Below are 72089 nucleotides of genomic sequence, written 5' to 3'. Positions count from 1 at the left end.
GTCAGAAACAAAATTTCATCTCAATACTTTGTGATATATCCTTTGTTGGCAATGACAGAGGTCAAACGTTTTCTGTAAGTCTTTACAAGGTTGCCACACACTGTTGTTGGTATGTTGGCCCATTCCTCCATGCAGATCTCCTCTAGAGCAGTGATGTTTTTGGCTTTTCGCTTGGCAACACGGACTTTCAACTCCCTCCAAAGGTTTTCTATAGGGTTGAGATCTGGAGACTGGCTAGGCCACTCCAGGACCTTGAAATGCTTCTTACGAAGCCACTCCTTCGTTGCCCTGGCGGTGTGCTTTGGATCATTGTCATGTTGAAAGACCCAGCCACGTTTCATCTTCAATGCCCTTGCTGATGGAAGGAGGTTTGCACTCTAAATCTCACGATACATGGCCCCATTCATTCTTTCATGTACCCGGATCAGTCGTCCAGGCCCCTTTGCAGAGAAACAGCCCCAAAGCATGATGTTTCCACCACCATGCTTTACAGTAGGTATGGTGTTTGATGGATGCAACTCAGTATTCTTTTTCCTCCAAACACGACAAGTTGTGTTTCTACCAAACAGTTCCAGTTTGGTTTCATCAGACCATAGGACATTCTCCCAAAACTCCTTTGGATCATCCAAATGCTCTCTAGCAAACTTCAGACGGGCCCGGACATGTACAGGCTTAAGCAGTGGGACACGTCTGGCACTGCAGGATCTGAGTCCATGGTGGCGTAGTGTGTTACTTATGGTAGGCCTTGTTACATTGGTCCCAGCTCTCTGCAGTTCATTCACTAGGTCCCCCCGCGTGGTTCTGGGATTTTTGCTCACCGTTCTTGTGATCATTCTGACCCCACGGGGTGGGATTTTGCGTGGAGCACCAGATCGAGGGAGATTATCAGTGGTCTTGTATGTCTTCCATTTTCTAATTATTGCTCCCACAGTTGATTTCTTCACTCCAAGCTGGTTGGCTATTGCAGATTCAGTCTTCCCAGCCTGGTGCAGGGCTACAATTTTGTTTCTGGTGTCCTTTGACAGCTCTTTGGTCTTCACCATAGTGGAGTTTGAAGTCAGACTGTTTGAGGGTGTGCACAGGTGTCTTTTTATACTGATAACAAGTTTAAACAGGTGCCATTACTACAGGTAATGAGTGGAGGAAAGAGGAGACTCTTCAAGAAGAAGTTACAGGTCTGTGAGAGCCAGAAATCTTGATTGCTTGTTTCTGACCAAATACTTATTTTCCACCATAATATGCAAATAAAATGAAAAAAAAACAGACATTGTGATTTTCTGGATTTTTTTTTCTCAGTTTGTCTCCCATAGTTGAGGTCTACCTATGATGTAAATTACAGACGCCTCTCATCTTTTTAAGTGGTGGAACTTGCACTATTGCTGACTGACTAAATACTTTTTTGCCCCACTGTATACACATAGAATAGGTGTGTAGAAGATTCGCCATTAATTAATTTGTCGGCTTCTGTAAAATCAATGCAGGAGCCGACAGGATAGGAGACATGGTTTACATACAGTAAACATATGCATGATAGTTAGATACAGTATATAGATGTCATTGACCAATATAATTAGTATAGTGTGCGAAATTATGGGACATGTGTGTATTTAATAAAAGAATCTTTTTGGGGAAAAAAATGGCTCCCGCACAATTTTCCAAGCCAGAGAGGGAAAGCCAGCGACTGGGGGCAGATATTCATAGCCTAGGAAGAGACCATGGTTATTAGCCCCCACTTGGCTACAAACATCTGCTCCCAGCTGCCCCAGAAATGGTGCATCCCTAAGATGCGCCAATTCCAGCACTTAGCCTCTCTTTTCCCACTGCCCTGTAGTGGGTGGCATATGGGGTAATAGTTAGGGGTTGGTGTCACCTTTCTATTGTAAGGTGTCATCAAGCCAAGCTTAGTAATGGAGAGGTGTCAATAAGACACCTTTCCATTACTAATCCTAGAGTTAAGTGGTTAAAAAACACACAGCCAGAATAAAGTCTTTTAATGGAATAAAACAATAAACACAGTTTGCCATCTTTATTGTTCTGCTAATCCATGTGAAGCCCTCATTCTCCTGTAATAAAGAAAAAATAATAAACCAACAATAGAGTGCCACTCCGCAATCCATATCTGGGGGGCTATACAGTTTACAACCGGAGCTGCGCTAAATGCAACCGACCCGGCTGTTAACCACTGATGAATGAGAAGCTGCCGGTGCTTGCTTCAGTGATTGGCGGTGACGTTACTGATGCTGCGCAGCCTCACAGCCTGACCCATGGTGAACTCTTGAGCGTTCTCCCATGTTCAAGATTTTTTATCAGATTGAATTCGTCCGATTTCATTGCAAGTGGGCATGAGCCCTAATTTGTAGAATCAATAAGAAATGATCAGGGATAAGTGATACAATGTCATAAGTAGAGTTGAGCGAAAGTGGTCGGCCAGATTCTTAAGTCGCCAACTTATGCCAAAGTAGGGTTTCGTCGACTGAAACCTGACCACAATGTGAAGTCAGCCATGTGGTCGGCAAAACGAGCGCCAAAGTCAGATTTACCAGAATGCTTACACCTGACTTTTTTCAGCCAAAGAGTAAGGATGTACACTGTGGGCAACGAGATGACATGTGCAGCATCCAGGGAGAGAGAGAGAGAATGTAGGTGTGTTTACTGTCCTCCACTCCCTGCCGACTTTGCTTCCCCATTGACTTGCATTGGGTTTCGTGTTTCAGTCGGACCACCAACTTTTCACGATAGTCCGCCGATTTCGTTCAACTCGACTTTTGAGAAAGTTGGGTTTCATGAAACCCAACTCGACCCTAAAAAAGCAAAGTCACTCATCTCTAGTCATAAGATCAGAACTCGGAGTGGAGAAGATGAAGGTTTCCAAGAAATTGTCAAAATATCTTACCCAACATGGGGCTCGGAGCTACTGTTGCAAACTTTAAATGACACTTTTTATGGATATCTTTGAGAAATGGCTTTCTTCTTGCCACTCTTCCGTAAAGGCCAGATTTTTGCAGTGTACGACTGATTGTTGTCCTATGGACGGACTGTCCCACCTCAGCTGTCGATCTCTGCAGTTCATCCAGAGTGATCATGGGCCTCTTGGCTGTATCTCTGATCAGTCTTCTTGTATGAGATGAAAGTTTAGAGGGACGGCCGGGTCTTGGTAGATTTGCAGTGGTATGATACTCCTTCCATTTAAATATGATCGCTTGCACAGTGCTCCTTGGGATGTTTAAAGATTTGGAAATCATTTTGCATCCAAATCTGGCTTTAAACTTCTCCACAACAGTATCGTGGACCTGCCTGTTGTGTTCCTTGGTCTTCATGATGCTCTCTGTGCTTCAAACAGAACCCTGAGACTATCACAGAGCAGGTGCATTTATACGGAGACTTGATTACACACAGGTGGATTATTTATCATCATTAGTCATTTAGGACAACATTGGATCATTCAGAGATCCACAATGAACTTCTGGAGTGAATTTGCTGCATTGAAAGTAAAGAGGCCGAATAATATTGCACGTCCCACTTTTCAGTTTTTGAATTTAAAATGACCAATACATTTCACTCAACTTCACAATTGTGTCCCACTTGTTGTTGATTCTTCATGAAAAATTTATGTTTTGCATCTTTATGTTTGAAGCATGATATGTGGGAAAAGGTTGATAAAGTGAAAAATGCTGAAACAACTCTGAGGCTGGGTTCACATGTAGCGGAACTCTCGCGGAAATTACCGTGAGAATTCCGGAATTCCATTCCACGGGAAAATCACATTTTAAATTCCCTCGATTTTACCGTGGAAAAACTAGCATTTTGCAAGCTTAATTAGCTTGCAGAATGGCTAGCGTTTTCCAAGCGATCTGGAGCATCGCTTGGAGAACTGATTGACAGGTTGGTCATACTCGTCAAACATAGTGTTTGACGAGTGTGACCAACTTTTAACTATTGAGGCTGCCTATGCGGCATCAATAGTAAAAGATAAAATGTAAAAAATAATAATAAAAAAAAATTGTTATTCTCACCTTCCGACGTCCCGCGCAGCCTTCCCGCCTCGCTCCACGCACCCGGTCCCAGTATTCCTTTGTGACAATTACCGCGATGACTTCTGTTCTCGCGGGATCGTGACGTCTCACGGTCATTCGCGATGACATCGCACGAATGACCGCAAGACTTCGCAATCCCGCGAGAACGGACGTCATCGCTCGCAAAGGCTTACAGGGACCGGGAGCGTGGAGAGAGGCGGCAAGGCTGCGCGGGATGTCGGAAGGTGAGAATAACAATATTTTAAATTTTAAATTCTATTTTTTACAGGGATATGGTACCCAGAGCCTGGAGGACAGTCTCCTCTCCTCCGGACCATGGGTACCATCCGCAAATGATCTGCTTACTTTTCGCATGGTGTGCACAGCCACATGCAGAAAGTAAGCAGAACAATGCATTCCTATGGGTGCGGGATCGCCGCGATTCCGCTAAATGAGTGAGCATGCTGCGTTTTTTACCGCGAAGTGATTCCGCCGCGGTAAAAACTGCAGCATTAGCACAGCATTGCGGAATCCCATAGGAATGCATGGAATCCTTATTTTTCACGTTTTCTCAGCAAAATTGTGCGGTTAAAGCCGTCGCGGAAATGCGAAAAAAACGCCACGTGTAAACTCATCCTGAAAGACGTAACATGCTCTATTCTGCAAAATCCAAGCATAGCACAAAATACTGAGGACAAAAAAAAACAAGGAATGTGATAGCGTTTGCTGGTACTGTAAAACACAGCTGAAAATTTACATTAAAAAGCAGCAAAAATGCCACGTGTGAACATAGCCTAAATACCATCCACTTTGCTGGAACTGCCAAAATACCTCGCCCAACGTGGGGCTCGAACCCACGACCCTGAGATTAAGAGTCTCATGCTCTACCGACTGAGCTAGCCGGGCTATGTGATATTCTTGACATCTCGATCTTCTAGGGTAAAGTTCTGAGTGCTGTTAGTTTACCATTTGGTGGTTTTTTATTTCATGCCCCCACTATCACTAATGTATGTTCCCTATCTGTAGTAAAATACTTACCGGTCTCCATCTACTTCTGTTCTCGGTGTCGCTCCAGTCGTCTTCTGCTAGTTGTGTGACCGGCCAGATCGCTCCAGTGTTTACTGGGCAGACCAGAATTAACCTCTCAAAAAAACTCTAGGAGCTGCAGAGCAAGGCTCACATCGACTGATAGTAAAGGCTCGTTCAGACTCAGACTTCACTCTGACCAATAGTATTCAATGGGGCAGTGCAGATGATCGATTTTTTACACTGACCGGATCTGGGTATGAAAGAAAGTGCAGGATGCTCTAGTGTCTTCTGTATATCAAATAAGACTGGACAATCCAAGTCTATGGGTGCAAAAAAAGTTTAGATACATCGCACTTCTGTAACATAGGGACGGTGTAAATAGTCCTGTAAATTATTAATACCTGCTGCAGAAAACGTGATCTTAACAATAATCAGAAACCAACTTCAGCATTATCAGATTCCCTTTAAAAACGAAAACATTGTGCGATTCTTTACGCTCTCCTCCCGCACCAGTGACAGTTTAGTGATGTCAGTGTTGAGGCTCTTGATGCTCCAGTGACATAGTTATAGCGGCTGCTGATGGGCTCCAGCGCTCACACTCCCCTTGGACAATCCTCGGACGTCCTATTGAAGTGTGAGTGAAGCAGCTTATCTGCGGGCACTGATTGGCTGCAGCGCTCATGTGGCATCAAAAATCTATTGTGGATACATGCAAACACTTTAAATTGTGCCATAAAGGAAAATTCTAAAGCTAAGTATGTGTATATTTTTCAATTTTCATTTAGAAAAGAATAATTATTACTCACCTGTATTGCCATGCGTTTCTCTATATCAGAAGTCGTTAAAATTGTTGTTCTTAAAATTTACCGGATCAAACATTGTTACCAATATCAATAATTTCAATGTAATGCAAAACAATGAAAGCACAAACCATCCAAAAACTGACAAATTCAATGGACGAGAGAGTTCAGAAGCTTCTTTCCAACAAGGGGTCCTATGTGCAAATGTAACATCACCGAGAAGAAACTTTTGACTTGAAAACTGTTTGATTTCATTTTGTAATAAGCTGATGATGCTTATAATTTCACAATTGACCATTTTTTTGTTCAAAATAAAAAGGTTGAAAACTGCTGTGCATAATAATTTGGAACATGCATTTTGAGTGTTTCTTATTTTGAAAAATATACTGTTTTCATAGGCAGTTTGTTCAAAAACATTGCAATTATGCTAGAATATTAGATGACTGGAAAATAACAATGACTGCAATTCATATAGGTAATTTAGAGAAAATATGAGGAAATATTTTTTGCATAATAATTTGGAACACAGTGTATATATGTAGTATGCATGTATATTGTATGAATGTAGTATGTATGTTTTTTTTTTTTTTTACATTCAACACCTTAGCCAGATGATGGGACTGCTACTGTCCCATCTTTGGCTAATGTGTCAATCACTGTCATTGTAGCAGGCATCGCCCGATGGGACTTGTAGTCCCATCGGACGATGCCTGCACACACACACAACCCTCGGCAGGCCCACACAGACCCCCGGCAGCCCGCACAGACCCCCGGCAGGCCTGCACAGACCCTGGCAGCCTGCACATTCCCCGGCAGACCCATACAGACCCCCGGCAGCCTGCACAGACCCCCGGCAGGCCCGCACAGACCGCGCATCATGATGACATCATTTCAACAGCCAATCACAGCCATGCCATTAGTTAACATGGCTAACACAACTGGCTCATTGCAATATGGGAACTTCCGATTCCGGTATTCGATATTGTAAAAATATCGGAACTCGGTATCGGAACTCCGATACAGCGAATATCGGCCGATATCCGATATTTGCAGTATCGGAATGCTCAACACTAGTAAAGAATAATTATTACTTATCTGTATTGCCATCCATTTTTCTATATCAGGTTGTTAATATTGTTGCTGTTGTTAAAATTTATTGGACCAAAAATAGTTACCGATATCAATTATTTCAATGTATCATTAAAAATCAGATGTTATAATGCTGATCAGCAAAAAATCGGACTTTTTGCATACTGATAGACTTGAATAGTCGAGCCTCATCAAAAATATGGGAGACTAGTGCACACTGTGATTTTTTTCATTTGAATGTGCGATTATCCCCACAGTCCTCAGACAAAGCCTGTGAATGTGTTTCTGTAGCCTCACAATAGTGTCATAACCACTAAAACACAGAAGCCTGGATATCTCAGCCAGTAAAGCTTCAGACTTTTAATCTGAGGGTCCGGGGTCCAAGTCCCTGTTTGCGTGGGAGATTTTTTTATTTAAAATATTAACCCAGAAGTTAAATGTCACTGGGGATCCCTGTACAGGTAATAGAGTACAGGAGCTCTGTATATAGTGTCAGTGTATAGGTAATAATGTGATCACTAGTGACATTATACACAGAAGCTCTGAATATAGTATACAGTATATAGTGCAAGTGTACAAGTAAAACACTGACTCTCTCCGGTGACATCTCTAGTTGAAGTCATGTCATCTTTACTTTCCTTCCTCATCCAGTTCAGACCTCCATCACTTCTTCCAGCCAGGACTCGTTTCTGAAGGAAATAACACAGTTATCTAGAGCACATTCCCAAACCTCTATACTAAGCCAGATGAAAAAAAAGCAACCGTGTCACCCTGCACAGTAACAGGACCTCTCCTCCCTAACACAGAAAACAGTATCCTCAAAAATAATATCCTTCAATTAGCCGCTACAGTAATAATACCCAAAAATGACAAAAATATCCTCGGAGTGATACCTGTATTGGCTCATCAGAACTATTATAGTTGCAGCTTTCAGAGCACAGACACTCTGACAATGCCACAGCCAATCAGCAAGCTCAGTCTGAAAGAGTGATAACACAAATACATGACATAGCTTTCAAGTTCCCTGGTGGTCTAGTGGTTAGGATTCGGCGCTCTCACCGCCGCGGCCCGGGTTCGATTCCCGGTCAGGGAAATAACTTTTTGTTTTTCTCCCCTGTAGTAATCCACAGCAAAGTTTAAATATAAATATTATGTTCGGTCTCTGCGGCTGTTGCATGATTTGCGGTTGTTAGTGTCAAAACATGTGCGGGAGTTTTGCCTGTTTGTTACGCAGTCCCCTCATGTGTTGAGGCTAACAACCATAAATCATGTTGTGGTATATCTACTATATAACCGTCTAATCCTGTCTGTCTGTTTGCAATGGAAAATCCACATCGCTGATTGGTCGCACCCGGCCGTCCGCAACAAATCAGTGACAGGAGCAGTCCGCCGTGAATTGGCGCAGAATTCAAATGACGCACGCCACTGCTACCGTCGGGAGATCTGTGGTGTTAGCCGCTGATCTCCTGATGGTTGCTGCGGGTCATCTCCTGCCGCACGGAGCTCAGCAGCGATGCAGCTGGGAGATGACCGGCGCAGCGCTTATTGTGTGGATGGTACCCAGGGTCCGGAGGAGACTCTCCTCCAGGCCCTGGGTACCATAAACCTGTAAAAAATAGAATTAAAATTAAAAATAGTGATATACTCACCTTCCGACGGCCCCCGGACTCTTTCCCTCCTCTCACCATGCGCCCGGCATCTTCCGGTCCCAGTAATGCTTTGCGTAAAAGTCCGCTGATGATGTTGCGCTCTCGCGAGAGTGACGACATCTCAGGTCCTTCGCGCTAAGCTTTACTGGGACCGGAAGATGCCGGGAGCGTGGAGAGGAGATCGGGGGCCATTGGAAAGTGAGAATAACCTTTTTTTATTATTTTTTACATTCTATCTTTTACAATTGATGCTGCATAGGCGGCCTTAATTGTAAAAAGTTGGTCACAATTGTCAAACACTATGCTTGATGAGTGTGAACAACCTGTCAATCACATTCCAAGCGATGCTTCAAATTGCTTGCGATGCACTTGAATTCCACACGCGAAAATCGTGTGAAAAACGCATGTTTTCCACAGTTTTTCCTGCGGCGGGAGTTGTGGAAATGCTGCGGAAATTTCCGCAGCATTTCTGCAACGTGGGTACTTAACCTCAGTGTGACACGCAGCAGCGACCAGGCCCCCGCTGTGAGATCACCGATCGGGGTGGGTCGTCCGGGACCATCTTTTGAATGTTGGTCTCCCGCTGGCCATATTCTAGAATACCCGATGCGTTAGAATCGGGCCACCATCTCGTGTATATATATACATACACAAGCACACTCATAATATCTGAGCACGCTCTCTCATCACTGTGAATAATTATTATTATTATTTATATAGCACCATTGATTCCATGGTGCTGTACATAAGGGGTTACATACAAATTACAGATATCACTTACAGTAAACAAACTAACAATCACAGACTGATACAGGGGGGAGAGGACCCTGCCCTTTCGGGCTTACATGCTACAGGAGGGTGGGGAAGGAGACAGTCGGTTGCAGGTTGCAGCAGCTCCAATGGTGTGGAGGCGGCCACATGGTCATTAAAAAGGTTGTAAGCTTTTTTGAAGAGATGGGTTTTCAGGTTCCATCTGAAGGATCCAAATGTGGTGGATATCCGGACGTGTTGGGACACAGATAATGATAATCCTTATTTATATATAGCACTAACATATTCTGCAGCGCTTTACAGTTTGCACCCATTATCATTGCTGTCCCAGATGGGCCTTACAATCCAAATTCTCTCTCAGTATGTCTTTGGAAAACCAGGAGGAAACCCATGCAAACACACAAACTCCTTGCAGATGTTGTCCTTGGGGGAAGATGAACCCAGGATTCCTGTGCTGTAAAGCTAACTACTGATCCACCGTGAATAATTTATTGTTAATACTATTTTTACTTTTCTTTTTCTACGTGATGTTCTGCTTTCATTAGCTAATCTGACTGAATACAGGAACAGAATCACGGTAAGAGGGAGAAGGACATTGTAAGGCCGGGGTCAGACTCGCTAGAAACTCGCATGAGTTTCACACCTCAATACCCGACACTGCTACCGGCACATGGGATCGGAGCGCTCAGCCACATGGAAATACACACTGTACAGCCACACACTTTGGTCCCGAGCGCCAGCAGCAGTGTCTGGTATTAAGATGAGAGACCCGTTCGAGTTTCACGCAAGTCTGACCCTGGCCTAAGAGTGGATTTTTTTTTTCCTTTTAGGACATCAGAGCATGATGCCGCAGATTTATAGATTAAATCCATCAGTCTCATTATGTAACAAGGCATTTTTAGTTCCGTGGTGGTTTAGTGGTTAGGATTCGACGCTCTCATCCCCGCGGCCCGGGTTAGATTCCCGGTCAGGGAAATAGTTTTTTGTTTTTCCGATTTCATTAGATATTGTGAGTGAATACAGAAATATGATCCCATTAAGAGGTAGAGGGGCATTGTAGGTGAGTCTATATGATGCGATGCACTAGATGTAGACCCCAATACTGGCATTTTGAAGACGGGTTGGCTGAAGTATCCACTTTTCAGAAAGTCTTCAGCATTAGCCCAGATTGGCATAAATGGCAAAAATCACAAAACATTTCAATAAGTCCAAGTTGTACAGAAATAAATATTACATTTCATTTTTCCACCAGTATTCTGATGCAAACTGAAACTAGGGATTAAGGAACGGTGAGAAGAGAAACCCAAATGTCCCTGATAAACTACAAGTCAGGAAGGCTTCCAATATCCCATCACTAAGGTAGTGACATCGCCACGTGTTCACACTTCTCTTGTGTTACCTCCCCTCACATCACTCTCATCTGCATTTCCTCCCAACAGGACCCAGCTGTGAAGGAATTTAGGCAACAGTCATCGGTAATGTAATGGGGGAGGGGAGAGAAAGGCAGAAGGTACAAGGTTCCACCTACGAATTAGACCCTCATTCACACCCAGGAGGGCCGACGCTTTGATAGTGAGGTTCATTGGGGTTAGACTATGTGCGCACGTTGCAGATTTGCCTGCAGAATTTTCTGCATAGAATCGCACCTCTTGGCAGAAAACACAGGTAAAATTCAGCGCTTTTTTCATGCGTTTTTGATGCGGAGTTTCATGCAGATTTGTATGCGTTTTGAAAGCTAAATAAAGATATGTTATTTAACAACAAAAAAAGATTTGTGATGTAATTTCTGGTCCAACGTCCTCTTTTACATCTGTCTAATCCACACTCCATTACCTAGATAGATAGATAGATAGATAGATAGATAGATAATATATGATAGATAGATAATATTAGATAGATAGATAATATATGATAGATAGATAGATAGATAATATATGATAGATAGATAGATAATATATGATAGATAGATAATATATGATAGATAGATAGATAGAGTGCCTTGCGAAAGTATTCGGCCCCCTGGAACTTATCAACCTTTTCCCACATATCATGCTTCAAACATAAAGATGCAAAACATAAATTTTTCATGAAGAATCAACAACAAGTGGGACACAATTGTGAAGTTGAGTGAAATGTATTGGTCATTTTAAATTCAAAAACTGAAAAGTGGGGCGTGCAATATTATTCGGCCTCTTTACTTTCAATGCAGCAAACTCACTCCAGAAGTTCATTGTGGATCTCTGAATGATCCAATGTTGTCCTAAATGACTAATGATGATAAATAATCCACCTGTGTGTAATCAAGTCTCCGTATAAATGCACCTGCTCTGTGATAGTCTCAGGGTTCTGTTTGAAGCACAGAGAGCATCATGAAGACCAAGAAGCACAACAGGCAAGGTGTTAAAATGGTCAAGTCACAGTCCAGACCTGAATCCAATCGAGAATCTGTGGAAAGAGCTGAAAACTGCTGTTCACAAACGATCTCCATCAAACCTCACTGAGCTCGAGCTGTTTGCCAAGGAAGAATGGGCAAGAATTTCAGTCTCTCGATGTATAAAACTGACAGAGACATACCCCAAGCGACTTGCAGCTGTAATCGCAGCAAAAGGTTGCGCAACAAAGTATTAAGTTAAAGGGCCGGATAATATTGCACGCCCCACTTTTCAGTTTTTGCATTCAGTTTTTTTCCATAAAAATTTTAAATAACCAATAAATTTCGTTCAATTTCACAATTGTGTTCCACTTGTTGTTGATTCTTCACCAACAATTTACATTTAGCATCTTTATGTTTGAAGCATGATAAGTAGGAAAAGGTTAAAAAGTTCCAGGGGGCCGAATACTTTCACAAGGCACCGTAGATAGATAATAGATAGATAGATATGGGATAGGTAGATAGATAGATAGATAGATAAATAGATAGATAGATAGAACGGATGAGATAGACAGGGCTGCCATCAGGGCACTACTTCCCTTACTGCTGTATGGGGCCCGGTGAACAGCAGCACAGAAGGGGGCCCACAGGTCAGGGGCCCTGTTCCTGTGCTTCTAGTCATTGGGCCCTAAGTGCTGTGCGCTGCAGCTGGGCCTGCGGCGCACGCATCAGCAGAACTGCCACAGCGGCTGACATCAGAGAGCTGTAGAAGTGGAAGAGCTGAAGGAACTGTGGTGGTGTCATCATTATCCCAGGCCTTCACCACTGATCAGCTTCGCCCCCTGATCACATGACGATGTCACCACAGGTCCTTCAGCTCACTCAGCAGCAGCTGCATCTTTGCCGCAGGAGTCTGGCCAGGAAAGAAGGTTTTTTTTTTTTTATATTGTTATTGAAAGTGGCCAATAACAATATAAAGGGGCAGAATGGAGACTCGGGGGCAGGATGGAGACACGAGGGCAGAATGGACACATGGGACAGAATGGAGACACACAGGGGCAGAATGGAGTCACACAGGGGCAGAATGGAAACACGGGGCAGTCCACCTGTCATTTCATCACTGGAGCCCCTGTAGAGCAGTGACATCTCCCTATGTCAGTGTTCTACACGAGAAGGTGGACCCAGGCAATTATAGGCTGGTGAGTCTGACTTCTATACCAGGAAAGATCTTTGAACAAATTATTAAACAACATTTATGTCAGTACCTGGATAAGAATGAAGTGATTAAACAGAGTCAGCGTGGGTTTGTAACTAATAAGTCATGTCAGACTAACTTAATTTCCTTCTATGACAGAATCACTGATTGGGTGGAACAGGGAAATGCTGTAGATATAGTATATCTTGACTTCAGTAAAGCATTTGACAAAGTATCTCACACAATCCTTATTGAAAAAATGACGAAGTATGGAATGGACAAGGCAACTGTTAGGTGGATTCATAACTGGCTTAGTGATCGGACCCAAAGAGTGGTCGTAAATGGCTGCATATCCAGTTGGAAGAATGTCTCAAGTGGGGTACCACAGGGCTCTGTCCTGGGCCCTGTATTGTTCAACATCTTTATCTTATGATTTAGATGAAGGAATTGAGGGTAAAGTGATTAAATTTGCTGATGACACAAAACTAGGAGGGATAGCTAATACTAGAGAAGAGAGAGAGAGGATTCAAAAAGATATAAATAAACTGGAGCAGTGGGCAGCAACTAACAGAATGGTTTTTAAAAGGAAAAATGCAAAGTACTACATCTGGGCAATAAAAATGAAAAAACATATACAGAATGGGAGGAATGGGGCTAAGCAACAGCACATGTGAAAAAGACTTGGGTATACTAATAGATCACAGACTGAATATGAGTCAACAGTGTGATGCAGCAGCAAAAAGGCAAATGCAATTCTAGGATGTATTAACAGAAGCATACAGTCTAGATCACGTGAAGTCATTATTGCCCTCTACTCCTCTTTGGTCAGACCTCCTCTGGAATACTGTGTCCAGTTTTGGTCGCGACTTTTTAAAAAAGGCATCTACAAACTGGTGCAAGTTCAGAGAGGAGCGAACAGAAATGGTGACCGGTCTGTAAACCCCGCCTTATGAGGAAAGGTTGCAGGATTTCGGAATGTTTAGCTTGCAGAAGAGAAGACTGAGAGGAGACTTAATAGCTGTCTACAAATATCTCAAGGGCTGTCACATTGTAGAGGGATCATTTTTATTCTCATTTGTACAAGGAAAGACTAGAAGCAATGGGATGAAACTGAATGGGAGGAGACACAGAGTAGATATTAGAAAAAACTTTTTGACAGTTACTGTGATCAATGAGTGGAACAGGCTGCCATGAGAAGTGGTGAGTTCTCCTTCAATAGAAGTCTTCAAACAGAGGCTGGACAGAGATCTGTCTGGGATGATTTAGTGAATCCTGCTTTGAGCAGGGGGTTGGACCAGATGGCCCAGGAGGTCCCTTCCAACTCTACGATTCTATGATTCTCATTAATAATTGGACTACGGTGGAAAGGTAAGTATTGGTTGGTTTATTATTTTATTTTTATTGCAGGAGATTGAGGGACTAGGTGATTGGCGAGTATGTACTCTATGTTATGTGTTGTATGTTATATGTTTTATGTTCTGTATGCATTTTTTTACTACTTTCCCATCAGCGGCTATGCTGTCATTGTGGGCATTCATTGCCGGATGGGAGCAGTAGTCCCATTAGACAATGGCTACACACAGACACACACACAGGGACGCACACACCAGCACACACACAGACCCACACACACACAGTCCCGCGGACCCCGTCTGCACAAATACATACACAGTTACACTCCGCCCACACACTTCCCTCCTCCCGATCTGCAGCAAAACTGCAGATCTTTGTTACATCTGCAGTTTTGCTGTGGATTTGCCTGACTCAATGGAAGTCAATGGGTGCTGAAACACTGCAGGTCTGCACAAAGAATTGACATGCTGCGGAGATAAAACACTGCGAATCTGCACTTTTTTCCGCCTAATGTGCACAGCACATTTTTTTCCATAGGTTAACATTGCTTTGATACACGCTGTGGATCCGCAATAAATCTGCAATGTGTGCACATACCCTTAGGGTTAGGAACCTGTGATTCAAGTTCTTTCACACCAATCTTCCCCTCCATGCTTTTATAGACCTTGTGCACTGCGTGCAGTAGGGGAGAACAGAAAATGGCCTTCCCCCAAACTGTTTCCACAAAGCCTGAAGTTAGAATTTTCCAAAATGTCCTTTTATCTGAGGATAAATCTATAAATCCCATCCACTGTGCTGGAGCTGTAAGGCAAGGTTCACACATTGTGTGTTTGCTGTGAATCTTGTTTTTTTGTTGTGCTTTTTGCTGTGTTTTGTCATGCTACATTTGTCTCTTGTGCGTGATGATAAAGTTTAGCAGCAAGAAACAAAATCATTCCACTTTATCAGGTTTTGGCACAAAAAGCGCTGCAAAACCTGATACCTGATGTTTTTTCCACATTTTTTCACGACCCATTATTTTCAGTGAGGGAAAAACGCTGAAACAACTCTGAGGCTGGGTTCACATGTAGCGGAACTCTTGCGGAAATTACAGCGAGAATTCCGGAATTCCATTCCACGGGAAAATCGCATTTTAACCCCTTCCTGACATGAGACGTACTATCCCGTCCACGGTACCCGGGCCCGTATGACCGGGGACGGGATAGTACGTCTACCGCGATCAGCGGCGCCCACGTGGTGAGCGCCGCTGATCGCGGCCGGGTGTCAGCTGATTATCACAGCTGACACCCGGCACTATGTGTCAGGGGCGGTCACGGACCGCCCCCGACACGTTAACCCCTTGCACACCGCGATCAAACATGATCGCGGTGTACCGGGGGTTAAAGGGAAGCATCGGCAGGGAGGGAGCTCCCTCCGTGCTTCCCTGAGCCCCCCACGGCAGCGCAATGTGCAGCGCTGCTGCGGGGGGCTCCTTTCCTCCAGGCCCCCGAATCCAAGATGGCGACGGGGGCCTTCGGGGGCCTGGGGAAGCTAGCTTCCTCAGTGCCTGCAAAGCGCAGGCATGAGGAAGCCTTGTGCACTGCCTGTGACAGATTGCTGATCTGTCACAGTGATCTGTGATGTGACAGATCAGCGATCTGTCACAGGACAGTGATGTCCCACCTGGCACTATGTAATAAAGTAAAAAAAAAATTAAAAAAAAGTGTAAAAATAAATTAAAAAAAATCGCCAAATAAATTAGTAAAAAAAAAAAAAAAATATTCCCCAATAAATTCATTTTTTGAAAATAAAAAAAAAAAAACAATAAAAGTACACATATTAGGTATCGCCGTGTCCGTAACGACCTGCCCTATAAAACTGTCCCAATAGTTAACCCCTTTAGCGAACCCCTTAAAAAACAAAAATAAAAAACGAAGCAAAAAATAATGATTATCATACCGCCAAACAAAAAGTGTAATAACGCGCGATCAAAAAGACGCATATAAATATCCATGGTACCACTGAAAACGTCATCTTATCCCGCAAAAAACAAGCTGCCATACAGCATCATCAGTGAAAAAATAAAAAAGTTATAACTCGCAGAATAAAGCGATGCAAAAATAATTATTTTTTATATAAAATAGTTTTCATTGCATAAAACCGACAAAAACATAAAAAAACGACCTAAATGAGGTATCGCTGTAACCGTACTGACCCGAAGAATAAAACCGCTTTATCAATTTTACCGCACGCGGAACGGTGTAAACGCACCCCCCCAAAAGAAATTCATGAAACTCTGGTTTTTGTTCATTCTGCGTCACAAAAATCGGAATAAAAAGCGATCAAAAAATTTCACGTGCCCGAAAATGGTACCAATAAAAACGTCAACTCATCCCGCAAAAAATAAGACCTCACATGACTCGGTGGGTCAAAATACGGAAAAATTATAGCTATCAATATGTGGTGATGCAAAAACTATTTTTACAATAAAAAGCGTCTTTTAGCGTGCGACAGCCGCCAAACATAAAAACCGCCATAAATAGTAAATCAAACCCCCCGTTATCACCCCCTTAGTTAGGGAAAAATAATAAAATAAAAAAATGTATTTATTTCCATTTTTCCATTAGGGTTAGGGCTAGGGTTAGGGCTAGGGGTGTGTTAGGGTAGGGTTAGGGTTAGGGCTAGGGTTAGGGCTAGGGTTAGGGCTAGGGTTAGGGCTAGGGCTAGGGTTAGGGCTAGGGTTAGGGGCGTGTTGGGGTTCGGGTTGGAGTTAGAATTGGGGGTTTCCACTGTTTGGGCACATCAGGGGCTCTCCAAATGCAACATGGCGTCTGATCTCAATTCCAGCCAATTCTGAGTTGAAAAAGTCAAATGGTGCTCCTTCCCTTCCAAGCTCTGCTATGCACCCAAACAGTGTTTTACCCCCACATGTAGGGTATCAGCCTACTCAGGACAAATTGCAAAACAATTTTTGGGGTCCAATTTCTCCTGTTACCCTTAGGAAAATAAAAAATTGGGGCAAAAATATCATTTTTGTGGAAAAAAATGATTTTTTTATTTTCACGTCCGAGCGTTATAAACTTCTGTGAAGCACTTGGGGGTTCAAAGTGCTCACCACACATCTAGAAAAGTTCCGTGGGGGGTCTAGTGTCCAAAATGGGGTCACTTGTGGGGAGTTTCAATAGTTTAGGTACATCAGGGGCTCTCCAAACGCACATGACACCCGCAGACCATTCCATCAAAGTCTGCATTCCAAAACATCACTGCTTCCCTTCCGAGCCCCGACGTGTGTCCATACAGTAGTTTTCTCCCACATATGGGAAATCAGCGTACTCAGGACAAATTGGACATCAACTTTTGGGGTCCAATTTCTCCTGGTACCCTTGGGAAAATAAAAAAATGGTGACTAAAAGATCATGTTTGTGGAAAAAATATGAATTTTTTATTTTCACGCCCGGGCGTTGTAAACTTCTGTGAAGCACTGGGGGGGTCAAAGTGCTCACCACACATCTAGATAAGTTCCTTGGGGGGTCTAGTTTACAAAATGGTGTCATTTGTGGGGGGTTTCCACTGTTTAGGTACATTAGGGGCTCTCCAAAGGCAACATGACACCCGCAGACCATTCCATCAAAGTCTGCATTCCAAAACGTCACTACTTCCCTTCCGAGCCCCGACGTGTGCCCATACAGTAGTTTTCTCCCACATATGGGGTATTGATACTCAGGACAAATTGGACAACAACTTTTGGGGTCCAATTTCTCCTGGTACCCTTGGGAAAATAAAAAAATGGTGACTAAAAGATCATGTTTGTGGAAAAAATATGAATTTTTTATTTTCATGCCCGGGCGTTGTAAACTTCTGTGAAGCACTGGGGGGGTCAAAGTGCTCACCAGACATCTAGATAAGTTCCTTGGGGGGTCTAGTTTACAAAATGGTGTCATTTGTGGGGGGTTTCCACTGTTTAGGTACATTAGGGGCTCTCCAAAGGCAACATGACACCCGCAGACCATTCTATCAAAGTCTGCATTCCAAAACGTCACTACTTCCCTTCCGAGCCCCGACGTGTGCCCATACAGTAGTTTTCTCCCACATATGGGGTATCAGCATACTCAGGACAAATTGGACAACAACTTTTGGGGTCCAATTTCTCCTGGTACCCTTGGGAAAATAAAAAAATGGTGACTAAAAGATCATGTTTGTGGAAAAAATACGAATTTTTTATTTTCACGCCTGGGTGTTGTAAACTTCTGTGAAGCACTGGGGGGGTCAAAGTGCTCACCACACATCTAGATAAGTTCCTTAGGGGGTCTAGTTTCCAAAATGGTGTCATTTGTTGGGGGTTTCCACTGTTTTGGTACATCAGGGGTTTTCCAAACGCGACATGGTGTCCGATCTCAATTCCAGCCAAAAACGTCAAGTGGCGCTGCTTCCCTTCCGAGCTCTGCCATGCGCCCAAATAGTGGTTTACCCCCACATTTGGGGTATCAGCGTACTCAGGACAAATTGCACAATAACTTTTAGGGTCCTGTTACCCTTGGGAAAATAAGAATTGAGGGTGAAAAGATCATTTTTGTGGAAAAAAATATGATTTTTTTAATTGTATGGCTTTATGTTATAAACTTCTATGAAGCCCATGGGGGTTCAAAGTTCTCACCACACATCTAGATAAGTTCCTTAGGGGGTCTATTTTCCAAAATGGTGTCATTTGTGGGGGGTTTCCACTGTTTTGGTACATCAGGGGTTTTCCAAACGCGACATGGTGTCCAATCTCAATTCCAGCCAAAAACGTCAAATGGCGCTGCTTCCCTTCCGAGCTCTGCCATGCGCCCAAATAGTGGTTTACCCCCACATGTGGGGTATCAGCGTACTCAGGACAAATTGCACAATAACTTTTAGTGTCCTGTTACCCTTGGGAAAATAAAAATTGGGGTGAAAAGATCATTTTTGTGGAAAAAATATGATTTTTTAATTGTACCGCTGTACGTTATAAACTTCTGTAAAGCCCTTGTGGGTTCAAAGTTCTCACCACATATCTAGATAAGTTCCTTGGGGGGTCTAGTTTCCAAAATGGGGTCACTTGTAGGGGGTTTCCACTGTTTAGGTACATCAGGGACTCTCCAAACGTGACATGGCGTCCAATCTGAATTCCAGCCAATTTTGCATTGAAAAAGTCAAACTGCGCTCCTTCCATTCTGAGCTCTGCCATGCGCCGAAACAGTCGTTCCTCCCCACATATCAGGTATCTGCATACTCAGGACAAATTGCACAATAACTTTTGCAGTTCAATTTCTCCTGTTACCCTTGGTAAAATAAAAAAAATTGAACCTGAAGTATTTTTTTTATGAAAAAAAGTTAGATGTTCATTTTTTTTTAAATATTCAAAAAATTTCATGTGACGCACCTAAAGGGTTAATAAACTTCTTGAATGTGGTTTTGAGCACATTAAGGGGTGCAGAAATCGCTGGTCAACTTTTAACCCTTATAACTTCCTAACAAAAAAAAATTTTGGTTCCAAAATTGTGCTGATGTAAAGTAATCATGTGGGAAATGTTAGTTATCAAGTTTTTTTTGTGCCGTATCTCTGTGATTTAAGGGCATAAAAATTCAAAGTTGGAAAATTGCGAAATTTTCAAAATTTTCGCCAAATTTCCATTTTTCTCACAAATAAACGCAAGTTATTTGAATGAAATTTTACCACTAACATGAAGTACAATATGTCACGAGAAAACAATGTCAGAATCACCGGGATCCATGGAAGCGTTCGAGAGTTATGACCTCATAAAGGTACAGTGGTCAGAATTGTAAAAATTGGCCCGGTCATGAACGTGCAAACCACCCTTGGGGGTGAAGGGGTTAAATTCCCGCGATTTTACCGTGGAAAAATTAGCATTTTGCAAGCGTAATTAGCTTGCAGAATGGCTAGCGTTTTCCAAGCGATCTGGAGCATCGTTTGGAGAACTGATTGACAGGTTGGTCACACTCGTCAAACATAGTGTTTGACGAGTGTGACCAACTTTTAACTATTGAGGCTGCCTATGCAGCCTCAATAGTAAAAGATAAAATGTAAAAAATAATAATAAAAAAAATATTGTTATTCTCACCTTCCGGCGTCCCGCGCAGCCTTCCCGCCTCTCTCCATGCTCCCGGTCCCAGTAATCCTTTGCGACAATTACCACCGCGATGACGTCCATTCTCGCGGGATCGCGAAGTCTCGCGGTCATTTGCAATGACGTCGCACGAATGACCGTGAGACTTCGCGATCCCGCGAGAACAGACGTCATCGCGGTAATTGTCGCAAAGGATTACTGGGACCGGGAGCGTGGAGAGAGGCGGGAAGGCTGCGCGGGACAATGGAAGGTGAGAATAACAATATTTTTTATTTTAAATTCTATTTTTTACAGGGATACGGTACCCAAAGCCCAGAGGACAGTCTCCTCTCCTCCGGACTGTGGGTACCATCCGCAAATGATCTGCTTACTTTTCGCATGGTGTGCACAGCCACATGCAGAAAGTAAGCAGAACAATGCATTCCTATGGGTGCGGGATCAATGCGATTCCGCAAAATTAATGAGCATGCTGCGTTTTTTACTGTAAAGCGATTCCGCCGCCGTAAAAACCACTGCATTAGCACAGCGTTGCGGAATCTCATAGCAATGCATAGGATGCTTATTTTTCACATTTTCGCGGCAAAATCGCACTGTTCAATCCGCCGCTGAAACGCAAAAAAAGCCACATGTGAACTCATCCTGAAAGAAGCAACATGCTCTATTCTGCAAAATCCAAGCATAGCACAAAATACCGAGGACAGAAAAAAACAAGGAATGTCATAGACTTTGCTGGTACTGTAAAACACAGCTGAAAATTTACATAAAAAAGCAACAATAACACCACGTGTGAACATATCCTAAATCCCATCCACGTTGCTGGAACTGCCATAATGTCTCGCCCAACGTGGGGCTCGAACCCACGACCCTGAGATTAAGAGTCTCATGCTCTACCGACTGAGCTAGCCGGGCTACATGATATCCCTGACATCTAGGGTAAAGTTCTGAGTGCTGTTAGTTTACCATTTGCTGGTTTTTTATTTCATGCCCCCACTATCACTAATATATGTTCCCTATCTGTAGTAAAATACTTACCGGTCTCCATCTACTTCTGTTCTCGGTGTCGCTCCAGTCGTCTTCTGCTAGTTGTGTGACCGGCCAGATCGCTCCAGTGTTTACTGGGCAGACCAGAATTAACCTCTCAAAGAAATTCTAGGAGCGGCAGAGCAAGGCTCACATCGACTGATAGTAAAGGCTCAATCAGACTCAGACAAAAACGGACAGCACTCGGACCAATGGTATTCAATGGGGCAGAGCAGATGAGCGATTTTTTACACTGACCGGATCTGGGTATGAAACAAAGTGCAGGATGCTCTAGTGTCTTCTGTATATCATATAAGACTGGACAATCCAAGTCTATGGGTGCAAAAAAAGTTTAGATACATCGCACTTCTGTAACATAGGGACGGTGTAAATAGTCCTGTAAATTATTAATACCTGCTGCAGAAAACGTGATCTTAACAATAATCAGAAACCAACTTCAGCATTATCAGATTCCCTTTAAAAATGAAAACATTGTGCGATTCTTTACGCTCTCCTCCCGCACCAGTGACAGTTTAGTGATGTCAGTGTTGAGGCTCTTGATGCTCCAGTGACATAGTTATAGCGGCTGCTGATGGGCTCCAGCGCTCACACTCCCCTTGGACAATCCTCGGACGTCCTATTGAAGTGTGAGTGAAGCAGCTTATCTGCGGGCACTGATCGGCTGCAGCGCTCATGTGGCATCAAACATCTATTGTGGATACATGCAAACACTTTAAATTGTGCCATAAAGGAAAATTCTAAAGCTAAGTATGTGTATATTTTTCAATTTTCATTTAGAAAAGAATAATTATTACTCACCTGTATTGCCATGCGTTTCTCTATATCAGAAGTCGTTAAAATTGTTGTTCTTAAAATTTACCGGACCAAACATAGTTACCGATATCAATAATTTCAATGTAATGCAAAACAATCAAAGCACAAACCATCCAAAAACTGACAAATTCAATGGACGAGAGAGTTCAGAAGCTTCTTTCCAACAAGGGGTCCTATGTGCAAATGTAACATCACCGAGAAGAAACTTTTGACTTGAAAACTGTTTGATTTCATTTTGTAATAAGCTGATGATGCTTATAATTTCACAATTGACCATTTTTTTGTTCAAAATAAAAAGGTTGAAAACTGCTCTGCATAATAATTTGGAACATGCATTTTGAGTGTTTCTTATTTTGAAAAATATCCTGTTTTCATAGGCAGTTTGTTCAAAAACATTGCAATTATGCTAGAATATTAGATGACTGGAAAATAACAATGACTGCAATTCATATAGGTAATTTAGAGAAAATATGAGGAAATATTTTTTGCATAATAATTTGGAACACAGTGTATATATGTAGTATGCATGTATATTGTATGAATGTAGTATGTATGTTTTTTTTTTTTTTTACATTCAACACCTTAGCCAGATGATGGGACTGCTACTGTCCCATCTTTGGCTAATGTGTCAATCACTGTCATTGTAGCAGGCATCGCCCGATGGGACTTGTAGTCCCATCGGACGATGCCTGCACACACACACAACCCTCGGCAGGCCCACACAGACCCCCGGCAGCCCGCACAGACCCCCGGCAGGCCTGCACAGACCCTGGCAGCCTGCACATTCCCCGGCAGACCCATACAGACCCCCGGCAGCCTGCACAGACCCCCGGCAGCCCGCACAGACCCCCGGCAGGCCTGCACAGACCCTGGCAGCCTGCACATTCCCCGGCAGACCCATACAGACCCCCGGCAGCCTGCACAGACCCCCGGCAGGCCCGCACAGACCGCGCATCATGATGACATCATTTCAACAGCCAATCACAGCCATGCCATTAGTTAACATGGCTAACACAACTGGCTCATTGCAATATGGGAACTTCCGATTCCGGTATTCGATATTGTAAAAATATCGGAACTCGGTATCGGAACTCCGATACAGCGAATATCGGCCGATACCCGATATTTGCAGTATCGGAATGCTCAACACTAGTAAAGAATAATTATTACTTATCTGTATTGCCATCCATTTTTCTATATCAGGTTGTTAATATTGTTGCTGTTGTTAAAATTTATTGGACCAAAAATAGTTACCGATATCAATTATTTCAATGTATCATTAAAAATCAGATGTTATACTGCTGATCAGAAAAAATCGGACTTTTTGCATACTGATAGACTTGAATAGTCGAGCCTCATCAAAAATATGGGAGACTAGTGCACACTGTGATTTTTTTCATTTGAATGTGCGATTATCCCCACAGTCCTCAGACAAAGCCTGTGAATGTGTTTCTGTAGCCTCACAATAGTGTCATAACCACTAAAACACAGAAGCCTGGATATCTCAGCCAGTAAAGCTTCAGACTTTTAATCTGAGGGTCCGGGGTCCAAGTCCCTGTTTGCGTGGGAGATTTTTTTATTTAAAATATTAACCCAGAAGTTAAATGTCACTGGGGATCCCTGTACAGGTAATAGAGTACAGGAGCTCTGTATATAGTGTCAGTGTATAGGTAATAATGTGATCACTAGTGACATTATACACAGAAGCTCTGAATATAGTATACAGTATATAGTGCAAGTGTACAAGTAAAACACTGACTCTCTCCGGTGACATCTCTAGTTGAAGTCATGTCATCTTTACTTTCCTTCCTCATCCAGTTCAGACCTCCATCACTTCTTCCAGCCAGGACTCGTTTCTGAAGGAAATAACACAGTTATCTAGAGAACATTCCCAAACCTCTATAGTAAGCCAGATGAAAAAAAAAGCAACCGTGTCACCCTGCACAGTAACAGGACCTCTCCTCCCTAACACGGAAAACAGTATCCTCAAAAATAATATCCTTCAATTAGCCCCTACAGTAATAATACCCAAAAATGACAAAAATATCCTCGGAGTGATACCTGTATTGGCTCATCAGAACTATTATAGTTGCAGCTTTCAGAGCACAGACACTCTGACAATGCCACAGCCAATCAGCAAGCTCAGTCTGAAAGAGTGATAACACAAATACATGACATATCTTTCAAGTTCCCTGGTGGTCTAGTGGTTAGGATTCGGCGCTCTCACCGCCGCGGCCCGGGTTCGATTCCCGGTCAGGGAAATAACTTTTTGTTTTTCTCCCCTGTAGTAATCCACAGCAAAGTTTAAATATAAATATTATGTTCGGTCTCTGCGGCTGTTGCATGATTTGCGGTTGTTAGTGTCAAAACATGTGCGGGAGTTTTGCCTGTTTGTTACGCAGTCCCCTCATGTGTTGAGGCTAACAACCATAAATCATGTTGTGGTATATCTACTACACTCACTGGCCACTTTATTAGGTACACCATGCTAGTAACGGGTTGGACCCCCTTTTGCCTTCAGAACTGCCTCAATTCTTCGTGGCAGAGATTCAACAAGGTGCTGGAAGCATTCCTCAGAGATTTTGGACCATATTGACATGATGGCATCACACAGTTGGCGCAGATTTGTCGGCTGCACATCCCTGATGCGAATCTCCCGTTCCACCACATCCCAAAGATGCTCTATTGGATTGAGATCTGGTGACTGAGGAGGCCATTTGAGTACAGTGAACTCATTGTCATGTTCAAGAAACCAATCTGAAATGATTCGAGCTTTATGACATGGCGCATTATCCTGCTGAAAGTAGCCATCAGATGTTGGGTACATTGTGGTCATAAAGGGATGGACATGGTCAGCAACAATACTCAGGTAGGCTGTGGCGTTGCAACGATGCTCAATTGGTACCAAGGGGCCCAAAGAGTGCCAAGAAAAAATTCCCCACACCATGACACCACCACCACCAGCCTGAACCGTTGATACAAGGCTGGATGGATCCATGCTTTCATGTTGTTTACGCCAAATTCTGACCCTACCATCCGAATGTCGCAGCAGAAATCGAGACTCATCAGACCAGGCAACGTTTTTCCAATCTTCTACTGTCCAATTTCGATGAGCTTGTGCAAATTGTAGCCTCAGTTTCCTGTTCTTAGCTGAGAGGAGTGGTACCCAGTGTGGTCTTCTGCTGCTGTAGCCCATCTGCCTCAAAGTTCGACGCACTGTGCGTTCAGAGATGCTCTTCTGCCTACCTTGGTTGTAACGGGTGGCAATTTGAGTCACTGTTGCCTTTCTATCAGCTCGAACCAGTCTGCCCATTCTCCTCTGACCTCTGGCATCAACATGGCATTTCCGGCCACAGAACTGCCGCTCACTGGATTTTTTTTCTTTTTCGGACCATTCTCTGTAAACCCTAGAGATGGTTGTGCGTGAAAATCCCAGTAGATCAGCAGTTTCTGAAATACTCAGACCAGCCCTTCTGGCACCAACAATCATGCCACGTTCAAAGGCACTCAAATCACCTTTCTTCCCCATACTGATGCTCGGTTTGAACTGCAGGAGATTGTCTTGACCATGTCTACATGCCTAAATGCACTGAGTTGCCGCCATGTGATTGGCTGATTAGAAATTAAGTCTTAACACACAGTTGGACAGGTGTACCTAATAAAGTGGCCAGTGAGTGTATATAACCGTCTAATCCTGTCTGTCTGTTTGCAATGGAAAATCCACATCGCTGATTGGTCGCACCCGGCCGTCCGCAACAAATCAGTGACAGGAGCAGTCCGCCGTGAATTGGCGCGGAATTCAAATGACGCACGCCACTGCTACCGTCGGGAGATCTGTGGTGTTAGCCGCTGATCTCCTGATGGTTGCTGCGGGTCATCTCCTGCCGCACGGAGCTCAGCAGCGATGCAGCTGGGAGATGACCGGCGCAGCGCTTATTGTGTGGATGGTACCCAGGGTTCGGAGGAGACTCTCCTCCAGGCCCTGGGTACCATAAACCTGTAAAAAATAGAATTAAAATTAAAAATAGTGATATACTCACCTTCCGACAGCCCCCGGACTCTTTCCCTCCTCTCACCATGCGCCCGGCATCTTCCGGTCCCAGTAATGCTTTGCGTAAAAGTCCGCTGATGATGTTGCGCTCTCGCGAGAGTGACGACATCTCAGGTCCTTCGCGCTAAGCTTTACTGGGACCGGAAGATGCCGGGAGCGTGGAGAGGAGATCGGGGGCCATTGGAAAGTGAGAATAACCTTTTTTTATTATTTTTTACATTCTATCTTTTACAATTGATGCTGCATAGGCGGCCTTAATTGTAAAAAGTTGGTCACAATTGTCAAACACTATGCTTGATGAGTGTGAACAACCTGTCAATCACATTCCAAGCGATGCTTCAAATTGCTTGCGATGCACTTGAATTCCGCACGCGAAAATCGTGTGAAAAACGCATGTTTTCCACAGTTTTTCCTGCGGCGGGAGTTGTGGAAATGCTGCGGAAATTTCCGCAGCATTTCTGCAACGTGGGTACTTAACCTCAGTGTGACACGCAGCAGCGACCAGGCCCCCGCTGTGAGATCACCGATCGGGGTGGGTCGTCCGGGACCATCTTTTGAATGTTGGTCTCCCGCTGGCCATATTCTAGAATACCCGATGCGTTAGAATCGGGCCACCATCTCGTGTATATATATATATACACAAGCACACTCATAATATCTGAGCACGCTCTCTCATCACTGTGAATAATTATTATTATTATTTATATAGCACCGTTGATTCCATGGTGCTGTACATGAGAAGGGGTTACATACAAATTACAGATATCACTTACAGTAAACAAACTAACAATCACAGATTGATACAGGGGGGAGAGGACCCTGCCCTTTCGGGCTTACATGCTACAGGAGGGTGGGGAAGGAGACAGTCGGTTGCAGGTTGCAGCAGCTCCAATGGTGTGGAGGCGGCCACATGGTCATTAAAAAGGTTGTAAGCTTTTTTGAAGAGATGGGTTTTCAGGTTCCATCTGAAGGATCCAAATGTGGTGGATATCCGGACGTGTTGGGACACAGATAATGATAATCCTTATTTATATATAGCACTAACATATTCTGCAGCGCTTTACAGTTTGCACCCATTATCATTGCTGTCCCAGATGGGCCTTACAATCCAAATTCTCTCTCAGTATGTCTTTGGAAAACCAGGAGGAAACCCATGCAAACACACAAACTCCTTGCAGATGTTGTCCTTGGGGGAAGTTGAACCCAGGATTCCTGTGCTGTAAAGCTAACTACTGATCCACCGTGAATAATTTATTGTTAATACTATTTTTACTTTTCTTTTTCTACGTGATGTTCTGCTTTCATTAGCTAATCTGACTGAATACAGGAACAGAATCACGGTAAGAGGGAGAAGGACATTGTAAGGCCGGGGTCAGACTCGCTAGAAACTCGCATGAGTTTCACACCTCAATACCCGACACTGCTACCGGCACATGGGATCGGAGCGCTCAGCCACATGGAAATACACACTGTACAGCCACACACTTTGGTCCCGAGCGCCAGCAGCAGTGTCTGGTATTAAGATGAGAGACCCGTTCGAGTTTCACGCAAGTCTGACCCTGGCCTAAGAGTGGATTTTTTTTTTCCTTTTAGGACATCAGAGCATGATGCCGCAGATTTATAGATTAAATCCATCAGTCTCATTATGTAACAAGGCATTTTTAGTTCCGTGGTGGTTTAGTGGTTAGGATTCGACGCTCTCATCCCCGCGGCCCGGGTTAGATTCCCGGTCAGGGAAATAGTTTTTTGTTTTTCCGATTTCATTAGATATTGTGAGTGAATACAGAAATATGATCCCATTAAGAGGTAGAGGGGCATTGTAGGTGAGTCTATATGATGCGATGCACTAGATGTAGACCCCAATACTGGCATTTTGAAGACGGGTTGGCTGAAGTATCCACTTTTCAGAAAGTCTTCAGCATTAGCCCAGATTGGCATAAATGGCAAAAATCACAAAACATTTCAATAAGTCCAAGTTGTACAGAAATAAATATTACATTTCATTTTTCCACCAGTATTCTGATGCAAACTGAAACTAGGGATTAAGGAACGGTGAGAAGAGAAACCCAAATGTCCCTGATAAACTACAAGTCAGGAAGGCTTCCAATATCCCATCACTAAGGTAGTGACATCGCCACGTGTTCACACTTCTCTTGTGTTACCTCCCCTCACATCACTCTCATCTGCATTTCCTCCCAACAGGACCCAGCTGTGAAGGAATTTAGGCAACAGTCATCGGTAATGTAATGGGGGAGGGGAGAGAAAGGCAGAAGGTACAAGGTTCCACCTACGAATTAGACCCTCATTCACACCCAGGAGGGCCGACGCTTTGATAGTGAGGTTCATTGGGGTTAGACTATGTGCGCACGTTGCAGATTTGCCTGCAGAATTTTCTGCATAGAATCGCACCTCTTGGCAGAAAACACAGGTAAAATTCAGCGCTTTTTTCATGCGTTTTTGATGCGGAGTTTCATGCAGATTTGTATGCGTTTTGAAAGCTAAATAAAGATATGTTATTTAACAACAAAAAAAGATTTGTGATGTAATTTCTGGTCCAACGTCCTCTTTTACATCTGTCTAATCCACACTCCATTACCTAGATAGATAGATAGATAGATAGATAGATAATATATGATAGATAGATAATATTAGATAGATAGATAATATATGATAGATAGATAGATAGATAGATAGATAGATAGATAGATAGATAGATAGAGTGCCTTGCGAAAGTATTCGGCCCCCTGGAACTTATCAACCTTTTCCCACATATCATGCTTCAAACATAAAGATGCAAAACATAAATTTTTCATGAAGAATCAACAACAAGTGGGACACAATTGTGAAGTTGAGTGAAATGTATTGGTCATTTTAAATTCAAAAACTGAAAAGTGGGGCGTGCAATATTATTTGGCCTCTTTACTTTCAATGCAGCAAACTCACTCCTGAAGTTCATTGTGGATCTCTGAATGATCCAATGTTGTCCTAAATGACTAATGATGATAAATAATCCACCTGTGTGTAATCAAGTCTCCGTATAAATGCACCTGCTCTGTGATAGTCTCAGGGTTCTGTTTGAAGCACAGAGAGCATCATGAAGACCAAGAAGCACAACAGGCAAGGTGTTAAAATGGTCAAGTCACAGTCCAGACCTGAATCCAATCGAGAATCTGTGGAAAGAGCTGAAAACTGCTGTTCACAAACGATCTCCATCAAACCTCACTGAGCTCGAGCTGTTTGCCAAGGAAGAATGGGCAAGAATTTCAGTCTCTCGATGTACAAAACTGATAGAGACATACCCCAAGCGGCTTGCAGCTGTAATCGCAGCAAAAGGTGGCGCAACAAAGTATTAAGTTAAAGGGCCGGATAATATTGCACGCCCCACTTTTCAGTTTTTGCATTCAGTTTTTTTCCATAAAAATTTTAAATAACCAATAAATTTCGTTCAATTTCACAATTGTGTTCCACTTGTTGTTGATTCTTCACCAACAATTTACATTTAGCATCTTTATGTTTAAAGCATGATAAGTAGGAAAAGGTTGAAAAGTTCCAGAGGGCCGAATACTTTCACAAGGCACCGTAGATAGATAATAGATAGATAGATATGGGATAGATAGATAGATAGAACGGATGAGATAGACAGGGCTGCCATCAGGGCACTACTTCCCTTACTGCTGTATGGGGCCCGGTGAACAGCAGTACAGAAGGGGGCCCACAGGTCAGGGGCCCTGTTCCTGTGCTTCTAGTCATTGGGCCCTAAGTGCTGTGCGCTGCAGCTGGGCCTGCGGCGCACGCATCAGCAGAACTGCCACAGCGGCTGACATCAGAGAGCTGTAGAAGTGGAAGAGCTGAAGGAACTGTGGTGGTGTCATCATTATCCCAGGCCTTCACCACTGATCAGCTTCGCCCCCTGATCACATGACGATGATGTCACCACAGGTCCTTCAGCTCACTCAGCAGCAGCTGCATCTTCGCCGCAGGAGTCTGGCCAGGAAAGAAGGTTTTTTGTTTTTTTATATTGTTATTGAAAGTGGCCAATAACAATATAAAGGGGCAGAATGGAGACTCGGGGGCAGGATGGAGACACGAGGGCAGAATGGACACATGGGACAGAATGGAGACACACAGGGGCAGAATGGAGTCACACAGGGGCAGAATGGAAACACGGGGCAGTCCACCTGTCATTTCATCACTGGAGCCCCTGTAGAGCAGTGACATCTCCCTATGTCAGTGTTCTACACGAGAAGGTGGACCCAGGCAATTATAGGCTGGTGAGTCTGACTTCTATACCAGGAAAGATCTTTGAACAAATTATTAAACAACATGTATGTCAGTACCTGGATAAGAATGAAGTGATTAAACAGAGTCAGCGTGGGTTTGTAACTAATAAGTCATGTCAGACTAACTTAATTTCCTTCTATGACAGAATCACTGATTGGGTGGATCAGGGAAATGCTGTAGATATAGTATATCTTGACTTCAGTAAAGCATTTGACAAAGTATCTCACACAATCCTTATTGAAAAAATGATGAAGTATGGAATGGACAAGGCAACTGTTAGGTGGATACATAACTGTCTTAGTGATTGGACCCAAAGAGTGGTCGTAAATGGCTGCACATCCAGTTGGAAGAATGTCTCAAGTGGGGTACCACAGGGCTCTGTCCTGGGCCCTGTATTGTTCAACATCTTTATCTTATGATTTAGATGAAGGAATTGAGGGTAAAGTGATTAAATTTGCTGATGACACAAAACTAGGAGGGATAGCTAATACTAGAGAAGAGAGAGAGAGAGAGGATTCAAAAAGATATAAATAAACTGGAGCAGTGGGCAGCAACTAACAGAATGGTTTTTAACAGGAAAAATGCAAAGTACTACATCTGGGCAATAAAAATGAAAAAACATATACAGAATGGGAGGAATGGGGCTAAGCAACAGCACATGTGAAAAAGACTTGGGTATACTAATAGATCACAGACTGAATATGAGTCAACAGTGTGATGCAGCAGCAAAAAGGCAAATGCAATTCTAGGATGTATTAACAGAAGCATACAGTCTAGATCACGTGAAGTCATTATTGCCCTCTACTCCTCTTTGGTCAGACCTCCTCTGGAATACTGTGTCCAGTTTTGGTCGCGACTTTTTAAAAAAGACATCTACAAACTGGTGCAAGTTCAGAGAGGAGCGAACAGAATGGTGACCGGTCTGTAAACCCCGCCTTATGAGGAAAGGTTGCAGGATTTCGGAATGTTTAGCTTGCAGAAGAGAAGACTGAGAGGAGACTTAATAGCTGTCTACAAATATCTCAAGGGCTGTCACATTGTAGAGGGATCATTTTTATTCTCATTTGTACAAGGAAAGACTAGAAGCAATGGGATGAAACTGAATGGGAGGAGACACAGAGTAGATATTAGAAAAAACTTTTTGACAGTTACTGTGATCAATGAGTGGAACAGGCTGCCATGAGAAGTGGTGAGTTCTCCTTCAATAGAAGTCTTCAAACAGAGGCTGGACAGAGATCTGTCTGGGATGATTTAGTGAATCCTGCTTTGAGCAGGGGGTTGGACCAGATGGCCCAGGAGGTCCCTTCCAACTCTACGATTCTATGATTCTCATTAATAATTGGACTACGGTGGAAAGGTAAGTATTGGTTGGTTTATTATTTTATTTTTATTGCAGGAGATTGAGGGCGCTGGGGACTAGGTGATTGGCGAGTATGTACTCTATGTTATGTGTTGTATGTTATATGTTTTATGTTCTGTATGCATTTTTTTACTACTTTCCCATCAGCGGCTATGCTGTCATTGTGGGCATTCATTGCCGGATGGGAGCAGTAGTCCCATTAGACAATGGCTACACACAGACACACACACAGGGACGCACACACCAGCACACACACAGACCCACACACACACAGTCCCGCGGACCCCGTCTGCACAAATACATACACAGTTACACTCCGCCCACACACTTCCCTCCTCCCGATCTGCAGCAAAACTGCAGATCTTTGTTACATCTGCAGTTTTGCTGTGGATTTGCCTGACTCAATGGAAGTCAATGGGTGCTGAAACACTGCAGATCTGCACAAAGAATTGACATGCTGCGGAGATAAAACACTGCGAATCTGCACTTTTTTCCGCCTAATGTGCACAGCACATTTTTTTCCATAGGTTAACATTGCTTTGATACACGCTGTGGATCCGCAATAAATCTGCAATGTGTGCACATACCCTTAGGGTTAGGAACCTGTGATTCAAGTTCTTTCACACCAATCTTCCCCTCCATGCTTTTATAGACCTTGTGCACTGCGTGCAGTAGGGGAGAACAGAAAATGGCCTTCCCCCAAACTGTTTCCACAAAGCCTGAAGTTAGAATTTTCCAAAATGTCCTTTTATCTGAGGATAAATCTATAAATCCCATCCACTGTGCTGGAGCTGTAAGGCAAGGTTCACACATTGTGTGTTTGCTGTGAATCTTGTTTTTTTGTTGTGTTTTTTGCTGTGTTTTGTCATGCTACATTTGTCTCTTGTGCGTGATGATAAAGTTTAGCGGCAAGAAACAAAATCATTCTACTTTATCAGGTTTTGGCACAAAAAGCGCTGCAAAACCTGATACCTAATGTTTTTTCCACATTTTTTCACGACCCATTATTTTCAGTGAGGGAAAAACGCTGAAACAACTCTGAGGTTGGGTTCACATGTAGCGGAACTCTTGCGGAAATTACAGCGAGAATTCCGGAATTCCATTCCACGGGAAAATCGCATTTTAAATTCCCGCGATTTTACCGTGGAAAAATTAGCATTTTGCAAGCGTAATTAGCTTGCAGAATGGCTAGCGTTTTCCAAGAGATCTGGAGCATCGCTTGGAGAACTGATTGACAGGTTGGTCACACTCGTCAAACATAGTGTTTGACGAGTGTGACCAACTTTTAACTATTGAGGCTGCCTATGCAGCATCAATAGTAAAAGATAAAATGTAAAAAATAATAATAAAAAAATATTGTTATTCTCACCTTCCGGCGTCCCGCGCAGCCTTCCCGCCTCTCTCCACGCTCCCGGTCCCAGTAATCCTTTGCGACAATTACCGCGATGACGTCCGTTCTCGCGGGATCGCGAAGTCTCGCGGTCATTTGCAATGACGTCGCACGAATGACCGTGAGACTTCGCGATCCCGCGAGAACAGACGTCATCGCGGTAATTGTCGCAAAGGATTACTGGGACCGGGAGCGTGGAGAGAGGCGGGAAGGCTGCGCGGGACAATGGAAGGTGAGAATAACAATATTTTTTATTTTAAATTCTATTTTTTACAGGGATACGGTACCCAAAGCCCGGAGGACAGTCTCCTCTCCTCCGGACCGTGGGTACCATCCACAAATGATCTGCTTACTTTTCGCATGGTGTGCACAGCCACATGCAGAAAGTAAGCAGAACAATGCATTCCTATGGGTGCGGGATCAATGCGATTCCGCAAAATTAATGAGCATGCTGCGTTTTTTTACCGTAAAGCGATTCCGCCGCCGTAAAAACCACTGCATTAGCACAGCGTTGCGGAATCTCATAGCAATGCATAGGATGCTTATTTTTCACGTTTTCGCGGCAAAATCGCACTGTTCAATCCGCCGCTGAAACGCAAAAAAAGCCACATGTGAACTCATCCTGAAAGAAGCAACATGCTCTATTCTGCAAAATCCAAGCATAGCACAAAATACTGAGGACAAAAAAAAACAAGGAATGTCATAGACTTTGCTGGTACTGTAAAACACAGCTGAAAATTTACATAAAAAAGCAACAATAACACCACGTGTGAACATATCCTAAATCCCATCCACGTTGCTGGAACTGCCATAATGTCTCGCCCAACGTGGGGCTCGAACCCACGACCCTGAGATTAAGAGTCTCATGCTCTACCGACTGAGCTAGCCGGGCTACATGATATCCCTGACATCTAGGGTAAAGTTCTGAGTGCTGTTAGTTTACCATTTGGTGGTTTTTTATTTCATGCCCCCACTATCACTAATGTATGTTCCCTATCTGTAGTAAAATACTTACCGGTCTCCATCTACTTCTGTTCTCAGTGTCGCTCCAGTCGTCTTCTGCTAGTTGTGTGACCGGCCAGATCGCTCCAGTGTTTACTGGGCAGACCAGAATTAACCTCTCAAAGAAATTCTAGGAGCGGCAGAGCAAGGCTCACATCGACTGATAGTAAAGGCTCAATCAGACTCAGACAAAAACGGACAGCACTCGGACCAATGGTATTCAATGGGGCAGAGCAGATGAGCGATTTTTTACACTGACCGGATCTGGGTGTGAAACAAAGTGCAGGATGCTCTAGTGTCTTCTGTATATCAAATAAGACTGGACAATCCAAGTCTATGGGTGCAAAAAAAGTTTAGATACATCGCACTTCTGTAACATAGGGACGGTGTAAATAGTCCTGTAAATTATTAATAGCTGCTGCAGAAAACGTGATCTTAACAATAATCAGAAACCAACTTCAGCATTATCAGATTCCTTTTAAAAACGAAAACATTGTGCGATTCTTTACGCTCTTCTCCCGCACCAGTGACAGTTTAGTGATGTCTTTGTCGAGGCTCTTGATGCTCCAGTGACATAGTTATAGCGGCTGCTGATGGGCTCCAGCGCTCACACTCCCCTTGGACAATCCTCGGACGTCCTATTAAAGTGTGAGTGAAGCAGCTTATCTGCGGGCACTGATCGGCTGCAGCGCTCATGTGGCATCAAACATCTATTGTGGATACATGCAAACACTTTAAATTGTGCCATAAAGGAAAATTCTAAAGCTAAGTATGTGTATATTTTTCAATTTTCATTTAGAAAAGAATAATTATTACTCACCTGTATTGCCATGCGTTTCTCTATATCAGAAGTCGTTAAAATTGTTGTTCTTAAAATTTACCGGACCAAACATAGTTACCGATATCAATAATTTCAATGTAATGCAAAACAATCAAAGCACAAACCATCCAAAAACTGACAAATTCAATGGACGAGAGAGTTCAGAAGCTTCTTTCCAACAAGGGGTCCTATGTGCAAATGTAACATCACCGAGAAGAAACTTTTGACTTGAAAACTGTTTGATTTCATTTTGTAATAAGCTGATGATGCTTATAATTTCACAATTGACCATTTTTTTGTTCAAAATAAAAAGGTTGAAAACTGCTCTGCATAATAATTTGGAACATGCATTTTGAGTGTTTCTTATTTTGAAAAATATACTGTTTTCATAGGCAGTTTGTTCAAAAACATTGCAATTATGCTAGAATATTAGATGACTGGAAAATAACAATGACTGCAATTCATATAGGTAATTTAGAGAAAATATGAGGAAATATTTTTTGCATAATAATTTGGAACACAGTGTACATATGTAGTATGCATGTATATTGTATGAATGTAGTATGTATGTTTTTTTTTTTTTTACATTCAACACCTTAGCCAGATGATGGGACTGCTACTGTCCCATCTTTGGCTAATGTGTCAATCACTGTCATTGTAGCAGGCATCGCCCGATGGGACTTGTAGTCCCATCGGACGATGCCTGCACACACACACAACCCTCGGCAGGCCCACACAGACCCCCGGCAGCCCGCACAGACCCCCGGCAGGCCTGCACAGACCCTGGCAGCCTGCACATTCCCCGGCAGACCCATACAGACCCCCGGCAGCCTGCACAGACCCCCGGCAGGCCCGCACAGACCGCGCATCATGATGACATCATTTCAACAGCCAATCACAGCCATGCCATTAGTTAACATGGCTAACACAACTGGCTCATTGCAATATGGGAACTTCCGATTCCGGTATTCGATATTGTAAAAATATCGGAACTCGGTATCGGAACTCCGATACAGCAAATATCGGCCGATACCCGATATTTGCAGTATCGGAATGCTCAACACTAGTAAAGAATAATTATTACTTATCTGTATTGCCATCCATTTTTCTATATCAGGTTGTTAATATTGTTGCTGTTGTTAAAATTTATTGGACCAAAAATAGTTACCGATATCAATTATTTCAATGTATCATTAAAAATCAGATGTTATACTGCTGATCAGCAAAAAATCGGACTTTTTGCATACTGATAGACTTGAATAGTCGAGCCTCATCAAAAATATGGGAGACTAGTGCACACTGTGATTTTTTTCATTTGAATGTGCGATTATCCTCACAGTCCTCAGACAAAGCCTGTGAATGTGTTTCTGTAGCCTCACAATAGTGTCATAACCACTAAAACACAGAAGCCTGGATATCTCAGCCAGTAAAGCTTCAGACTTTTAATCTGAGGGTCCGGGGACCAAGTCCCTGTTTGCGTGGGAGATTTTTTTATTTAAAATATTAACCCAGAAGTTAAATGTCACTGGGGATCCCTGTGCAGGTAATAGAGTACAGGAGCTCTGTATATAGTGTCAGTGTACAGGTAATAATGTGATCACTAGTGACATTATACACAGAAGCTCTGAATATAGTATACAGTATATAGTGCAAGTGTACAAGTAAAACACTGACTCTCTCCGGTGACATCTCTAGTTGATGTCATGTCATCTTTACTTTCCTTCCTCATCCAGTTCAGACCTCCATCACTTCTTCCAGCCAGGACTCGTTTCTGAAGGAAATAACACAGTTATCTAGAGAACATTCCCAAACCTCTATAGTAAGCCAGATGAAAAAAAAAGCAACCGTGTCACCCTGCACAGTAACAGGACCTCTCCTCCCTAACACGGAAAACAGTATCCTCAAAAATAATATCCTTCAATTAGCCCCTACAGTAATAATACCCAAAAATGACAAAAATATCCTCGGAATGATACCTGTATTGGCTCATCAGAACTATTATAGTTGCAGCTTTCAGAGCACAGACACTCTGACAATGCCACAGCCAATCAGCAAGCTCAGTCTGAAAGAGTGATAACACAAATACATGACATAGCTTTCAAGTTCCCTGGTGGTCTAGTGGTTAGGATTCGGCGCTCTCACCGCCGCGGCCCGGGTTCGATTCCCGGTCAGGGAAATAACTTTTTTTTTTCTCCCCTGTAGTAATCCACAGCAAAGTTTAAATATAAATATTATGTTCGGTCTCTGCGGCTGTTGCATGATTTGCGGTTGTTAGTGTCAAAACATGTGCGGGAGTTTTGCCTGTTTGTTACGCAGTCCCCTCATGTGTTGAGGCTAACAACCATAAATCATGTTGTGGTATATCTACTATATAACCGTCTAATCCTGTCTGTCTGTTTGCAATGGAAAATCCACATCGCTGATTGGTCGCACCCGGCCGTCCGCAACAAATCAGTGACAGGAGCAGTCCGCCGTGAATTGGCGCAGAATTCAAATGACGCACGCCACTGCTACCGTCGGGAGATCTGTGGTGTTAGCCGCTGATCTCCTGATGGTTGCTGCGGGTCATCTCCTGCCGCACGGAGCTCAGCAGCGATGCAGCTGGGAGATGACCGGCGCAGCGCTTATTGTGTGGATGGTACCCAGGGTTCGGAGGAGACTCTCCTCCAGGCCCTGGGTACCATAAACCTGTAAAAAATAGAATTAAAATTAAAAATAGTGATATACTCACCTTCCGACGGCCCCCGGACTCTTTCCCTCCTCTCACCATGCGCCCGGCATCTTCCGGTCCCAGTAATGCTTTGCGTAAAAGTCCGCTGATGATGTTGCGCTCTCGCGAGAGTGACGACATCTCAGGTCCTTCGCGCTAAGCTTTACTGGGACCGGAAGATGCCGGGAGCGTGGAGAGGAGATCGGGGGCCATTGGAAAGTGAGAATAACCTTTTTTTATTATTTTTTACATTCTATCTTTTACAATTGATGCTGCATAGGCGGCCTTAATTGTAAAAAGTTGGTCACAATTGTCAAACACTATGCTTGATGAGTGTGAACAACCTGTCAATCACATTCCAAGCGATGCTTCAAATTGCTTGCGATGCACTTGAATTCCGCACGCGAAAATCGTGTGAAAAACGCATGTTTTCCACAGTTTTTCCTGCGGCGGGAGTTGTGGAAATGCTGCGGAAATTTCCGCAGCATTTCTGCAACGTGGGTACTTAACCTCAGTGTGACACGCAGCAGCGACCAGGCCCCCGCTGTGAGATCACCGATCGGGGTGGGTCGTCCGGGACCATCTTTTGAATGTTGGTCTCCCGCTGGCCATATTCTAGAATACCCGATGCGTTAGAATCGGGCCACCATCTCGTGTATATATATACATACACAAGCACACTCATAATATCTGAGCACGCTCTCTCATCACTGTGAATAATTATTATTATTATTTATATAGCACCTTTGATTCCATGGTGCTGTACATAAGGGGTTACATACAAATTACAGATATCACTTACAGTAAACAAACTAACAATCACAGACTGATACAGGGGGGAGAGGACCCTGCCCTTTCGGGCTTACATGCTACAGGAGGGTGGGGAAGGAGACAGTCGGTTGCAGGTTGCAGCAGCTCCAATGGTGTGGAGGCGGCCACATGGTCATTAAAAAGGTTGTAAGCTTTTTTGAAGAGATGGGTTTTCAGGTTCCATCTGAAGGATCCAAATGTGGTGGATATCCGGACGTGTTGGGACACAGATAATGATAATCCTTATTTATATATAGCACTAACATATTCTGCAGCGCTTTACAGTTTGCACCCATTATCATTGCTGTCCCAGATGGGCCTTACAATCCAAATTCTCTCTCAGTATGTCTTTGGAAAACCAGGAGGAAACCCGTGCAAACACACAAACTCCTTGCAGATGTTGTCCTTGGGGGAAGATGAACCCAGGATTCCTGTGCTGTAAAGCTAACTACTGATCCACCGTGAATAATTTATTGTTAATACTATTTTTACTTTTCTTTTTCTACGTGATGTTCTGCTTTCATTAGCTAATCTGACTGAATACAGGAACAGAATCACGGTAAGAGGGAGAAGGACATTGTAAGGCCGGGGTCAGACTCGCTAGAAACTCGCATGAGTTTCACACCTCAATACCCGACACTGCTACCGGCACATGGGATCGGAGCGCTCAGCCACATGGAAATACACACTGTACAGCCACACACTTTGGTCCCGAGCGCCAGCAGCAGTGTCTGGTATTAAGATGAGAGACCCGTTCGAGTTTCACGCAAGTCTGACCCTGGCCTAAGAGTGGATTTTTTTTTCCTTTTAGGACATCAGAGCATGATGCCGCAGATTTATAGATTAAATCCATCAGTCTCATTATGTAACAAGGCATTTTTAGTTCCGTGGTGGTTTAGTGGTTAGGATTCGACGCTCTCATCCCCGCGGCCCTGGTTTGATTCCCGGTCAGGGAAATAGTTTTTTGTTTTTCCGATTTCATTAGATATTGTGAGTGAATACAGAAATATGATCCCATTAAGAGGTAGAGGGGCATTGTAGGTGAGTCTATATGATGCGATGCACTAGATGTAGACCCCAATACTGGCATTTTGAAGACGGGTTGGCTGAAGTATCCACTTTTCAGAAAGTCTTCAGCATTAGCCCAGATTGGCATAAATGGCAAAAATCACAAAACATTTCAATAAGTCCAAGTTGTGCAGAAATAAATATTACATTTCATTTTTCCACCAGTATTCTGATGCAAACTGAAACTAGGGATTAAGGAACGGTGAGAAGAGAAACCCAAATGTCCCTGATAAACTACAAGTCAGGAAGGCTTCCAATATCCCATCACTAAGGTAGTGACATCGCCACGTGTTCACACTTCTCTTGTGTTACCTCCCCTCACATCACTCTCATCTGCATTTCCTCCCAACAGGACCCAGCTGTGAAGGAATTTAGGCAACAGTCATCGGTAATGTAATGGGGGAGGGGAGAGAAAGGCAGAAGGTACAAGATTCCACCTATGAATTAGACCCTCATTCACACCCAGGAGGGCCGACGCTTTGATAGTGAGGTTCATTGGGGTTAGACTATGTGCGCACGTTGCAGATTTGCCTGCAGAATTTTCTGCATAGAATCGCACCTCTTGGCAGAAAACACAGGTAAAATTCAGCGCTTTTTTCATGCGTTTTTGATGCGGAGTTTCATGCAGATTTGTATGCGTTTTGAAAGCTAAATAAAGATATGTTATTTAACAACAAAAAAAGATTTGTGATGTAATTTCTGGTCCAACGTCCTCTTTTACATCTGTCTAATCCACACTCCATTACCTAGATAGATAGATAGATAGATAGATAATATATGATAGATAGATAATATTAGATAGATAGATAGATAATATATGATAGATAGATAATATTAGATAGATAGATAGATAGATAATATATGATAGATAGATAGATAGAGTGCCTTGCGAAAGTATTCGGCCCCCTGGAACTTATCAACCTTTTCCCACATATCATGCTTCAAACATAAAGATGCAAAACATAAATTTTTCATGAAGAATCAACAACAAGTGGGATACAATTGTGAAGTTGAGTGAAATGTATTGGTCATTTTAAATTCAAAAACTGAAAAGTGGGGCGTGCAATATTATTCGGCCTCTTTACTTTCAATGCAGCAAACTCACTCCAGAAGTTCATTGTGGATCTCTGAATGATCCAATGTTGTCCTAAATGACTAATGATAATAAATAATCCACCTGTGTGTAATCAAGTCTCCGTATAAATGCACCTGCTCTGTGATAGTCTCAGGGTTCTGTTTGAAGCACAGAGAGCATCATGAAGACCAAGAAGCACAACAGGCAAGGTGTTAAAATGGTCAAGTCACAGTCCAGACCTGAATCCAATCGAGAATCTGTGGAAAGAGCTGAAAACTGCTGTTCACAAACGATCTCCATCAAACCTCACTGAGCTCGAGCTGTTTGCCAAGGAAGAATGGGCAAGAATTTCAGTCTCTCGATGTACAAAACTGACAGAGACATACCCCAAGCGACTTGCAGCTGTAATCGCAGCAAAAGGTGGCGCAACAAAGTATTAAGTTAAAGGGCCGGATAATATTGCACGCCCCACTTTTCAGTTTTTGCATTCAGTTTTTTTCCATAAAAATTTTAAATAACCAATAAATTTCGTTCAATTTCACAATTGTGTTCCACTTGTTGTTGATTCTTCACCAACAATTTACATTTAGCATCTTTATGTTTGAAGCATGATAAGTAGGAAAAGGTTAAAAAGTTCCAGGGGGCTGAATACTTTCACAAGGCACCGTAGATAGATAATAGATAGATAGATATGGGATAGGTAGATAGATAGATAGATAGATAGATAGATAAATAGATAGATAGATAGAACGGATGAGATAGACAGGGCTGCCATCAGGGCACTACTTCCCTTACTGCTGTATGGGGCCCGGTGAACAGCAGCACAGAAGGGGGCCCACAGGTCAGGGGCCCTGTTCCTGTGCTTCTAGTCATTGGGCCCTAAGTGCTGTGCGCTGCAGCTGGGCCTGCGGCGCACGCATCAGCAGAACTGCCACAGCGGCTGACATCAGAGAGCTGTAGACGTGGAAGAGCTGAAGGAACTGTGGTGGTGTCATCATTATCCCAGGCCTTCACCACTGATCAGCTTCGCCACCTGATCACATGACGATGATGTCACCACAGGTCCTTCAGCTCACTCAGCAGCAGCTGCATCTTTGCCGCAGGAGTCTGGCCAGGAAAGAAGGTTTTTTTTTTTAATATTGTTATTGAAAGTGGCCAATAACAATATAAAGGGGCAGAATGGAGACTCGGGGGCAGGATGGAGACACGAGGGCAGAATGGACACATGGGACAGAATGGAGACACACAGGGGCAGAATGGAGTCACACAGGGGCAGAATGGAGTCACACAGGGGCAGAATGGAAACACGGGGCAGTCCACCTGTCATTTCATCACTGGAGCCCCTGTAGAGCAGTGACATCTCCCTATGTCAGTGTTCTACACGAGAAGGTGGACCCAGGCAATTATAGGCTGGTGAGTCTGACTTCTATACCAGGAAAGATCTTTGAACAAATTATTAAACAACATTTATGTCAGTACCTGGATAAGAATGAAGTGATTAAACAGAGTCAGCGTGGGTTTGTAACTAATAAGTCATGTCAGACTAACTTAATTTCCTTCTATGACAGAATCACTGATTGGGTGGAACAGGGAAATGCTGTAGATATAGTATATCTTGACTTCAGTAAAGCATTTGACAAAGTATCTCACACAATCCTTATTGAAAAAATGACGAAGTATGGAATGGACAAGGCAACTGTTAGGTGGATTCATAACTGGCTTAGTGATCGGACCCAAAGAGTGGTCGTAAATGGCTGCATATCCAGTTGGAAGAATGTCTCAAGTGGGGTACCACAGGGCTCTGTCCTGGGCCCTGTATTGTTCAACACCTTTATCTTATGATTTAGATGAAGGAATTGAGGGTAAAGTGATTAAATTTGCTGATGACACAAAACTAGGAGGGATAGCTAATACTAGAGAAGAGAGAGAGAGGATTCAAAAAGATATAAATAAACTGGAGCAGTGGGCAGCAACTAACAGAATGGTTTTTAAAAGGAAAAATGCAAAGTACTACATCTGGGCAATAAAAATGAAAAAACATATACAGAATGGGAGGAATGGGGCTAAGCAACAGCACATGTGAAAAAGACTTGGGTATACTAATAGATCACAGACTGAATATGAGTCAACAGTGTGATGCAGCAGCAAAAAGGCAAATGCAATTCTAGGATGTATTAACAGAAGCATACAGTCTAGATCACGTGAAGTCATTATTGCCCTCTACTCCTCTTTGGTCAGACCTCCTCTGGAATACTGTGTCCAGTTTTGGTCGCGACTTTTTAAAAAAGACATCTACAAACTGGTGCAAGTTCAGAGAGGAGCGAACAGAAATGGTGACCGGTCTGTAAGCCCCGCCTTATGAGGAAAGGTTGCAGGATTTCGGAATGTTTAGCTTGCAGAAGAGAAGACTGAGAGGAGACTTAATAGCTGTCTACAAATATCTCAAGGGCTGTCACATTGTAGAGGGATCATTTTTATTCTCATTTGTACAAGGAAAGACTAGAAGCAATGGGATGAAACTGAATGGGAGGAGACACAGAGTAGATATTAGAAAAAACTTTTTGACAGTTACTGTGATCAATGAGTGGAACAGGCTGCCATGAGAAGTGGTGAGTTCTCTTCCAATAGAAGTCTTCAAACAGAGGCTGGACAGAGATCTGTCTGGGATGATTTAGTGAATCCTGCTTTGAGCAGGGGGTTGGACCAGATGGCCCAGGAGGTCCCTTCCAACTCTACGATTCTATGATTCTCATTAATAATTGGACTACGGTGGAAAGGTAAGTATTGGTTGGTTTATTATTTTATTTTTATTGCAGGAGATTGAGGGACTAGGTGATTGGCGAGTATGTACTCTATGTTATGTGTTGTATGTTATATGTTTTATGTTCTGTATGCATTTTTTTACTACTTTCCCATCAGCGGCTATGCTGTCATTGTGGGCATTCATTGCCGGATGGGAGCAGTAGTCCCATTAGACAATGGCTACACAGACACACACACAGGGACGCACACACCAGCACACACACAGACCCACACACACACAGTCCCGCGGACCCCGTCTGCACAAATACATACACAGTTACACTCCGCCCACACACTTCCCTCCTCCCGATCTGCAGCAAAACTGCAGATCTTTGTTACATCTGCAGTTTTGCTGTGGATTTGCCTGACTCAATGGAAGTCAATGGGTGCTGAAACACTGCAGGTCTGCACAAAGAATTGACATGCTGCGGAGATAAAACACTGCGAATCTGCACTTTTTTCCGCCTAATGTGCACAGCACATTTTTTTCCATAGGTTAACATTGCTTTGATACACGCTGTGGATCCGCAATAAATCTGCAATGTGTGCACATACCCTTAGGGTTAGGAACCTGTGATTCAAGTTCTTTCACACCAATCTTCCCCTCCATGCTTTTATAGACCTTGTGCACTGCGTGCAGTAGGGGAGAACAGAAAATGGCCTTCCCCCAAACTGTTTCCACAAAGCCTGAAGTTAGAATTTTCCAAAATGTCCTTTTATCTGAGGATAAATCTATAAATCCCATCCACTGTGCTGGAGCTGTAAGGCAAGGTTCACACATTGTGTGTTTGCTGTGAATCTTGTTTTTTTGTTGTGCTTTTTGCTGTGTTTTGTCATGCTACATTTGTCTCTTGTGCGTGATGATAAAGTTTAGCGGCAAGAAACAAAATCATTCCACTTTATCAGGTTTTGGCACAAAAAGCGCTGCAAAACCTGATACCTGATGTTTTTTCCACATTTTTTCACGACCCATTATTTTCAGTGAGGGAAAAACGCTGAAACAACTCTGAGGCTGGGTTCACATGTAGCGGAACTCTTGCGGAAATTACAGCGAGAATTCCGGAATTCCATTCCACGGGAAAATCGCATTTTAACCCCTTCCTGACATGAGACGTACTATCCCGTCCACGGTACCCGGGCCCGTATGACCGGGGACGGGATAGTACGTCTACCGCGATCAGCGGCGCCCACGTGGTGAGCGCCGCTGATCGCGGCCGGGTGTCAGCTGATTATCACAGCTGACACCCGGCACTATGTGTCAGGGGTGGTCACGGACCGCCCCCGACACGTTAACCCCTTGCACACCGCGATCAAACATGATCGCGGTGTACCGGGGGTTAAAGGGAAGCATCGGCAGGGAGGGAGCTCCCTCCGTGCTTCCCTGAGCCCCCCACGGCAGCGCAATGTGCAGCGCTGCTGCGGGGGGCTCCTTTCCTCCAGGCCCCCGAATCCAAGATGGCGACGGGGGCCTTCGGGGGCCTGGGGAAGCTGGCTTCCTCAGTGCCTGCAAAGCGCAGGCATGAGGAAGCCTTGTGCACTGCCTGTGACAGATTGCTGATCTGTCACAGTGATCTGTGATGTGACAGATCAGCGATCTGTCATAGGACAGTGATGTCCCACCTGGCACTATGTAATAAAGTAAAAAAAAAATTAAAAAAAAGTGTAAAAATAAATTTAAAAAAATCGCCAAATAAATTAGTAAAAAAAAAAAAAAAATATTCCCCAATAAATTCATTTTTTGAAAATAAAAAAAAAAAAAACAATAAAAGTACACATATTAGGTATCGCCGTGTCCGTAACGACCTGCCCTATAAAACTGTCCCAATAGTTAACCCCTTTAGCGAAGCCCTTAAAAAACAAAAATAAAAAACGAAGCAAAAAATAATGATTATCATACCGCCAAACAAAAAGTGTAATAACGCGCGATCAAAAAGACACATATAAATATCCATGGTACCGCTGAAAACGTCATCTTATCCCGCAAAAAACAAGCTGCCATACAGCATCATCAGTGAAAAAATAAAAAAGTTATAACTCGCAGAATAAAGCGATGCAAAAATAATTATTTTTTATATAAAATAGTTTTCATTGCATAAAACCGACAAAAACATAAAAAAACGACCTAAATGAGGTATCCCTGTAACCGTACTGACCCGAAGAATAAAACCGCTTTATCAATTTTACCGCACGCGGAACGGTGTAAACGCACCCCCCCAAAAGAAATTCATGAAACGCTGGTTTTTGTTCATTCTGCGTCACAAAAATCGGAATAAAAAGCGATCAAAAAATTTCACGTGCCCGAAAATGGTACCAATAAAAACGTCAACTCATCCCGCAAAAAATAAGACCTCACATGACTCGGTGGGTCAAAATACGGAAAAATTATAGCTCTCAATATGTGGTGATGCAAAAACTATTTTTACAATAAAAAGCGTCTTTTAGCGTGCGACAGCCGCCAAACATAAAAACCGCCATAAATAGTAAATCAAACCCCCCGTTATCACCCCCTTAGTTAGGGAAAAATAATAAAATAAAAAAATGTATTTATTTCCATTTTTCCATTAGGGTTAGGGCTAGGGTTAGGGCTAGGGGTGTGTTAGGGTAGGGTTAGGGTTAGGGCTAGGGTTAGGGCTAGGGTTAGGGCTAGGGTTAGGGCTAGGGCTAGGGTTAGGGCTAGGGTTAGGGGCGTGTTGGGGTTCGGGTTGGAGTTAGAATTGGGGGTTTCCACTGTTTGGGCACATCAGGGGCTCTCCAAATGCAACATGGCGTCTGATCTCAATTCCAGCCAATTCTGAGTTGAAAAAGTCAAATGGTGCTCCTTCCCTTCCAAGCTCTGCTATGCGCCCAAACAGTGTTTTACCCCCACATGTAGGGTATCAGCCTACTCAGGACAAATTGCAAAACAATTTTTGGGGTCCAATTTCTCCTGTTACCCTTAGGAAAATAAAAAATTGGGGCAAAAATATCATTTTTGTGGAAAAAAATGATTTTTTTATTTTCACGTCCGAGCGTTATAAACTTCTGTGAAGCACTTGGGGGTTCAAAGTGCTCACCACACATCTAGAAAAGTTCCGTGGGGGGTCTAGTGTCCAAAATGGGGTCACTTGTGGGGAGTTTCAATAGTTTAGGTACATCAGGGGCTCTCCAAACGCACATGACACCCGCAGACCATTCCATCAAAGTCTGCATTCCAAAACATCACTGCTTCCCTTCCGAGCCCCGACGTGTGTCCATACAGTAGTTTTCTCCCACATATGGGAAATCAGCGTACTCAGGACAAATTGGACATCAACTTTTGGGGTCCAATTTCTCCTGGTACCCTTGGGAAAATAAAAAAATGGTGACTAAAAGATCATGTTTGTGGAAAAAATACGAATTTTTTATTTTCACGCCCGGGCGTTGTAAACTTCTGTGAAGCACTGGGGGGGTCAAAGTGCTCACCACACATCTAGATAAGTTCCTTGGGGGGTCTAGTTTACAAAATGGTGTCATTTGTGGGGGGTTTCCACTGTTTAGGTACATTAGGGGCTCTCCAAAGGCAACATGACACCCGCAGACCATTCCATCAAAGTCTGCATTCCAAAACGTCACTACTTCCCTTCCGAGCCCCGACGTGTGCCCATACAGTAGTTTTCTCCCACATATGGGGTATTGATACTCAGGACAAATTGGACAACAACTTTTGGGGTCCAATTTCTCCTGGTACCCTTGGGAAAATAAAAAAATGGTGACTAAAAGATCATGTTTGTGGAAAAAATATGAATTTTTTATTTTCATGCCCGGGCGTTGTAAACTTCTGTGAAGCACTGGGGGGGTCAAAGTGCTCACCACACATCTAGATAAGTTCCTTGGGGGGTCTAGTTTACAAAATGGTGTCATTTGTGGGGGGTTTCCACTGTTTAGGTACATTAGGGGCTCTCCAAAGGCAACATGACACCCGCAGACCATTCTATCAAAGTCTGCATTCCAAAACGTCACTACTTCCCTTCCGAGCCCCGACGTGTGCCCATACAGTAGTTTTCTCCCACATATGGGGTATCAGCATACTCAGGACAAATTGGACAACAACTTTTGGGGTCCAATTTCTCCTGGTACCCTTGGGAAAATAAAAAAATGGTGACTAAAAGATCATGTTTGTGGAAAAAATACGAATTTTTTATTTTCACGCCTGGGTGTTGTAAACTTCTGTGAAGCACTGGGGGGGTCAAAGTGCTCACCACACATCTAGATAAGTTCCTTAGGGGGTCTAGTTTCCAAAATGGTGTCATTTGTTGGGGGTTTCCACTGTTTTGGTACATCAGGGGTTTTCCAAACGCGACATGGTGTCCGATCTCAATTCCAGCCAAAAACGTCAAGTGGCGCTGCTTCCCTTCCGAGCTCTGCCATGCGCCCAAATAGTGGTTTACCCCCACATGTGGGGTATCAGCGTACTCAGGACAAATTGCACAATAACTTTTAGGGTCCTGTTACCCTTGGGAAAATAAAAATTGGGGTGAAAAGATCATTTTTGTGGAAAAAATATGATTTTTTAATTGTACCGCTGTACGTTATAAACTTCTGTAAAGCCCTTGTGGGTTCAAAGTTCTCACCACATATCTAGATAAGTTCCTTGGGGGGTCTAGTTTCCAAAATGGGGTCACTTGTAGGGGGTTTCCACTGTTTAGGTACATCAGGGACTCTCCAAACGTGACATGGCGTCCAATCTGAATTCCAGCCAATTTTGCATTGAAAAAGTCAAACTGCGCTCCTTCCATTCTGAGCTCTGCCATGCGCCGAAACAGTCGTTCCTCCCCACATATCAGGTATCTGCATACTCAGGACAAATTGCACAATAACTTTTGCAGTTCAATTTCTCCTGTTACCCTTGGTAAAATAAAAAAAATTGAACCTGAAGTATTTTTTTTATGAAAAAAAGTTAGATGTTCATTTTTTTTTAAATATTCAAAAAATTTCATGTGATGCACCTAAAGGGTTAATAAACTTCTTGAATGTGGTTTTGAGCACCTTAAGGGGTGCAGTTTTTAGAATGGTGTCACTTTTGGGTATTTTCTATCATATAGACCCCTCAAAGTGGCTTCAAATGTGATGTGGTCCTAAAAATAAAATGGTGTTGTAAAAATGAGAAATCGCTGGTCAACTTTTAACCCTTATAACTTCCTAACAAAAAAAAATTTTGGTTCCAAAATTGTGCTGATGTAAAGTAATCATGTGGGAAATGTTAGTTATCAAGTTTTTTTTGTGCCGTATCTCTGTGATTTAAGGGCATAAAAATTCAAAGTTGGAAAATTGCGAAATTTTAAAAATTTTCGCCAAATTTCCGTTTTTCTCACAAATAAACGCAAGTTATTTGAATGAAATTTTACCACTAACATGAAGTACAATATGTCACGAGAAAACAATGTCAGAATCACCGGGATCCATGGAAGCGTTCGAGAGTTATGACCTCATAAAGGTACAGTGGTCAGAATTGTAAAAATTGGCCCGGTCATGAACGTGCAAACCACCCTTGGGGGTGAAGGGGTTAAATTCCCGCGATTTTACCGTGGAAAAATTAGCATTTTGCAAGCGTAATTAGCTTGCAGAATGGCTAGCGTTTTCCAAGCGATCTGGAGCATCGCTTGGAGAACTGATTGACAGGTTGGTCACACTCGTCAAACATAGTGTTTGACGAGTGTGACCAACTTTTAACTATTGAGGCTGCCTATGCAGCATCAATAGTAAAAGATAAAATGTAAAAAATAATAATAAAAAAAATATTGTTATTCTCACCTTCCGGCGTCCCGCGCAGCCTTCCCGCCTCTCTCCATGCTCCCGGTCCCAGTAATCCTTTGCGACAATTACCACCGCGATGACGTCCATTCTCGCGGGATAGCGAAGTCTCGCGGTCATTTGCAATGACGTCGCACGAATGACCGTGAGACTTCGCGATCCCGCGAGAACAGACGTCATCGCGGTAATTGTCGCAAAGGATTACTGGGACCGGGAGCGTGGAGAGAGGCGGGAAGGCTGCGCGGGACAATGGAAGGTGAGAATAACAATATTTTTTATTTTAAATTCTATTTTTTACAGGGATACGGTACCCAAAGCCCGGAGGACAGTCTCCTCTCCTCCGGACCGTGGGTACCATCCGCAAATGATCTGCTTACTTTTCGCATGGTGTGCACAGCCACATGCAGAAAGTAAGCAGAACAATGCATTCCTATGGGTGCGGGATCAATGCGATTCCGCAAAATTAATGAGCATGCTGCGTTTTTTACTGTAAAGCGATTCCGCCGCCGTAAAAACCACTGCATTAGCACAGCGTTGCGGAATCTCATAGCAATGCATAGGATGCTTATTTTTCACGTTTTCGCGGCAAAATCGCACTGTTCAATCCGCCGCTGAAACGCAAAAAAAGCCACATGTGAACTCATCCTGAAAGAAGCAACATGCTCTATTCTGCAAAATCCAAGCATAGCACAAAATACTGAGGACAAAAAAAAACAAGGAATGTCATAGACTTTGCAGGTACTGTAAAACACAGCTGAAAATTTACATAAAAAAGCAACAACAACACCACGTGTGAACATATCCTAAATCCCATCCACGTTGCTGGAACTGCCATAATGTCTCGCCCAACGTGGGGCTCGAACCCACGACCCTGAGATTAAGAGTCTCATGCTCTACCGACTGAGCTAGCCGGGCTACATGATATCCCTGACATCTAGGGTAAAGTTCTGAGTGCTGTTAGTTTACCATTTGCTGGTTTTTTATTTCATGCCCCCACTATCACTAATGTATGTTCCCTATCTGTAGTAAAATACTTACCGGTCTCCATCTACTTCTGTTCTCGGTGTCGCTCCAGTCGTCTTCTGCCAGTTGTGTGACCGGCCAGATCGCTCCAGTGTTTACTGGGCAGACCAGAATTAACCTCTCAAAGAAATTCTAGGAGCGGCAGAGCAAGGCTCACATCGACTGATAGTAAAGGCTCAATCAGACTCAGACAAAAACGGACAGCACTCGTACCAATGGTATTCAATGCGGCAGAGCAGATGAGCGATTTTTTACACTGACCGGATCTGGGTATGAAACAAAGTGCAGGATGCTCTAGTGTCTTCTGTATATCATATAAGACTGGACAATCCAAGTCTATGGGTGCAAAAAAAGTTTAGATACATCGCACTTCTGTAACATAGGAACGGTGTAAATAGTCCTGTAAATTATTAATACCTGCTGCAGAAAACGTGATCTTAACAATAATCAGAAACCAACTTCAGCATTATCAGATTCCCTTTAAAAATGAAAACATTGTGCGATTCTTTACGCTCTCCTCCCGCACCAGTGACAGTTTAGTGATGTCAGTGTTGAGGCTCTTGATGCTCCAGTGACATAGTTATAGCGGCTGCTGATGGGCTCCAGCGCTCACACTCCCCTTGGACAATCCTCGGACGTCCTATTGAAGTGTGAGTGAAGCAGCTTATCTGCGGGCACTGATCGGCTGCAGCGCTCATGTGGCATCAAACATCTATTGTGGATACATGCAAACACTTTAAATTGTGCCATAAAGGAAAATTCTAAAGCTAAGTATGTGTATATTTTTCAATTTTCATTTAGAAAAGAATAATTATTACTCACCTGTATTGCCATGCGTTTCTCTATATCAGAAGTCGTTAAAATTGTTGTTCTTAAAATTTACCGGACCAAACATAGTTACCGATATCAATAATTTCAATGTAATGCAAAACAATCAAAGCACAAACCATCCAAAAACTGACAAATTCAATGGACGAGAGAGTTCAGAAGCTTCTTTCCAACAAGGGGTCCTATGTGCAAATGTAACATCACCGAGAAGAAACTTTTGACTTGAAAACTGTTTGATTTCATTTTGTAATAAGCTGATGATGCTTATAATTTCACAATTGACCATTTTTTTGTTCAAAATAAAAAGGTTGAAAACTGCTCTGCATAATAATTTGGAACATGCATTTTGAGTGTTTCTTATTTTGAAAAATATACTGTTTTCATAGGCAGTTTGTTCAAAAACATTGCAATTATGCTAGAATATTAGATGACTGGAAAATAACAATGACTGCAATTCATATAGGTAATTTAGAGAAAATATGAGGAAATATTTTTTGCATAATAATTTGGAACACAGTGTATATATGTAGTATGCATGTATATTGTATGAATGTAGTATGTATGTTTTTTTTTTTTTTTACATTCAACACCTTAGCCAGATGATGGGACTGCTACTGTCCCATCTTTGGCTAATGTGTCAATCACTGTCATTGTAGCAGGCATCGCCCGATGGGACTTGTAGTCCCATCGGACGATGCCTGCACACACACACAACCCTCGGCAGGCCCACACAGACCCCCGGCAGCCCGCACAGACCCCCGGCAGGCCTGCACAGACCCCGGCAGCCTGCACATTCCCCGGCAGACCCATACAGACCCCCGGCAGCCTGCACAGACCCCCGGCAGCCCGCACAGACCCCCGGCAGGCCTGCACAGACCCTGGCAGCCTGCACATTCCCCGGCAGACCCATACAGACCCCCGGCAGCCTGCACAGACCCCCGGCAGGCCCGCACAGACCGCGCATCATGATGACATCATTTCAACAGCCAATCACAGCCATGCCATTAGTTAACATGGCTAACACAACTGGCTCATTGCAATATGGGAACTTCCGATTCCGGTATTCGATATTGTAAAAATATCGGAACTCGGTATCGGAACTCCGATACAGCGAATATCGGCCGATACCCGATATTTGCAGTATCGGAATGCTCAACACTAGTAAAGAATAATTATTACTTATCTGTATTGCCATCCATTTTTCTATATCAGGTTGTTAATATTGTTGCTGTTGTTAAAATTTATTGGACCAAAAATAGTTACCGATATCAATTATTTCAATGTATCATTAAAAATCAGATGTTATACTGCTGATCAGCAAAAAATCGGACTTTTTGCATACTGATAGACTTGAATAGTCGAGCCTCATCAAAAATATGGGAGACTAGTGCACACTGTGATTTTTTTCATTTGAATGTGCGATTATCCCCACAGTCCTCAGACAAAGCCTGTGAATGTGTTTCTGTAGCCTCACAATAGTGTCATAACCACTAAAACACAGAAGCCTGGATATCTCAGCCAGTAAAGCTTCAGACTTTTAATCTGAGGGTCCGGGGTCCAAGTCCCTGTTTGCGTGGGAGATTTTTTTATTTAAAATATTAACCCAGAAGTTAAATGTCACTGGGGATCCCTGTACAGGTAATAGAGTACAGGAGCTCTGTATATAGTGTCAGTGTATAGGTAATAATGTGATCACTAGTGACATTATACACAGAAGCTCTGAATATAGTATACAGTATATAGTGCAAGTGTACAAGTAAAACACTGACTCTCTCCGGTGACATCTCTAGTTGAAGTCATGTCATCTTTACTTTCCTTCCTCATCCAGTTCAGACCTCCATCACTTCTTCCAGCCAGGACTCGTTTCTGAAGGAAATAACACAGTTATCTAGAGAACATTCCCAAACCTCTATAGTAAGCCAGATGAAAAAAAAAGCAACCGTGTCACCCTGCACAGTAACAGGACCTCTCCTCCCTAACACGGAAAACAGTATCCTCAAAAATAATATCCTTCAATTAGCCCCTACAGTAATAATACCCAAAAATGACAAAAATATCCTCGGAGTGATACCTGTATTGGCTCATCAGAACTATTATAGTTGCAGCTTTCAGAGCACAGACACTCTGACAATGCCACAGCCAATCAGCAAGCTCAGTCTGAAAGAGTGATAACACAAATACATGACATAGCTTTCAAGTTCCCTGGTGGTCTAGTGGTTAGGATTCGGCGCTCTCACCGCCGCGGCCCGGGTTCGATTCCCGGTCAGGGAAATAACTTTTTGTTTTTCTCCCCTGTAGTAATCCACAGCAAAGTTTAAATATAAATATTATGTTCGGTCTCTGCGGCTGTTGCATGATTTGCGGTTGTTAGTGTCAAAACATGTGCGGGAGTTTTGCCTGTTTGTTACGCAGTCCCCTCATGTGTTGAGGCTAACAACCATAAATCATGTTGTGGTATATCTACTACACTCACTGGCCACTTTATTAGGTACACCATGCTAGTAACGGGTTGGACCCCCTTTTGCCTTCAGAACTGCCTCAATTCTTCGTGGCAGAGATTCAACAAGGTGCTGGAAGCATTCCTCAGAGATTTTGGACCATATTGACATGATGGCATCACACAGTTGGCGCAGATTTGTCGGCTGCACATCCCTGATGCGAATCTCCCGTTCCACCACATCCCAAAGATGCTCTATTGGATTGAGATCTGGTGACTGAGGAGGCCATTTGAGTACAGTAAACTCATTGTCATGTTCCAGAAACCAATCTGAAATGATTCGAGCTTTATGACATGGCGCATTATCCTGCTGAAAGTAGCCATCAGATGTTGGGTACATTGTGGTCATAAAGGGATGGACATGGTCAGCAACAATACTCAGGTAGGCTGTGGCGTTGCAACGATGCTCAATTGGTACCAAGGGGCCCAAAGAGTGCCAAGAAAAAATTCCCCACACCATGACACCACCACCACCAGCCTGAACCGTTGATACAAGGCTGGATGGATCCATGCTTTCATGTTGTTTACGCCAAATTCTGACCCTACCATCCAAATGTCGCAGCAGAAATCGAGACTCATCAGACCAGGCAACGTTTTTCCAATCTTCTACTGTCCAATTTCGATGAGCTTGTGCAAATTGTAGCCTCAGTTTCCTGTTCTTAGCTGAGAGGAGTGGTACCCAGTGTGGTCTTCTGCTGCTGTAGCCCATCTGCCTCAAAGTTCGACGCACTGTGCGTTCAGAGATGCTCTTCTGCCTACCTTGGTTGTAACGGGTGGCAATTTGAGTCACTGTTGCCTTTCTATCAGCTCGAACCAGTCTGCCCATTCTCCTCTGACCTCTGGCATCAACAAGGCATTTCCGGCCACAGAACTGCCGCTCACTGGATTTTTTTTCTTTTTCGGACCATTCTCTGTAAACCCTAGAGATGGTTGTGCGTGAAAATCCCAGTAGATCAGCAGTTTCTGAAATACTCAGACCAGCCCTTCTGGCACCAACAATCATGCCACGTTCAAAGGCACTCAAATCACCTTTCTTCCCCATACTGATGCTCGGTTTGAACTGCAGGAGATTGTCTTGACCATGTCTACATGCCTAAATGCACTGAGTTGCCGCCATGTGATTGGCTGATTAGAAATTAAATCTTAACACACAGTTGGACAGGTGTACCTAATAAAGTGGCCAGTGAGTGTATATAACCGTCTAATCCTGTCTGTCTGTTTGCAATGGAAAATCCACATCGCTGATTGGTCGCACCCGGCCGTCCGCAACAAATCAGTGACAGGAGCAGTCCGCCGTGAATTGGCGCGGAATTCAAATGACGCACGCCACTGCTACCGTCGGGAGATCTGTGGTGTTAGCCGCTGATCTCCTGATGGTTGCTGCGGGTCATCTCCTGCCGCACGGAGCTCAGCAGCGATGCAGCTGGGAGATGACCGGCGCAGCGCTTATTGTGTGGATGGTACCCAGGGTTCGGAGGAGACTCTCCTCCAGGCCCTGGGTACCATAAACCTGTAAAAAATAGAATTAAAATTAAAAATAGTGATATACTCACCTTCCGACGGCCCCCGGACTCTTTCCCTCCTCTCACCATGCGCCCGGCATCTTCCGGTCCCAGTAATGCTTTGCGTAAAAGTCCGCTGATGATGTTGCGCTCTCGCGAGAGTGACGACATCTCAGGTCCTTCGCGCTAAGCTTTACTGGGACCGGAAGATGCCGGGAGCGTGGAGAGGAGATCGGGGGCCATTGGAAAGTGAGAATAACCTTTTTTTATTATTTTTTACATTCTATCTTTTACAATTGATGCTGCATTGGCGGCCTTAATTGTAAAAAGTTGGTCACAATTGTCAAACACTATGCTTGATGAGTGTGAACAACCTGTCAATCACATTCCAAGCGATGCTTCAAATTGCTTGCGATGCACTTGAATTCCACACGCGAAAATCGTGTGAAAAACGCATGTTTTCCACAGTTTTTCCTGCGGCGGGAGTTGTGGAAATGCTGCGGAAATTTCCGCAGCATTTCTGCAACGTGGGTACTTAACCTCAGTGTGACACGCAGCAGCGACCAGGCCCCCGCTGTGAGATCACCGATCGGGGTGGGTCGTCCGGGACCATCTTTTGAATGTTGGTCTCCCGCTGGCCATATTCTAGAATACCCGATGCGTTAGAATCGGGCCACCATCTCGTGTATATATATACATACACAAGCACACTCATAATATCTGAGCACGCTCTCTCATCACTGTGAATAATTATTATTATTATTTATATAGCACCTTTGATTCCATGGTGCTGTACATGAGAAGGGGTTACATACAAATTACAGATATCACTTACAGTAAACAAACTAACAATCACAGACTGATACAGGGGGGAGAGGACCCTGCCCTTTCCGGCTTACATGCTACAGGAGGGTGGGGAAGGAGACAGTCGGTTGCAGGTTGCAGCAGCTCCAATGGTGTGGAGGCGGCCACATGGTCATTAAAAAGGTTGTAAGCTTTTTTGAAGAGATGGGTTTTCAGGTTCCATCTGAAGGATCCAAATGTGGTGGATAACCGGACGTGTTGGGACACAGATAATGATAATCCTTATTTATATATAGCACTAACATATTCTGCAGCGCTTTACAGTTTGCACCCATTATCATTGCTGTCCCAGATGGGCCTTACAATCCAAATTCTCTCTCAGTATGTCTTTGGAAAACCAGGAGGAAACCCATGCAAACACACAAACTCCTTGCAGATGTTGTCCTTGGGGGAAGTTGAACCCAGGATTCCTGTGCTGTAAAGCTAACTACTGATCCACCGTGAATAATTTATTGTTAATACTATTTTTACTTTTCTTTTTCTACGTGATGTTCTGCTTTCATTAGCTAATCTGACTGAATACAGGAACAGAATCACGGTAAGAGGGAGAAGGACATTGTAAGGCCGGGGTCAGACTCGCTAGAAACTCGCATGAGTTTCACACCTCAATACCCGACACTGCTACCGGCACATGGGATCGGAGCGCTCAGCCACATGGAAATACACACTGTACAGCCACACACTTTGGTCCCGAGCGCCAGCAGCAGTGTCTGGTATTAAGATGAGAGACCCGTTCGAGTTTCACGCAAGTCTGACCCTGGCCTAAGAGTGGATTTTTTTTTTCCTTTTAGGACATCAGAGCATGATGCCGCAGATTTATAGATTAAATCCATCAGTCTCATTATGTAACAAGGCATTTTTAGTTCCGTGGTGGTTTAGTGGTTAGGATTCGACGCTCTCACCCCCGCGGCCCGGGTTTGATTCCCGGTCAGGGAAATAGTTTTTTGTTTTTCCGATTTCATTAGATATTGTGAGTGAATACAGAAATATGATCCCATTAAGAGGTAGAGGGGCATTGTAGGTGAGTCTATATGATGCGATGCACTAGATGTAGACCCCAATACTGGCATTTTGATGACGGGTTGGCTGAAGTATCCACTTTTCAGAAAGTCTTCAGCATTAGCCCAGATTGGCATAAATGGCAAAAATCACAAAACATTTCAATAAGTCCAAGTTGTGCAGAAATAAATATTACATTTCATTTTTCCACCAGTATTCTGATGCAAACTGAAACTAGGGATTAAGGAACGGTGAGAAGAGAAACCCAAATGTCCCTGATAAACTACAAGTCAGGAAGGCTTCCAATATCCCATCACTAAGGTAGTGACATCGCCACGTGTTCACACTTCTCTTGTGTTACCTCCCCTCACATCACTCTCATCTGCATTTCCTCCCAACAGGACCCAGCTGTGAAGGAATTTAGGCAACAGTCATCGGTAATGTAATGGGGGAGGGGAGAGAAAGGCAGAAGGTACAAGGTTCCACCTACGAATTAGACCCTCATTCACACCCAGGAGGGCCGACGCTTTGATAGTGAGGTTCATTGGGGTTAGACTATGTGCGCACGTTGCAGATTTGCCTGCAGAATTTTCTGCATAGAATCGCACCTCTTGGCAGAAAACACAGGTAAAATTCAGCGCTTTTTTCATGCGTTTTTGATGCGGAGTTTCATGCAGATTTGTATGCGTTTTGAAAGCTAAATAAAGATATGTTATTTAACAACAAAAAAAGATTTGTGATGTAATTTCTGGTCCAACGTCCTCTTTTACATCTGTCTAATCCACACTCCATTACCTAGATAGATAGATAGATAGATAGATATATGATAGATAGATAATATTAGATAGATAGATAATATATGATAGATAGATAGATAGATAATATATGATAGATAGATAGATAGATAATATATGATAGATAGATAGATAATATATGATAGATAGATAGATAGATAGAGTGCCTTGCGAAAGTATTCGGCCCCCTGGAACTTATCAACCTTTTCCCACATATCATGCTTCAAACATAAAGATGCAAAACATAAATTTTTCATGAAGAATCAACAACAAGTGGGACACAATTGTGAAGTTGAGTGAAATGTATTGGTCATTTTAAATTCAAAAACTGAAAAGTGGGGCGTGCAATATTATTCGGCCTCTTTACTTTCAATGCAGCAAACTCACTCCAGAAGTTCATTGTGGATCTCTGAATGATCCAATGTTGTCCTAAATGACTAGTAATGATAATAAATAATCCACCTGTGTGTAATCAAGTCTCCGTATAAATGCACCTGCTCTGTGATAGTCTCAGGGTTCTGTTTGAAGCACAGAGAGCATCATGAAGACCAAGAAGCACAACAGGCAAGGTGTTAAAATGGTCAAGTCACAGTCCAGACCTGAATCCAATCGAGAATCTGTGGAAAGAGCTGAAAACTGCTGTTCACAAACGATCTCCATCAAACCTCACTGAGCTCGAGCTGTTTGCCAAGGAAGAATGGGCAAGAATTTCAGTCTCTCGATGTACAAAACTGACAGAGACATACCCCAAGCGGCTTGCAGCTGTAATCGCAGCAAAAGGTGGCGCAACAAAGTATTAAGTTAAAGGGCCGGATAATATTGCACGCCCCACTTTTCAGTTTTTGCATTCAGTTTTTTTCCATAAAAATTTTAAATAACCAATAAATTTCGTTCAATTTCACAATTGTGTTCCACTTGTTGTTGATTCTTCACCAACAATTTACATTTAGCATCTTTATGTTTGAAGCATGATAAGTAGGAAAAGGTTGAAAAGTTCCAGGGGGCCGAATACTTTCACAAGGCACCGTAGATAGATAATAGATAGATAGATATGGGATAGATAGATAGATAGAACGGATGAGATAGACAGGGCTGCCATCAGGGCACTACTTCCCTTACTGCTGTATGGGGCCCGGTGAACAGCAGTACGGAAGGGGGCCCACAGGTCAGGGGCCCTGTTCCTGTGCTTCTAGTCATTGGGCCCTAAGTGCTGTGCGCTGCAGCTGGGCCTGCGGCGCACGCATCAGCAGAACTGCCACAGCGGCTGACATCAGAGAGCTGTAGAAGTGGAAGAGCTGAAGGAACTGTGGTGGTGTCATCATTATCCCAGGCCTTCACCACTGATCAGCTTCGCCCCCTGATCACATGACGATGTCACCACAGGTCCTTCAGCTCACTCAGCAGCAGCTGCATCTTCGCCGCAGGAGTCTGGCCAGGAAAGAAGGTTTTTTGTTTTTTTATATTGTTATTGAAAGTGGCCAATAACAATATAAAGGGGCAGAATGGAGACTCGGGGGCAGGATGGAGACACGAGGGCAGAATGGACACATGGGACAGAATGGAGACACACAGGGGCAGAATGGAGTCACACAGGGGCAGAATGGAAACACGGGGCAGAATGGAAACACGGGGCAGTCCACCTGTCATTTCATCACTGGAGCCCCTGTAGAGCAGTGACATCTCCCTATGTCAGTGTTCTACACGAGAAGGTGGACCCAGGCAATTATAGGCTGGTGAGTCTGACTTCTATACCAGGAAAGATCTTTGAACAAATTATTAAACAACATGTATGTCAGTATCTGGATAAGAATGAAGTGATTAAACAGAGTCAGCGTGGGTTTGTAACTAATAAGTCATGTCAGACTAACTTAATTTCCTTCTATGACAGAATCACTGATTGGGTGGATCAGGGAAATGCTGTAGATATAGTATATCTTGACTTCAGTAAAGCATTTGACAAAGTATCTCACACAATCCTTATTGAAAAAATGATGAAGTATGGAATGGACAAGGCAACTGTTAGGTGGATACATAACTGGCTTAGTGATTGGACCCAAAGAGTGGTCGTAAATGGCTGCACATCCAGTTGGAAGAATGTCTCAAGTGGGGTACCACAGGGCTCTGTCCTGGGCCCTGTATTGTTCAACATCTTTATCTTATGATTTAGATGAAGGAATTGAGGGTAAAGTGATTAAATTTGCTGATGACACAAAACTAGGAGGGATAGCTAATACTAGAGAAGAGAGAGAGAGGATTCAAAAAGATATAAATAAACTGGAGCAGTGGGCAGCAACTAACAGAATGGTTTTTAACAGGAAAAATGCAAAGTACTACATCTGGGCAATAAAAATGAAAAAACATATACAGAATGGGAGGAATGGGGCTAAGCAACAGCACATGTGAAAAAGACTTGGGTATACTAATAGATCACAGACTGAATATGATTCAACAGTGTGATGCAGCAGCAAAAAGGCAAATGCAATTCTAGGATGTATTAACAGAAGCATACAGTCTAGATCACGTGAAGTCATTATTGCCCTCTACTCCTCTTTGGTCAGACCTCCTCTGGAATACTGTGTCCAGTTTTGGTCGCGACTTTTTAAAAAAGACATCTACAAACTGGTGCAAGTTCAGAGAGGAGCGAACAGAATGGTGACCGGTCTGTAAACCCCGCCTTATGAGGAAAGGTTGCAGGATTTCGGAATGTTTAGCTTGCAGAAGAGAAGACTGAGAGGAGACTTAATAGCTGTCTACAAATATCTCAAGGGCTGTCACATTGTAGAGGGATCATTTTTATTCTCATTTGTACAAGGAAAGACTAGAAGCAATGGGATGAAACTGAATGGGAGGAGACACAGAGTAGATATTAGAAAAAACTTTTTGACAGTTACTGTGATCAATGAGTGGAACAGGCTGCCATGAGAAGTGGTGAGTTCTCCTTCAATAGAAGTCTTCAAACAGAGGCTGGACAGAGATCTGTCTGGGATGATTTAGTGAATCCTGCTTTGAGCAGGGGGTTGGACCAGATGGCCCAGGAGGTCCCTTCCAACTCTACGATTCTATGATTCTCATTAATAATTGGACTACGGTGGAAAGGTAAGTATTGGTTGGTTTATTATTTTATTTTTATTGCAGGAGATTGAGGGCGCTGGGGACTAGGTGATTGGCGAGTATGTACTCTATGTTATGTGTTGTATGTTATATGTTTTATGTTCTGTATGCATTTTTTTACTACTTTCCCATCAGCGGCTATGCTGTCATTGTGGGCATTCATTGCCGGATGGGAGCAGTAGTCCCATTAGACAATGGCTACACACAGACACACACACAGGGACGCACACACCAGCACACACACAGACCCACACACACACAGTCCCGCGGACCCCGTCTGCACAAATACATACACAGTTACACTCCGCCCACACACTTCCCTCCTCCCGATCTGCAGCAAAACTGCAGATCTTTGTTACATCTGCAGTTTTGCTGTGGATTTGCCTGACTCAATGGAAGTCAATGGGTGCTGAAACACTGCAGATCTGCACAAAGAATTGACATGCTGCGGAGATAAAACACTGCGAATCTGCACTTTTTTCCGCCTCATGTGCACAGCACATTTTTTTCCATAGGTTAACATTGCTTTGATACACGCTGTGGATCCGCAATAAATCTGCAATGTGTGCACATACCCTTAGGGTTAGGAACCTGTGATTCAAGTTCTTTCACACCAATCTTCCCCTCCATGCTTTTATAGACCTTGTGCACTGCGTGCAGTAGGGGAGAACAGAAAATGGCCTTCCCCCAAACTGTTTCCACAAAGCCTGAAGTTAGAATTTTCCAAAATGTCCTTTTATCTGAGGATAAATCTATAAATCCCATCCACTGTGCTGGAGCTGTAAGGCAAGGTTCACACATTGTGTGTTTGCTGTGAATCTTGTTTTTTTGTTGTGTTTTTTGCTGTGTTTTGTCATGCTACATTTGTCTCTTGTGCGTGATGATAAAGTTTAGCGGCAAGAAACAAAATCATTCTACTTTATCAGGTTTTGGCACAAAAAGCGCTGCAAAACCTGATACCTGATGTTTTTTCCACATTTTTTCACGACCCATTATTTTCAGTGAGGGAAAAACGCTGAAACAACTCTGAGGCTGGGTTCACATGTAGCGGAACTCTTGCGGAAATTACAGCGAGAATTCCGGAATTCCATTCCACGGGAAAATCGCATTTTAAATTCCCGCGATTTTACCGTGGAAAAATTAGCATTTTGCAAGCGTAATTAGTTTGCAGAATGGCTAGCGTTTTCCAAGAGATCTGGAGCATCGCTTGGAGAACTGATTGACAGGTTGGTCACACTCGTCAAACATAGTGTTTGACGAGTGTGACCAACTTTTAACTATTGAGGCTGCCTATGCAGCATCAATAGTAAAAGATAAAATGTAAAAAATAATAATAAAAAAAATATTGTTATTCTCACCTTCCGGCGTCCCGCGCAGCCTTCCCGCCTCTCTCCACGCTCCCGGTTCCAGTAATCCTTTGCGACAATTACCGCGATGACGTCCGTTCTCGCGGGATCGCGAAGTCTCGCGGTCATTTGCAATGACGTCGCACGAATGACCGTGAGACTTCGCGATCCCGCGAGAACAGACGTCATCGCGGTAATTGTCGCAAAGGATTACTGGGACCGGGAGCGTGGAGAGAGGCGGGAAGGCTGCACGGGACAATGGAAGGTGAGAATAACAATATTTTTTATTTTAAATTCTATTTTTTACAGGGATACGGTACCCAAAGCCCGGAGGACAGTCTCCTCTCCTCCGGACCGTGGGTACCATCCACAAATGATCTGCTTACTTTTCGCATGGTGTGCACAGCCACATGCAGAAAGTAAGCAGAACAATGCATTCCTATGGGTGCGGGATCAATGCGATTCCGCAAAATTAATGAGCATGCTGCGTTTTTTACCGTAAAGCGATTCCGCCGCCGTAAAAACCACTGCATTAGCACAGCGTTGCGGAATCTCATAGCAATGCAAAGGATGCTTATTTTTCACGTTTTCGCGGCAAAATCGCACTGTTCAATCCGCCGCTGAAACGCAAAAAAAGCCACATGTGAACTCATCCTGAAAGAAGTAACATGCTCTATTCTGCAAAATCCAAGCATAGTAAAAAATACTGAGGACAAAAAAAAACAAGGAATGTCATAGACTTTGCTGGTACTGTAAAACACAGCTGAAAATTTACATAAAAAAGCAACAATAACACCACGTGTGAACATATCCTAAATCCCATCCACGTTGCTGGAACTGCCAAAATGTCCCGCCCTGAAAACGACCCTGAGATTAAGAGTCTCATGCTCTACCGACTGAGCTAGCCGGGCTACATGATATCCCTGACATCTAGGGTAAAGTTCTGAGTGCTGTTAGTTTACCATTTGCTGGTTTTTTATTTCATGCCCCCACTATCACTAATGTATGTTCCCTATCTGTAGTAAAATACTTACCGGTCTCCATCTACTTCTGTTCTCGGTGTCGCTCCAGTCGTCTTCTTCTAGTTGTGTGACCGGCCAGATCGCTCCAGTGTTTACTGGGCAGACCAGAATTAACCTCTCAAAGAAATTCTAGGAGCGGCAGAGCAAGGCTCACATCGACTGATAGTAAAGGCTCAATCAGACTCAGACAAAAACGGACAGCACTCGGACCAATGGTATTCAATGCGGAAGAGCAGATGAGCGATTTTTTACACTGACCGGATCTGGGTATGAAACAAAGTGCAGGATGCTCTAGTGTCTTCTGTATATCATATAAGACTGGACAATCCAAGTCTATGGGTGCAAAAAAAGTTTAGATACATCGCACTTCTGTAACATAGGGACGGTGTAAATAGTCCTGTAAATTATTAATACCTGCTGCAGAAAACGTGATCTTAACAATAATAAGAAACCAACTTCAGCATTATCAGATTCCCTTTAAAAATGAAAACATTGTGCGATTCTTTACGCTCTTCTCCCGCACCAGTGACAGTTTAGTGATGTCTTTGTCGAGGCTCTTGATGCTCCAGTGACATAGTTATAGCGGCCAGCGTCGGACTGGCCCACCGGGGAGCCGGAGGATTCTCCGGTGGGCCCTGGCATCTGGTGGGCCCTGGCCCCTGGCACCTGCTGGCATACAGGGCCAGCAGTTGCCTTGGGCCCCCACTGCTCCAGGGGCTCCCAGCCAGTGCCACACAGCTGCTATGGGGGCCCGTGCCAGCGGAGCAGCAGCGGGTGTCAGGAGGCAGGAGCCCCTGTCCTCACTGCTAAAGAGAAATTAATATTCAGTGAATATCATTTCACTCTCGGTCTCCACTCCCCGGGGCCCCGCCCCCCAGCCTAGGCAGCCGGCCCCGCCCTCAATTGCAGTGGAAGAGAGAGCGTCTCTCTCCCATCAGTCCTCTCTGCTCCTGACTCACAGCCGGTGCGCGATGACGTCACCATCGTGCACCCGCTGTGTGTCTGGCAGATGGGACAGCTCCTGAGTCTGAAGCCGTCATCAGCATGGGAGTTAGGAGGAGAGGTGAGTATTGTGATTTTTTTTTATCTATCTATCTCTATATCCATCTATCTCTATATCCATCTATCTCTATATTCATCTATCTATCTATCTATCTATCTCTATATCTGTCTATCTCTATATGTCTATCTATCTCTATATCTATCTACAGTATCTCTATATCTATCTATCTCTATATCTGTCTATCTCTCTATCTATCTCTATATCTCTCTCTATATCTATCTATCTATTTCTATCTGTATATCTATCTATCTATCTCTATATCTGTCTATCTATCTCTATATCTACTGTATCTCTCTATCTATCTCTATATCTACAGTATCTCTATATCTATCTATCTATCTATCTACAGTATCTCTATATCTATATCTATCTATCTCTCTATCTATCTCTATCTATCTATCTCTATATCTATCTATATCTAGCTATATCTCTCTCTATATCTATCTATCTATTTCTATCTGTATATCTATCTCTATATCTATCTATCTCTATCTCTATCTAGCTATATCTATCTATCTATCTATTTCTATCTGTATATATATCTCTATATCTATCTCTATTTATCTATCTATCTCTATATCTATCTCTCTAGTTATCTATCTCTATCTATCTATCTATCTCTATATCTATCTATCCCTATATCAATCTCTCTATCTATCTCTCTATCTCTCTCTCTATCTATCTCTATATCTGTCTATCTCTATATCTATCTATCTATCTCTATATCTATCTTATATCTATCTCTATCTATCTATATCTCTCTATATCTATCTATATCTCTCTCTATATCTATCTATATCTATCTATATCTACCTATCTCTATATCTATCTCTCTATCTATCTCTATATCGATCTATCTCTATATCTGTCTATCTCTATATCTGTCTATCTCTATATCTATCTATCTCTTATATCTATCTCTATCTATCTATCTCTCTCTCTCTATATATCTATCTATCTCTATCTGTATATCTATCTATCTCTATATCGATCTATCTCTATCTATCTATATCTGTCTATCTCTATATCTATCTATCTCTATATCTATCTCTATCTATCTATATCTCTCTCTATATCTATCTATCTCTATCTGTATATCTATCTATCTCTATATCTATCTATCTCTATCTATCTATATCTCTCTATATCTATCTATCTATCTATCTATCTATCTATCTATCTGTCTGTCTGTCTGTCTATCTCTATATCTATCTATCTCTATATCTATCCCTATAGCAATCTCTCTATCTATCTATCTCTATCTATCTCTATATCTATCTATCTCTATCTATATCTCTCTATATATCTATCTATCTCTATCTGTATATCTATCTATATCTATCTATCTATCTCTATCCCTATATCTATTAATCTCTATATCTATCTCTATATCTATCTGTCTATCTCTATATCTATCTCTATATCTATCTCTATATCTATCTATCTATCTCTATATCTATCTATCTCTATCTATTTCTATCTCTAGCTATCTATATCTCTCTCTATATCTCTCTCTATATCTATCTATCTATTTATATCTGTATATCTATCTATCTCTATCTATTTCTATATCTGTCTCTATCTTACATATAGAGATAGATATAGAGATAGATCGAGAGATATAGAGATAGATTTAGATAGATAGAGAGATAGATATAGAGATAGATAGATACAGAGATAGATAGATAGATATAGAGATAGATATAGATAGTCTATCTATCTCTATACCTATCTATAGCTATCTATATCTATCTATATGTATATTATCTTTATATCTATCTATCATCTATCCATAGATCTATTTATCCTTTATCTATCTATCCATCTATCTCTATATCTATCTATAGCTATATATCTCTATCTATTATCTTCATATCTATCTATCATCTATCCATCGATCTATCTATTTATCCCCTATCTATCTATCTATCTATCTATCTATCTATCTATCTCTATCTATCTATCTGTATCTATTTATAGCTATCTATTTCTATATATCTATCTCTATATCTATCTATTTATCCATTATCTATCTTCTATCTATCTATCTATCTATCTAGTGTTATACCCTATGAGGGGGCAGCATTATATTCTATGAGGAGGTACATTATTCCCTATGAGGGTGCAGCATTATACCCTATGAGGGGGTGCATTATACCCTATGAGGGGGGCAGCATTATACCCTAAGAGGGGGTGCATTATACCCTATGAGGGGGCTACATTATATTCTATGAGATGGCTGCATTATATTCTATGAGGGAGGCTACCCCAACTCCTGCTACATAACTAAGACCTGTACTGCCTTATATTATACCCTGATATTAGCGCGTTTTACCGCACAATTGGTGGTCTTGTATTTCTTTCTATGTAGCTACATAGTGGGCCCCAAGAATGATTTTCTCTGGTGGGCCCAAGGTGCTCCAGTCCGACGCTGATAGCGGCTGCTGATGGGCTCCAGCGCTCACACTCCCCTTGGACAATCCTCGGACGTCCTATTGAAGTGTGAGTGAAGCAGCTTATCTGCGGGCACTGATCGGCTGCAGCGCTCATGTGGCATCAAAAATCTATTGTGGATACATGCAAACACTTTAAATTGTGCCATAAAGGAAAATTCTAAAGCTAAGTATGTGTATATTTTTCAATTTTCATTTAGAAAAGAATAATTATTGCTCACCTGTATTGCCATGCGTTTTTCTATATCAGAAGTCGTTAAAATTGTTGTTCTTAAAATTTACCGGACCAAAGATAGTTACCGATATCAATAACTTCAATGTATCATTAAAAATCAGATGTGATACTGCTGATCAACACAAAATCCGACTTTTTTGCGCACTAAGGCTAGTTTCACACTAGCGTTTAAGAGCGCAGCGACGGCCTGCGCACGGGCGCCGCTAAGCCCCGCCCCCTGCTGCGCCCCACCGGTAGCTCCGCCCACCGGCGCATGACGCTGCATGCGCCCTGCATCCCCTATCCTTATCACAGGGGGCGCAGGCCGTGCGCAGTATGCGTTTGGCGGCGCATGCGTCCTTTTGACGGTGCGCCGACCTGCGCCAAACGCAACCTGCTGCAGTTTGGTTGCGTCGGCGCACCGTCAAAAAGGCGCATGCGCCGCCAAACGCATACTGCGCACGGCCTGCGCCCCCTGTGATAAGGATAGGGGACGCAGGGCGCAAGCAGCTTCATGAGCCGGTGGGCGGAGCTACCGGCGGGGCGCAGCAGGGGGCGGGGCTTAGCGGCGGCCGTGCGCAGGCCGTCGCTGCGCTCATAAACGCTAGTGTGAAACTAGCCTAACAGACTTGAATAGGACTAGTGCACACTGTGATTTTTTTTCATTTGAATGTGCGATTATCCCCACAGTCCTCAGACAAAACCTGTGAATGTGTTTCTGTAGCCTCACAATAGTGTCATAATCAAAAGTGTACAGAAGCCCGGATAGCTCAGTCTGTAGAGCATCAGACTGTAAGGCTATGTGCACACATGCAAAATTGCCATGGAAATTTCTGCAGCAACTCCCTGCTGCAGGAAATACGCGTGCGGAGTTCCCACTAAAAGCTAGCGTTTTGCAAGAGTAATTAGCTTGCAGAATGCTAGCATTTTCCAAGCGATCTGTAGCCTTGCTTGTAAAGCTGATTGATAGGTTGGTCACACTTATGCAGCATCAGCAGTAAAAGATATAATGTAAAAAATGTTAAAAAAAACCAAAAAATCGTGATATTCTCACCTTCTGGCGTCCCCCGCAGCCTTCCTCAGCCTCGCGATGCTCCCGGCAAGTCCTGTTCCCAGTGATGCCTTGCAACAATGACCCCGGATGACGCAGCATCCCGTGAGAGCGCTACGTCATCACAGGTCATTGTCGCAAGGCATCGCTGGGAACAGGACTTGGCGGGAGCATCACTGAGAGGCGGGAAGGCTGCGGGGGACGCCGGAAGGTGAGAATATCACGATTTTTTATTTTAATTCTTTTTTTAACAGAGATATGGTACCCAGGGCCTGGAGGAGAGTCTCCTCTCCTCCAGATGCTAGGGGTACCATCCACACATAATCCGCTTACTTTGCGCATGGTGGGCATAGCCACATGCGGAAAGTAAGCGGATCAATGCATTCCTATGCGTGCGGAATCCCCACGATTCCACACAAAGAATGAGCATGCTGCATATTTTTCCACAATGCGATTCTGCCTCGGAAAAATACGCAGCATTAGCACAGCATGTGTGGAATGCCATAGAATACAATGGGTTGCATTTTGTATGCGTTTTTGCAGTGTATTCGCTGTGAAAAAATGCTTACAATCCACAACGTGTGCCCATAGCCTTAATCTGAGGGTCCAGGGTTCAAGTCCCTGTTCAGGCTGGAGATATTTAAAGTTTTAACCCAGAAGTTAAATGTCACTGGGGATCCCTGGATTACCATTGTACTTGTAATACAGGGATCCCCAGTGACATTATACACAGGAGCTCTGTATATAGTGTCAGTGTACAGGTAATACAGGGATCCCCAGTGACATTATACACAGGAGCTCTGTATATAGTGTCAGTGTACAGGTAATCCAGGGATCCCCAGTGACATTATACACAGGAGCTCTGTATATAGTGTCAGTGTACAGTTAATACACTGATCACCGATGGCATTATACACAGGAGCTCTGTATATAGTGTCAGTGTACAGGTAATACACTGTGTGTTGAATTATTAGACAAATGAGTATTTTGATCACATCATCCTATTTATACATGTTGTCCTACTGCAAGCTGTATAGGCTTGAAAGCCAACTGCCAATTATGTAAATCAGGTGATTTGCATATCTGTAATGAGGAGGGGTATGGTCTAACGATATCAACACCCTATATAAGGTGTGCTTACTTATTAGGCAACTTCCTTTCCTTTGGCAAAATGGGTCAGAAGAAAGATTTGACGGACTCTGAAAAGTCAAAAATTGTGAGATGTCTTGCAGAGGGATGCAGCAGTCTTGAAATTGCAAAACTTTTGAACCGCGATCACCGAACAATCAAGCGTTTCATGGCAAATAGCCAACAGGGTCGCAAGAAGCGTGTCAATAAAAAAGGCACAAAATAACTGCCCATGAACTGAGGAAAATCAAGCATCAAGCTGCCAAGATGCCATTTGCCACCAGTTTTGCCATATTTCAGAGCTGCAACGTTACTGGAGTATCAAAAAGCTCAAGTGTGCCATACTCAGGGACATGGCCAAGCTAAGGAAGGCTGAAAAACGACCACCTTTTAACAAGAAACATAAGATAAAACGTCAAGACATGGCCCCATTGGGTCGCTGTGGAGGGCCAATCTCTATATCTCAGGTCCCAGAGCCCTCACCAACTCAGGAGTCGCACTGCCAGATGGGCGATTTCTTCAGGGTCACTCGGATATTTTCCATGAGTCCATAACTCGAAAGATGTGCTCATAATCCATGATCCTAGGATGGAGTCGGGGCGGCTGGGAGACAATGATTGTGTATTTCTTTGTCTAGCTGACAGGTGTATTGTAATTGAAGCCCCCAGGCCCCTTCCTGCCCCATGCTGGCGTGGCTCCTACTCAAGCTTTGAAGTTCTGCTTTGGCCTTATCTCATTATCATACTAAAAGACCTTGCTATTCAACATTGGAGCACTAAATCCTGCTTTGTTCATCACAATAAGCAGCCCCATAGTCATATATTAGCAGTATAATCCAGCCCTATAGCAGTATAATGAACCCTATAGTGGTATAATGCAGCCCCATAGCAGTATAATGCACCTCTATAATATAATGCTACCCCATAGGGGTATAATGCTCCCCCATAATATACTGCAGCCCCATAGGGATATAATGCTCCCCCATACCGCGACTTTACAAAAATAAAAGATTCTCCTTACCTGGTGGAGCTTCAGTGATGTCCTCCACCTGATACATCTGAGGCATGCAGTCGTTCCGGCTTAAGACAGTGATGTCATATGCCAGCATCATCCATGGCAGCTGTTAACTGTTGCAGTGCGGGAATCTCCCACACAACAAATTTTAAGTGCCCATGGGACTGAGGACACAAAGGCACTTACTGAGCCGGCAGAAGACTGCCGCTGGGGCCCGCTAAGCAGAGAGAGGGCCCAATGTTCTGCTTCCATTAGATAATCTAAATAAATACAGAAACAGGATAACAGCAAGAGGGAGAACATTGTAAAAGTGGATATATTTTATAGGACATCTGAGTATGATGCAACAGATCTGTTGTTGCAATCAGTCTCAGCTGCTCCTAACACATATGAAACAATAAGGTTATCAAGTTCCCTGGTGGTCTAGTGGTTAGGATTCGGCGCTCTCACCGCCGCGGCCTGGGTTCGATTCCCGGTCAGGGAATTAGTATTTTATTTTCTTTTCCAGGTGATGTTGTGCAGCTTTCATTAGATATTGTGACTGAAAACAAAAATATGATCCTATTAAGAGGGAATAGGGCATTGTAGGTACATCTATATGATGTGATGCACTAGATGCAGACCCCAATTCATCAATTCTGTCATTTTGATGATGGGTGGGCTGAAGTAAGATACGCCTCTTAGTGAATTTGAGCATCTTTCACTCATGCACCAGTCAGTGACCAGAAGACGTTTCTGTCCCAATTCTTGCAACTATTCAGCATAAAGTATGATAAATTTCTTGGCGGTGCTCGGCTACTCCTCTCCTGGTTAAGCTCCATTCACTTTTCAGAATGTCTGCAGAGTTAGCCCAGATTGGCATTAATGGCAAAAATCACAAACTTTTGAATAAGTCCAAGTTGTGCAGAAATAAATCTTGCGTTTCATTTTTCCATCAGTATTCCGATGCAAACTGATAAAACTGCAATTATCTCCAACAATCCTCAGACAAAGCCTGTGAATGTGTTTCTGTAGCCTCACAATGGTGCAACAACCATTTATGTACAGAGCCCGGATAGCTCAGTCGATAGCGCATCAGACTTTTAATGTGAGGGTCCAGGGTTCAAGTCCCTGTTAAAATATATATACACGTTGTTGAGACACATATACACTCACTGGCCACTTTATTAGGTACACCTGTCCAACTGTGTGTTAAGACTTAATTTCTAATCAGCCAATCACATGGCGGCAACTCAGTGCATTTAGGCATGTAGACATGGTCAAGACAATCTCCTGCAGTTCAAACCGAGCATCAGTATGGGGAAGAAAGGTGATTTGAGTGCCTTTGAACATGGCATGATTGTTGGTGCCAGAAGGGCTGGTCTGAGTATTTCAGAAACTGCTGATCTACTGGGATTTTCACGCACAACCATCTCTAGGGTTTACAGAGAATGGTCCAAAAAAGAAAAAAAATCCAGTGAGCGGCAGTTCTGTGGCCGGAAATGCCTTGTTGATGCCAGAGGTCAGAGGAGAATGGGCAGACTGGTTCGAGCTGATAGAAAGGCAACAGTGACTCAAATTGCCACCCGTTACAACCAAGGTAGGCAGAAGAGCATCTCTGAACGCACAGTGCGTCGAACTTTGAGGCAGATGGGCTACAGCAGCAGAAGACCACACTGGGTACCACTCCTCTCAGCTAAGAACAGGCATCTGATGGCAGGATAATGCGCCATGTCATAAAGCTCGAATCATCTCAGATTGGTTTCTTGAACATGACAATGAGTTCACTGTACTCAAATGGCCTCCTCAGTCACCAGATCTCAATCCAATAGAGCATCTTTGGGATGTGGTGG

The 72089-nt window shown here is 43.3% G+C and overlaps 9 non-coding genes across 9 annotated transcripts; 5 read left to right on the top strand and 4 right to left on the bottom strand.

The window, feature by feature from the left end:
- Positions 1–4846: 4846 nt before the first annotated feature.
- On the bottom strand, positions 4847–4919 carry TRNAK-CUU (transfer RNA lysine (anticodon CUU)). The gene has a single exon. It is a non-coding gene; the product is annotated as a tRNA-Lys (tRNA).
- A 3033-nt stretch (positions 4920–7952) lies between these two features.
- TRNAE-CUC (transfer RNA glutamic acid (anticodon CUC)) lies at positions 7953–8024 on the top strand. Its single transcript has one exon. It is a non-coding gene; the product is annotated as a tRNA-Glu (tRNA).
- A 13168-nt stretch (positions 8025–21192) lies between these two features.
- TRNAK-CUU (transfer RNA lysine (anticodon CUU)) lies at positions 21193–21265 on the bottom strand. The gene has a single exon. It is a non-coding gene; the product is annotated as a tRNA-Lys (tRNA).
- A 3134-nt stretch (positions 21266–24399) lies between these two features.
- TRNAE-CUC (transfer RNA glutamic acid (anticodon CUC)) lies at positions 24400–24471 on the top strand. Its single transcript has one exon. It is a non-coding gene; the product is annotated as a tRNA-Glu (tRNA).
- A 9640-nt stretch (positions 24472–34111) lies between these two features.
- On the bottom strand, positions 34112–34184 carry TRNAK-CUU (transfer RNA lysine (anticodon CUU)). Its single transcript has one exon. It is a non-coding gene; the product is annotated as a tRNA-Lys (tRNA).
- Positions 34185–37218: 3034 nt separating this feature from the next.
- TRNAE-CUC (transfer RNA glutamic acid (anticodon CUC)) lies at positions 37219–37290 on the top strand. The gene has a single exon. It is a non-coding gene; the product is annotated as a tRNA-Glu (tRNA).
- Positions 37291–50190: 12900 nt separating this feature from the next.
- Positions 50191–50263, bottom strand: TRNAK-CUU (transfer RNA lysine (anticodon CUU)). Its single transcript has one exon. It is a non-coding gene; the product is annotated as a tRNA-Lys (tRNA).
- A 3135-nt stretch (positions 50264–53398) lies between these two features.
- TRNAE-CUC (transfer RNA glutamic acid (anticodon CUC)) lies at positions 53399–53470 on the top strand. Its single transcript has one exon. It is a non-coding gene; the product is annotated as a tRNA-Glu (tRNA).
- Positions 53471–70669: 17199 nt separating this feature from the next.
- TRNAE-CUC (transfer RNA glutamic acid (anticodon CUC)) lies at positions 70670–70741 on the top strand. The gene has a single exon. It is a non-coding gene; the product is annotated as a tRNA-Glu (tRNA).
- The last annotated feature ends 1348 nt before the right edge of the window (positions 70742–72089 follow it).

The sequence above is a fragment of the Dendrobates tinctorius genome, unplaced genomic scaffold, assembly GCF_039654945.1.
Source record: "Dendrobates tinctorius isolate UK_male_01 unplaced genomic scaffold, ASM3965494v1 ptg000228l, whole genome shotgun sequence".
Taxonomy (NCBI): Eukaryota; Metazoa; Chordata; class Amphibia; order Anura; family Dendrobatidae; genus Dendrobates; species Dendrobates tinctorius.
Note: the sequence above shows the minus strand (reverse complement) of the source record. Positions and strands in the feature narration are given on the sequence as shown.